Genomic DNA, 72089 nt, shown 5'->3' with positions numbered 1-72089 from the left:
ATATTTTTTCTTAAAGCGTACTTCCTGTGTGATTATATGCAATATAAAAGAGTACCATGAGAGGGAGTATATTTTTTATAAAAGTGTACATCCTGTGTGATTTTATTCAATATAAAGGAGTACTTTGAGAGGGAGTATATTTTTTATAAAAGAGTACTTCCTGTGTGATTATATTCAATGTGAAAGATTATTTCCACTGTGATTATATTCAATATAAAAGAGTACTTTGAGAGGGAGTATATTTTTTATAAAAGAGAACTTCCTGTGTGATTATATTGAATATAAAAGAGAACTTTGAGAGGGAGTATTCTTTTTATAAAAGAGTATTGTCTGTGTGATTATATTCAATATAAAGGAGTACTTTGAGAGGGAGTATATTTTTAATAAAAGAATACTTCCTGTGTGCTTATATTCAATATGAAAGAGTATTTCCAGTGTGATTATATTCAATATAAAAGAGTACTTGGAGAGGGAGTATATTTTTTATAAAAGAGTACTTCCTGTGTGATTATATTCAATATAAAAGAGTATTTGAGAGGGAGTATATTTTTTATAAAAGAGTACCTCCTGTGTGGTTATGTTCAATATAAATGAGTGCTTTGAGAGGGAGTATATTTTTTTTAAAAGCGTAAATCCTGTGTGATTATATTCAATATAAACCAGTACTTCCAGAGTGATTATATTCAATATAAAAGAGTACTTGGAGAGCGAGTATATTTTTTATAAAAGTGTACTACCTGTGTGATTATATTCAATATAAAAGAGTATTTGAGAGGGAGTATATTTTTTATAAAAGAGTACTTCCTGTGTGATTATGTTCAATATAAAAGAGTACTTTGAGAGGGAGTATATTTTTTATAAAAGCGTAAATCCTGTGTGATTATATTGAATATAAACCAGTATTTCCAGCGTGATTATATTCAATATAAAAGAGTACTTGGAGAGGGAGTATATTTTTTATAAAAGAGTACTTCCTGTGTGTTTATATTCAATATAAAAGAGTACTTTGAGAGGGAGTACATTTTTTGTAAAAGAGTACTTCCGGTGTGACTATCTTCAATATAAAAGAGTACTTTGAGAGGGAGTATATTTTTTACAAAAGCGTAAATCCTGTGTTATTATATTCAATATAAACCTGTACTTCCACTGTGATCATATTCTGTATATAATGAGTACTTTGAGAGGGAGTATATTTTTTATGAAAGAGTACTTCCAGTGGGATTATATTCAATATAAAAGAGTACTTGGAGAGGGAATATATTTTTTATAAATGACTACTTCCTGTGTGATTATATTCAATATAAAAGGGTACTTCCAGTGTGATTATATTCAATATAAAAGAGTACTTGGAGAGGGAGTATATTTTTTATAAAAGAGTACTTCCTGGGTGATTGTATTCAATATAAATGAGTACTTCCTGTGTGATTATATTCAGTATTAACCAGTACTTCCAGAGTGCTTATATTCAATATAATAGAGTACTTGTAGAGGGAGTATATTTTTTATAAAAGAGTACTTCCTGTGTGATTATATTCAATATAAAAGAATAACTTGAGAGGGAGTATATTTTTTATACAATAGTACTTCCGGTGTGATTATATTGAATATAAAGGAGTACTTTGAGAGGGAATATATTTTTTATAAAACAGTACTTCCTGTGTGATTATATTCATTATAAAAGAGTACCTTGAGAGGGAGTATTTTTTTAAAAAAGATTACTTCCTTTGTGATTATGTTCAATATAAAAGAGTACTTTGAGGCGGAGTATATTTTTTATAAAAGCGTAAATCCTGTGTGATTATATTCAGTATAAACCAATACTTCCAGAGTGATTATATTCAATACAAAAGAGTACTTGGAGAGGCAGTATATTTTTTATATAAGAGTACTTCCTCTGTGATTATATTCAATATAAAAGAGTATTTGAGAGGGAGTATATTTTTTATAAAAGAGTACTTCCTGTGTGGTTATGTTCAATATAAATGAGTACTTTGAGAGGTAGTATATTTTTTATAAAAGCGTAAATCCTGTGTGATTATATTCAATATAAACCAGTACTTCCAGAGTGGTTATATTCAATATAAAAGAATACTTGGAGAAGGAGTACATTTTTTTTAAAAGAGTACTTCCTGTGTGATTACATTCAATATAAAAGTGTACTTGGAGAGGGAGTATATTTTTTATAAAATAGTACTTCCAGTGAGATTATATTCAATATAAAAGAGTACTTTGAGAGGGAGTATATTTTTTATAAAAGAATAATTCCTGTGTGATTATATTCAGTATAAAAGAGAACTATGAGAGGGATTATATTTTTTATAAAAGAGTACGTGCTGTGTGACTATAATAAATATAAAAGAGTATATTGATAGGGAGTATATTTTTAATAAAAGAGTAAATCCTGTGTGATTATATTCAATATAAAAGAGTACTATGACAGGGAGTATATTTTGTATAAAAGAGTACTTCCTGTGTGATTATATTCAATATAAATGAGTACTTTGAGAGGGAGTATATTTTTTATAAAAGAATACTTCCTGTGTGATTATATTCATTATAAAAGAGTACTATGAGAGCTAGTATATTTTTTATTAGAGAGTACTTCCTGTGTGATTATATTCAATATAAAAGAGTATTTCCAGGGTGATTATATTCAATATAAAAGAATACTTGGAGAATGAGTATATTTTTTATATAAGAGTTGTTCCTGTGTGATTATATTCAATAAAAATGAGTATTTCCTGTGTGATTATACTCTATATTAGCCAGTACTTCCAGAGTGGTTATATTCAATATAAAAGTGTACTTGGAGAGGGAGTATATTTTTTATAAAAGAGTACTTCCTGTGTGATTATATTCAATATAAAAGAATACTTTGAGAGGGAGTATATTTTTTATACAAAAGTACATCCTGTGTTATTGTATTCAATATAAAAGAGTATTTCCAGTGTGATTACATTCAATATAAAAGAGTACTTTGAGAGGGAGTATATTTTTTATAAAAGGCTACTTCCTGTGTGATTATATTCAATATAAACCACGACTTCCACAGTGATTATATTCAATATATGAGTACTTTGAGAGGGAGTATATATTTTATAAAAGAGTACTTCCTGTGTGATTATATTCAATACAAAAGAGTACTTTGAGAGGGAGTATATTTTTTATAAAAGAGTACTTCCTGTGTGATTATGTTCAATATAAAAGAGTACATTGAGAGGGAGTATATTTTTTATAAAAGCGTAAATGCTGTGTGATTATATTCAATATAAACCATTACTTCCAGAGTGATTATATTCAATATAAAAGAGTACTTAGAGAGGGAGTATTTTTTTTATAAAAGAGTACTTCCTGTGTGATTATATTCAATATAAAAGAGTCCTTTGAGAGGGAGTGTATTTTTTATAAAAGCATAAATCCTGTGTGATTATATTCAATATAAACCTGTACTTCCACTGTGATCATATTCTATATAAAAGAGTACTTTGAGAGGGAGTATATATTTTATGAAAGAGTACTTCCAGTGGGATTATATTCAATATAAAAGAATACTTGGAGAGGGAATATATTTTTTAGAAAAGCTACGTCCGGTGTGATTATGTTCAATATAAAAGGGTATTTCCAGTGTGATTATATTCAATATAAAAGAGTACTTGGAGAGGGAGTATATTTTTTACAAAAGAGTACTTCCTGTGTGATTATATTCAATATTAACCAGTATTTCCAGAGTGATTAGATTCAGTATAAAAGAGTACTTGGAGAGGGAGTATATTTTTTATAAATGTGTACTTCCTGTGTGATTATTTTCAATATAAAGGAGTACTTTGAAAGGGAGTATATTTTTTTTAAAAGAGTACTTCCTCTGTGATTATGTTCAATATAAAAGAGTACTTTGAGAGGGAGTATATTTTTTATAAAACCGTAAATCCTGTGTGATTATATTCAATATAAACCAGTACTTCCAGAGTGATTATATTCAATATAAAACAGTACTTGGAGAGGGAGTATATTTTTTATAAAAGAGTAATTCCTGTGTGATTAAATTCAATATTAAAGAGTACTTTGAGAGGGAGTATATTTTTTATAAAACAGTACTTCCAGTGTGATTATATTCAATATAAAAGTGTGCTTTGAGCGGGAGTATGTTTTTTATAAAAGAGTACTTCCTGTGTGATTATATTTGGTATAAAATAGAACTATGAGAGGGAGTATATTTTTTCTAAAAGAGTACGTGCTGTGAGATTATATTCAGTATAAAAGGGTACTTTGAGAGGCACTATATTTTTTCTAAAAGAGTACTTCCTGTGTGATTATATTCAATATAAAAGAGTACTATGAGAGGGAGTATATTTTTTATAAAAGAGTACTTCCTGTGTGATTATATTCAAAATAAAAGGGTATTTCCAGGGTGATTATATTCAATATAAAAGAGTGATTGTAGAGATAGTATATTTCTTATAAAAGATTAGATCCTGTGTGATTATATTCAATATTAACCAGTACTTCCAGAGTGATTATATTCAATATAAAAGAGTACTTGGAGAGGGAGTATATTTTTTATAAAAGAGTACCTCCTGTGGGATTATATTCAATATAAATGAGTACTTCCTGTGTGATTATATTCAATATTAACCAGTACTTCCACGGTGATTATATTCAATATAATAGAGTACTTGGAGAGGGAGTATATTTTTTATAAAAGAGTACTTCCTGTGTGATTATATTCAATATAAAAGAATACTTTGAGAGGGAGTATATTTTTTATACAGTAGTACTTCCTGTGTGATTATATTGAATATAAAGGAGAACTTTGAGAGGGAGTATATTTTTTAAAAAACAGTACTTCCTGTGTGATTATATTCAATATAAAAGAGTATTTTTAGAGGGAGTATTTTTTTATAAAAGAATACTTCCTTTGTGATTATGTTCTATATAAAAGAGTACTTTGAGAGGGAGTATATTTTTTATAAAAGCGTAAATCCTGTGTGATTATATTCAATATAAACCAGTACTTCCAGAGTGATTATATTCAATATAAAAGAGTACTTGGAGAGGGAGTATATTTTTTATAAAAGAGAACTTCCTGTGTGATTATATTCAATATAAAATAGTATTTGAGAGGGAGTATATTTTTTATAAAAGAGTACTTCCTGTGTGATTATGTTCAATATAAATGAGTATTTTGAGAGGGAGTATCTTTTTTATAAAAGCGTAAATCCTGTGTGATTATATTCAATATAAACCAGTACTTCCAGAGTGATTATATTCAATATAAAAGAGTACTTTGAGAGGGAGTATATTTTTTATAAAAGAGTAATTCCTGTGTGATTATATTCAATATAAAAGAGTACTTTGAGAGGGAGTACATTTTTTATAAAAGAGTACTTCCTGTGTGACTATCTTCAATATAAAAGAGTACTTTGAGAGGGAGTATATTTTTTATAAAAGCGTACATCCTGTGTGATTATATTCAACATAAACCTGTACTTCCACTGTGATCATATTCTATATAAAAGAGTACTTTGAGAGGGAGTATATTTTTTATGAAAGAGTACTTCCAGTGGGATTATATTCAATATAAAAGAGTACTTTAGAGGGAATATATTTTTTACAAAGGAGTACGTCCTGTGTGATTATGTTCAGTATAAAAGGGTATTTCCAGTGTGATTATATTCAATATAAAAGAGTACTTGGAGAGGGAGTATATTTTTTACCAAAGAGTACATCCTGTGTGATTATATTCAATGTAAATGAGTACCTCCTGTGTGATTATATTCAATATTAACCAGTACTTCCAGAGTGATTATATTCAATATAAAAGAGTACTTGGAGAGGGAGTATATTTTTTATAAAAAAGTTCTTCCTGTGTGATTATATTCAATATAAAAGAGTACTTTGAGAGGGAGCATATCTTTTAAAAAATAGTACTTCCAGTGTGATTATATTCAATATAAAAGTGTGCTTTGAGAGGGAGTTTATTTTTTATAAAAGAGTAATTCCTGTGTGATTATATTCAGTATAAAGAGAACTATGAGAGGGAATATATTTTTTATAAAAGAGTACTTCCTGTGTGATTATATTCAGTATAAAAGAGTACTTCCATTGTGATCATATTCTATATTAAAGAGTACTTTGACAGAGAATTTATTGTTTATGAAAGTGTACTTCCAGTGGGAATATATTCAATATAAAAGAGTACTTTGAGAGGGAGTATATTTTTTATAAAAGAGTACTTCCTGTGTTATTATATTCAATATAAAAGAATACTTTGAGAGGGAGTATATTTTTTATAAAATAGTAATTCCTGTGTGATTATATTCAATATAAAGGGGTACGTTGAGAGAGAGTATATTTTTTATAAAAGAGTACTTCCTGTGTGATTATATTCAATATAAAAGAGTATTTCCAGTGTGATTATATTCAATATGAAAGAGTACTTTGAGAGGGAGTATTTTTTTCATAAATGGCTACTTCCTGTGTGATTATATTCAATATAAACCACGAGTTCCAGAATGATTATTTTCAATATAATAGAGTACTTTGAGACGGAGTATATTTTTTAAAAAAGAGTACTTCCTGTGTGATTATATTCAATATAAAGCAGTACTTCCAGAGTGATTATATTCAATATAAAAGAGTACTTTGAGAGGGAGTATATTTTTTATAAAAGAGTACTTCCTGTGTGATTATGTTCAATATAAAAGAGTACTTTGAGAGGGAGTATATTTTTTATAATAGCATAAATCCTGTGTGTTTATATTCAATATAAACCAGTACTTCCAGAGTGATTATATTCAATATAAAAGAGTACTTGGAGAGCGAGTATATTTTTTAGAAAAGAGTACCTCTTGTGTGATTATATTCACTATAAAAGAGTACTTTGAGAGGGAGTATATTTTTTATAAAAGAGTACTTCCTGTGTGATTATGTTCAATATAAAAAAGTACTTTGAGAGGGAGTATATTTTTTATAAAAGCATAAATCCTGTGTGTTTTTATTCAATATAAACCAGTACTTCCAGAGTGATTATATTCAATATAAAAGAGTATTTGGAGAGCGAGTATATTTTTTAGAAAAGAGTACCTCTTGTGTGATTATATTCAATATAAAAGAGTACTTTGAGAGGGAGTATATTTTTTATAAAAGAGTACTTCCTGTGTGACTATCTTCAATATAAAACAGGACTTTGAGAGGGAGTATATTTTTTATAAAAGTGTAAATTCTGTGTGATTATATTCAATATAAACCAGTAATTCCAGAGTGATTATATTCAATATAAAAGAGTACTTGGAGAGGGAGTATATTTTTTATAAAAGAGTACTTCCTGTGTGATTATATTCAGTATAAAAGAGTACTTCCACTGTGATCATATTCTATATTAATGAGTATTTTGAGAGGGAGTTTATTTTTTATGAAAGAGTACTTCCTGTGTGATTATATTCATTATAAAAGAGTACTTTGAGAGGGAGTATATCTTTAATAAAAGAGTAATTCCTGTGTGATTATGGTCAATATAAAAAAGTACTTTGAGAGGGAGTATATTTTTTATAAAAGCTTAAATCTTGTGTGATTATATTCAATATAAACCAGTACTTCCAGAGTGATTATATTCAATATAAAAGAGTACATGGAGAGGGAGTATATTTTTTATAAAAGAGTACTTCCTATGTGATTATATTCAATATAAAAGAGTACTTTGAGAGGGAGTATATTTTTTATAAAAGAGTACTTCCTGTGTGACTATCTTCAATATAAAAGAGTTCTTTGAGACGGAATATATATTTTATAAAAGCGTAAAACCTGTGTGATTATATTCAATATAAACCAGTACTTCCAGAGTGATTATATTCAATATAAAAGAGTACTTGGAGAGAGAGTATATTTTTTATAAAAGAGTACTTCCTGTGTGATTATATTCAATATAAAAGAGTACTTTGAGATGGAGTATTTTTTTTATAAGGGTACTTCCTGTGTGACTATCTTCAATATAAAAGAGTTATTTGAGAGGGAGTATATTTTTATAAAAGCGTAAATCCTGTGTGATTATATTCAATATAAACCAGTTCTTCCAGAGTGATTATATTCAATATAAAAGAGTACTTGGAGAGGGAGTATATTTTTTAATGAAAGAGTACTTCCTGTGTGATTATATTCACTATAAATAGTACTTCCACTGTGATCATATCCTATATAACAGAGTACTTTGAGAGGGAGTAAATTTTTTATGAAAGAGTACTTCCTGTGGGATTATATTCAATATAAAAGAGTACTTTGAGAGGGAGTATATTTTTTATAAAATAGCAATTCCTATGTGATTATGTTCAATATAAAAGGGTATTTGCAGTGTGATTATATTCAATATAAAAGAGTACTTGGAGAGGGAGTATATTTTTTACAAAAGAGTACTTCCTGTATGATTATATTCAATGTAAATGAGTACTTCCTGTGTGACTATATATACAATATTAATCACTACTTCCAGAGTGACTATATTCAATATAAAAGAGTACTTGGCGAGGGAGTATATTTTTTATAAAAGATTACTTCCTGTGTGATTATATTCAATATAAAAGAGTACTTTGAGAGGGAGTATATTTTTTATAAAATAGTACTTCCACTGTGACTATATTCAATATAAAAGAGTGCTTTGAGAGGGAGTATATTTTTTATAAAAGAGTACTTCCTGTGTGATTATATTCAATATAAAAGAGCACTATGATAGGGAGTATATTTTTTATAAAAGAGTACTTCCTGTGTGATTACATTCAATATAAAAGGGTATTTCCAGTAAGATTATATTCAATATAAAAGAGTCTTTTGAGAGGGAGTATATTTTTTATAAAAGAGTAATTCCTGTGTGATTATATTCAATATTAACCAGTACTTCCAGAGTGATTATATTCAATATAAAAGAGTACTTTGATAGGGAGTATATTTTTTCTGAAAGAGTGCTTCCAGTGGGATTATATTCAATATAAAAGAATACTTGGAGAGGGAGTATATTTTGTATAAAAGAGAACATCCTGTGTGATTATATTCAATATGAAAGAGTACTGTGAGAGGGAGTATATTTTTTATAAAAGAGTACTTCCTGCGTGATTATATTCAATATAAAGGAGTAGTTTTGTAGAGAGTATATTTTTTATAAAATAATATTTCCTGTGTGATTATATTCAATATAAAAGAGTACTTTGAGAGGGCGTATATTTTTTATAAAACAGTAATTCCTGTCTGATTATGTTCAATATAAAAAAGTACTTTGAGAGGGAGTATATTTTTTATAAAAGCGTAAATCCTCTGTGATTATATTCAATATTAACCAGTACTTCCTGTGTGATTATATTCAATATAAAAGAGTACTTGGAGAGGGAGTATATTTTTTATAAAAGAGTACTTCCTGTGTGACTATTTTTAATATAAAAGAGTTCTTTGAGAGGGAGTTTATTTTTTGTAAAAACGTAAATCCTGTGTGGTTATATTCAATATAAACCAGTACTTCCTGTGTGATTATATTCAATATAAAAGAGTACTTGTAGAGGCAGTATATTTTTTATAAAGGAGTACTTCCTGTGTGATTATATTCTATATAAATAGTACTTTGAGAGGGAGTATAATTTTTATAAAAGAGTACTTCCTGTGTGATTATATTCAATATAAAAGAGTACTTTGAAAGGGAGTATATTTTTTATAAAAGTGTTCGTCCTGTGTGATTATATTCAATATAAAGGAGTACTTTGAGAGGGGGTATATTTTTTATAAAAGAGTACTTCCTGTGTGATTATATTCAATATAAAGGAGTACTTTGAGAGGGAGTATATTTTTTATAGAAGAGTACTTCCTGTATGATTATATTCAATATAAAAGAGTACTTTGAGAGGGAGTATTTTTTTATAAAAGAGTACTTCCTGTGTGACTATCATTAATATAAAAGAGTTCTTTGAGAGGGAGTATATTTTTTATAAAAGCGCAAATCCTGTGTGATTATATTCAATATAAACCAGTACTTCCAGAGTGATTATATTCAATATAAAAGAGTACTTGTAGAGGGAGTATATTTTTTATAAAAGAGTACTTCCTGTGTGATTATATTCAGTATAAAAGAGTACTTCCACTGTGATCATATTCTATATAAAAGAGTCCTCTGAGAGGGAGTATATTTTTTATGAAAGAGTACTTCCAGTGGGATTATATTCAATTTAAAAGAGTACTTGGAGAGGGAGTATATTTTTTATAACGGAGTACTTCCTGTGTGATTATGTTCAATATAAAAGGGTATTTCCTGTGTAATTATATTCAATATAAAAGAGTACTTGGAGAGGGAGTATATTTTTTTACAAAATAGTACTTCCTGTGTGATTATATTCAATGTAAATGAGTACTTCCTGTGTGATTATATTCAATATTAACCAGTACTTCCAGAGTGATTATATTCAATATAAAAGAGTACTTGGAGAGGGAGTATATTTTTTATAAAAAAGTTCTTCCTGTGTGAATATATTCAATATAAAAGAGTACTTTGAGAGGGAGCATATTTTTTAAAAAATAGTACTTACAGTGTGATTATATTCAATATAAAAGTGTGCTTTGAGAGGGAGTTTATTTTTTATAAAAGAGTAATTATTGTGTGATTATATTCAGTATAAAAGAGAACTATGAGAGGGAGTATATTTTTTATAAAAGAGTACTTCCTGTGTGATTATATTCAGTATAAGAGAGTACTTCCATTGTGATCATATTCTATATTAAAGAGTACTTTGACAGAGAATTTATTGTTTATGAAAGTGTACTTCCAGTGGGAATATATTCAATATTAAAGAGTACTTTCAGAGGGAATATATTTTTTATAAAAGAGTACTTCCTGTGTGATTATATTCAATATAAAAGAGTACTTGGAGAGCGAGTATATTTTTTAGAAAAGAGTACATCTTGTGTGATTATATTCAATATAAAAGAGTACTTTGAGAGGGAGTATATTTTTTAAAAAAGAGGACTTCCTGTGTGATTATGATCAATATAAAAGAGTACTTTGAGAGGGAGTATATTTTTTATAAAAGCATAAATCCTGTGTGTTTCTATTCAATATAAACCAGTACTTCCAGAGTGATTATATTCAATATAAAAGAGTACTTGGAGAGCGAGTATATTTTTTAGAAAAGAGTACCTCTTGTGTGATTATATTCAATATAAAAGAGTACTTTGAGAGGGAGTATATTTTTTATAAAAGAGTACTTCCTGTGTGACTATCTTCAATATAAAACAGGACTTTGAGAGGGAGTATATTTTTTATAAAAGTGTAAATTCTGTGTGATTATATTAAATATAAACCAGTAATTCCAGAGTGATTATATTCAATATAAAAGAGTACGTGGAGAGGGAGTATATTTTTTATAAAAGAGTACTTCCTGTGTGATTATATTCAGTATAAAAGAGTACTTCCACTGTGATCATATTCTATATTAAAGAGTATTTTGAGAGGGAGTTTATTTTTTATGAAAGAGTACTTCCAGTGGTATTATTTTCAATATAAAAGAGTACTTTGAGAGGGAGTATATTTTTTATAAAAGAGTACTTCCTGTGTGATTATATTCAATATAAAAGTACTGCCTGTGTGATTATATTCAATATTAACCAGTACTTCCAGAGTGATTATATTCAATATAAAAGAGTACTTGGAGAGGGAGTATATTTTTTATAAAATACTATTTCCAGTGTGATTATATTCAATATAAAAGAGTACTTTGAGAGGGAGTATATTTTTTATAAAAGAGTACTTCCTGTGTGATTATACTCCATATAAAGGAGTACATTGAGACAGAGTATATTTTTTATAAAAGAGTACTTCCTGTGTGATTATATTCAATATAAAAGAGTACTTTGAGAGGGAGTATATCTTTAATAAAAGAGTAATTCCTGTGTGATTATGGTCAATATAAAAAAGTACTTTGAGAGGGAGTATATTTTTTATAAAAGCTTAAATCTTGTGTGATTATATTCAATATAAACCAGTACTTCCAGAGTGATTATATTCAATATAAAAGAGTACATGGAGAGGGAGTATATTTTTTATAAAAGAGTACTTCCTGTGTGATTATATTCAATATAAAAGAGTACTTTGAGAGGGAGCACATTTTTTATAAAAGAGTACTTCCTGTGTGACTATCTTCAATATTAAAGAGTTCTTTGAGACGGAATATATATTTTATAAAAGCGTAAATCCTGTGTGATTATATTCAATATAAACCAGTCCTTCCAGAGTGATTATATTCAATATAAAAGAGTACTTGGAGAGGGAGTATATTTTTTATAAAAGAGTACTTCCTGTGTGATTATATTCAATATAAAAGAGTACTTTGAGATGGAGCATATTTTTTATAAGGGTACTTCCTGTGTGACTATCTTCAATATAAAAGAGTTATTTGAGAGGGAGTATATTTTTATAAAAGCGTAAATCCTGTGTGATTATATTCAATATAAACCAGTTCTTCCAGAGTGATTATATTCCATATAAAAGAGTACTTGGAGAGGGAGTATATTTTTTATGAAAGAGTACTTCCTGTGTGATTATATTCACTATAAATAGTACTTCCACTGTGATCATATCCTATATAACAGAGTACTTTGAGAGGGAGTAAATTTTTTATGAAAAGTACTTCCTGTGGGATAATATTCAATATAAAAGAGTACTTTGAGAGGGAGTATATTTTTTATAAAATAGCACTTCCTATGTGATTATGTTCAATATAAAAGGGTATTTGCAGTGTGATTATATTCAATATAAAAGAGTACTTGGAGAGGGAGTATATTTTTTACAAAAGAGTACATCCTGTATGATTATATTCAATGTAAATGAGTACTTCCTGTGTGACTATATATACAATATTAACCACTACTTCCAGAGTGACTATATTCAATATAAAAGAGTACTTGGAGAGGGAGTATATATTTTATAAAAGAGTACTTCCTGTGTGATTATATTCAATATAAAAGAGTACTTTGAGAGGGAGTATATTTTTTATAAAATAGTACTTCCAGTGTGACTATATTCAATATAAAAGAGTGCTTTGAGAGGGAGTATATTTTTTATAAAAGAGTACTTCCTGTGTGATTATATTCAGTATAAAAGAGAATTATGAGAGGGAGTATATTTTTTATAAAAGAGTACGTGCTGTGTGATTATATTCAATATAACAGAGTACTTTGAGAGGGAGTATATTTTTTATAAAAGAGTACTTCCTGTGTGATTATATTCAATATAAAAGAGCACTATGAGAGGGAGTATATTTTTTTTAAAGAGTACTTCCTGTGTGATTATATTCAATATAAAAGGGTATTTCCAGTAAGATTATATTCAATATAAAAGAGTCCTTTGAGAGGGAGTATATTTTTTATAAAAGAGTACTTCCTGTGTGATTATATTCAATATTAACCAGTACTTCCAGAGTGATTATATTCAATATAAAAGAGTACTTTGAGAGGGAGTATATCTTTTATGAAAGAGTACTTCCAGTGGGATTATATTCAATATAAAAGAGTTGTTGGAGAGGGAGTATATTTTTTATAAAAGAGAACATCCTGTGTGATTATATTCAATATAAAAGAGTACTTGGAGAGGGAGTATATTTTTTATAAAAGAGTACTTCCTGTGTGGTTATATTCAATATAAAGGAGTAGTTGGTAGAGAGTATATTTTTTATAAAATAATATTTCCTGTGTGATTATATTCAATATAAAAGAGTACCTTGAGAGGGCGTATATTTTTTATAAAACAGTAATTCCTGTCTGATTATGTTCAATATAAAAAAGTAGTTTGAGAGGGAGTATATTTTTTATAAAAGGGTAAATCCTCTGTGATTATATTCAATATTAACCAGTACTTCCTGTGTGATTATATTCAATATAAAAGAGTACTTGGAGAGGGAGTATATTTTTTATAAAAGAGTACTTCCTGTGTGACTATTTTTAATATAAAAGAGTTCTTTGAGAGGGAGTTTATTTTTTGTAAAAACGTAAATCCTGTCTGGTTATATTCAATATAAACCAGTACTTCCAGAGTGATTATATTCAATGTAAAAGAGTACTTGGAGAGGGAGTATATTTTTTTAAAAGAGTACTTCCTGTGTGATTATATTCAGTATAAAAGAGTACTTCCACTGTGATCATATTCTATATTAAAGAGTACTTTGAGAGGGAGTATATTTTTTATAAAATAGTACTTGCAGTGTGATTATATTCAATATAAAAGAGTACTTTGAAAGGGAGAATATTTTTGTAAAAGAGTACGTGATGTGTGAATATATTCAATATAAAAGAGTACCTTGAGAGGGAGTATATTTTTTACAACAGAGTTCTTCCTGTGTGATTATATTCAGTATAAAAGAGAACTATGAGAGGAAGTATATTTTTTATAAAAGAGTATGTGATGTGAGATTATATTCAATATAAAAGAGTACTTTGAGAGGGAGTATATTTTATATAAAAGAGTACTTCCTGTGTGATTATATTCAATATAAAAGAGTACTTGTAGAGGGAGTATATTTTTTATAAAGGAGTACTTCCTGTGTGATTATATTCTATATAAATAGTACTTTGAGAGGGAGTATAGTTTTTATAAAAGAGTACTTCCTGTTTGATTATATTCAATATAAAAGAGTACTTTGAGAGGGAGTATATTTTTTATAAAAGTGTTCGTCCTGTGTGATTATATTCAATATAAAGGAGTACTTTGAGAGGGAGTATATTTTTTATAAAAGAGTACTTCCTGTGTGATTATATTCAATATGAAAGAGAATTTCCACGGTGATTATATTCAATATAAAGAGTACTTTGAGAGGGAGTATATTTTTTATAGAAGAATACTTCCTGTATGATTATATTCAATATAAAAGAGTACTTTGAGAGGGAGTATTTTTTTATAAAAGAGTACTGCCTGTGTGACTATCATTAATATAAAAGAGTTCTTTGAGAGGGAGTATATTTTTTATAAAAGCGCAAATCCTGTGTGATTATATTCAATATAAACCAGTACTTCCAGAGTGATTATATTCAATATAAAAGAGTACCTGGAGAGGGAGTATATTTTTTATAAAAGAGTACTTCCTGTGTGATTATATTCAGTATAAAAGAGTACTTCCACTGTGATCATATTCTATATAAAAGACTCCTCTGAGAGGGAGTATATTTTTTATGAAAGAGTACTTCCAGTGGGATTATATTCAATATAAAAGAGTACTTGGAGAGGGAGTATATTTTTTATAACGGAGTACTTCCTGTGTGATTATGTTCAATATAAAAGAGTACTTTGTGAGGGAGTATATTTTTTATAAAAGCGTAAATCCTGTGTGATTATATTCTATATAAACCAGTACTTCCAGAGGGATTATATTCAATATAAATGAGTACTTGGAGAGGGAGTATATTTTTTATAAAAGAGTACTTCCTTTGTGATTATATTCAGAATAAAAGAGTACTTACACTGTGATCATATTCTATATAAAAGAGTACTTTGAGAGGGAGTATACTTTTTATAAAAGTGTACTTCCTGTGTGATTATATTGAATGTAAAGGAGTACATTGAGCGGGAGTATATTTTTTATAAAAGAGTATTTCATGTGTGATTATATTCAATATAAAAAGTATTTTCAGTGTGATTATATTCAATATAAAAGAGTAATTTGAGAGGGAGTATATTTTTTATAAAAGAGTACTTCCTGTGTGATTATATTCAATATAAACCAGCATTTCCAGAGTGATTATATTCAATACAAAAGAGTACTTTGAGAGGCAGTATATTTTTTATAAAAGAGTACTTCCTGTGTGATTATATTCAATATAATAGAGTACTTTGAGTGGGAGTATATTTTTTATAAAAGAGTACTTCCTATGTGTTTATGTTCAATATAAAGAGTACTTTGAGAGGGAGTATATATTTTATAAAAGCGTAAATCCTGTGTGATTATATTGAATATAAACCAGTATTTCCAGAGTGATTATATTCAATATAAAAGAGTACTTTGAGAGGGAGTATATTTTTTATGAAAGAGTACTTCCAGTGGGATTATATTCAATATAAAAGAGTACTTGGAGAGGGAACATATTTTTTATAAAAGAGTACTTTATGTGTGATTATGTTCAATATAAAAGGGTATTTCCAGTGTGATTATATTCAATATAAAAGAGTACTGGGAGAGGGAGTATATTTTTTACAAAAGAGTACTTCCTGTGTGATTATATTCAATGTAAATGAGTGCTTCCTGTGTGATTATATTCAATATTAACCAGTACTTCCAGAGTGATTATATTCAATATAAAGAGTACTTGGAGAGGGAGTATATATTTTATAAAAGAGTACTTCCTGTGTGATTATATTCAATATAAAAGAGTACTTTGAGAGGGAGTATATTTTTTATAAAATCGTACTTCCAGTGTGATTATAATCAATATAAAAGTGTGCTTTGAGAGGGAGTATATTTTTTATAAAAGAGTACTTCCTGTGTGGTTATATTTAGCATAAAAGAGAACTATGAGAGGGAGTATATTTTCTCTAAAAGAGTACGTGCTGTGTGATTATATTCAATATAAAAGAGTACTTTGAGACGGAGTATATTTTTTGTAAAAGAGTACTTCCTGTGTGATTATATTCAATATAAAAGAGTACTTGGAGAGGGAGTATATTTTTTATAAAAGAGTACTTCCTGTGTGATTATATTCAGTATAAAAGAGTACTTCCACTGTGACCATATTCTATATAAAAGAGTACTTTTAGAGGGAGTATATTTTTTATAAAACAGTACTTCCTTTGTGATTATATTCAGTATAAAAGAGTACTTCCACTGTGATCATATTCAGTATAAAAGAGTATTTTGAGAGGAAGTATATTTTTATAAAGGAGTACTTCCTGTGTGATTATATTCAATATAAAGGAGTACATTGATAGGGAGTATATTTTTTATAAAAGAGTATTTCCTGTGTGATTATATTCAATATAAAAGAGTATATCCAGTGTGATTATATTCAATATAAAAGAGTAATTTGAGAGGGAGTATATTTTTTATAAAAGAGTACTTCCTGTGTGATTATATTTTAATATAAACCAGTATTTCCAGAGTGATTATATTCAATATAAAAGAGTATTGGAGAGGGAGTATATTTTTTATAAGGGAGTACTTCCTGTGTGATTATATTCAATATAAAAGAGAATTTTGAGAGGGACTATATTTTTTATAAAAGGGTACTTCCTGTGTGATTATATTCAATATAAAAGAGTACTTTGAGAGGGAGTATATTTTTTATAAAAGAGTACTTTCTGTGTGATTATGTTCAATATAAAGGAGTTCTTTGAGAGGGAGTATATTTTTTATAAAAGAATACATCCTGTGTGATTATATTCAATAAAAAAGAGTACTTTGAGAGGGCGTATATGATTTATAAAAGAGTAATTCCTGTGTGATTATGTTCAATATAAAAAAGTACTTTGAGAGGGAGTATATTTTTTATAAAAGCGTAAATCTTGTGTGATTATATTCAATATACACCAGTACTTCCAGAGTGATTATATTCACTATAAAAGAGTACTTGGAAAGGGAGTATATTTTTTATAAAAGAGTACTTCCTGTGTGATGATATTCAATATAAAAGAGTTTTTGAGAGGGAGTATATTTTTTATAAAAGAGTACTACCTGTGTGATTATGTTCAATATAAAAGAGTACTTTGAGACAGAGTATGTTTTTTATAAAAGTGTAAATGCTGTGTGATTATATTCAATATAAACCAGTACTTCCAGAGTGATTATATTCAATATAAAAGAGTACTAGGAGACGGAGTATTTTTTTTATAAAAGAGTACTTCCTGTGTGATTAGATTCAATATAAAAGAGTACTTTGAGAGGGAGTATAGTTTTTATAAAAGAGTACTTCCTGTGTTACTATCTTCAATATAAAAGAGTACTTTGAGAGGGAGTATATTCTTTATAAAAGCGTAAATCCTGTGTGATTATATTCAATATAAACCAGTACTTCCTGTGTGATTATATTCAATATAAAAGAGTATTTGAGAGGGAGTATATTTTTTATAAAAGAGTACTTCCTGTGTGATTATGTTGAATACAAAAGAGTACTTTGAGAGGGAGTGTATTTTTTATAAAAGCGTAAATCCTGTGTGATTCTATTCAATATAAACCAGTACTTCCACTGTGATCATATTCTATATAAAAGAGAACTTTGAAAGGGAGTATATTTTTTATGAAAGAGTAATTGCAGTGGGATTATATTCAATATAAAAGAGTACTTGAAGAGGAAATATATTTTTTATAATAGAGTACTTCCTGTGTGATTATGTTCAATATAAAAGGGTATTTCCAGTGTGATTAGATTCAATATAAAAGAGTACTTGGAGAGGGAGTATATTTTTTACAAAAGAGTACTTCCTGTGTGATTATATTCAATGTAAATGAGTACATCCTGTGTGATTATATTCAATATTAACCAGTAGTTCCAGAGTGATTATATTCAATATAAAAGAGTACTTTGAGAGGGAGTATATTTTTTATAAAGGAGTACTTCCTGTGTGATTATATTCAATATAAAAGAGTATTTTGAGAGGGAGTATATTTTTTATAAAATAGTACTTCCTGTGTGATTATATTCAATATAAAAGAGTACTTTGAGAGGGAGTATATTTTTTATAAAAGAGTACTTCCTGTGTGATTATATTCAATATAAAAGAGTACTTTGAGAGGGAGTATATTTTTTATAAAAGAATATTTCCTCTGTGATTGTATGCAATATAAAAGAGTACTTTGAGAGGGTGTATATTTTTTATAAAAGAGTACTTCCTGTGTGATTATGTTAAATATAAAAGAGTACTTTGATAGGGAGTATATTTTTTATAAATGCGTAAATCCTGTGTGATTATTTTCAATATAAACCAGTACTTCCAGAGTGATTATATTCAATATAAAAGAGTACTTGGAGAGGGAGTATATTTTTTATAAAAGAGTACTTCCTGTGTGATTATAATCAATATAAAAGAATACTTTGAGAGGGAGTATATTTTTAATACAATTGTACTTCCTGTGTGATTATATTCAATATAAAGGAGTACTTTGAGAGGGAGTATATTTTTTATAAAAGAGTCCTTCCTGTGTGATTATATTCAATATAAAAGAGTATTTCCTGTGTGATAATATTTAATATAAAAGAGTACATTGAGAGGGTGTATATTTTTTATAAAAGAGTACTTCCTGTGTGATTATGTTCAATATAAAAGAGTACTTTGAGAGGGAGTATATTTTTTATAGAAGCGCAAATCCTGTGTGATTATATTCAATATAAACCAGTACTTCCAGAGTGATTATATTCAATATAAAAGAGTACTTGGAGAGGGAGTATATTTTTTATAAAAGAGTACTTCCTGTGTGATTATATTCAATATAAAAGTGTATTTGAGAGGAAGTATATTTTTTATAAAAGAGTACTTCCTGTGTGATTATGTTCAATATATAAGAGTACTTTTAGAGGGAGTATATTTTTTATAAAAGCGTAAATCCTGTGTGATTATATTCAATATAAACCAGTACATCCATAGTGATTATATTCAGTATAAAAGAGTACTTGGAGAGGGAGTATATATTTTATAAAAGAGTACTTCCTGTGTGATTATATTCAGTATAAAAGAGTACTTCCACTGTTATCATATTCTATATAAAAGAGTACTTTGAGAGGCAGTATATTTTTTATAAAACAGTACTTCCTGTGTGATTATATTCAGTATAAAAGAGTACTTCCACTGTGATCATATTCAATATAAAAGAGTATTTTGAGAGGAAGTATATTTTTATAAAAGAGTACTTCCTGTGTGATTATATTCAATATAAAGGAGTAAATTGATAGGGAGTATATTTTTTATAAAAGAGTATTTCCTGTGTGATTATATTCAATATAAAAGAGTATATCCAGTGTGATTATATTCAATATAAAAGAGTAATTTGAGAGGGAGTATATTTTTTATAAAAGAGTACTTCCTGTGTGATTATATTCAATATAAACCAGTATTTCCAGAGTGATTATATTCAATATAAAAGAGTATTGGAGAGGGAGTATATTTTTTATTAGGGAGTACTTCCTGTGTGATTATATTCAATATAAAAGAGAATTTTGAGAGGGACTATATTTTTTGTAAAAGGGTACTTCCTGTGTGATTATATTCAATATAAAAGAGTACTTTGATAGGGAGTATATTTTTTATAAATGCGCAAATCCTGTGTGATTATTTTCAATATAAACCAGTACTTACAGACTGATTTTATTCAATATAAAAGAGTAGTTGGAGAGGGAGTATATTTTTTATGAAAGAGTACTTCCTGTGTGATTATAATCAATATAAAAGAATACTTTGATTGGGAGTATATTTTTAATACAATTGTACTTCCTGTGTGATTATATTCAATATAAAGGAGTACTTGGAGAGGGAGTATATTTTTTATAACAGAGTCCTTCCTGTGTGATTATATTCAATATAAAAGAGTATTTCCTGTGTGATAATATTTAATATAAAAGAGTACATTGAGAGGGTGTATATTTTTTATAAAAGAGTACTTCCTGTGTGATTATGTTCAATATAAAAGAGTAGTTTGAGAGGGAGTATATTTTTTATAGAAGCGCAAATCCTGTGTGATTATATTCAATATAAACCAGTACTTCCAGAGTGATTATATTCAATATAAAAGAGTACTTGGAGAGGGAGTATATTTTTTATAAAAGAGTGCTTCCTGTGTGATTATATTCAATATAAAAGGGTATTTCCAGTGTGATTATATTCAATATAAAGGAGTACTTGGAGAGGGAGTATATTTTTTATAATAGAGTACATCCTCTGTGTTTATATTCAATATAAATGAGTACTTCCTGTGTGATTATATTCAATATTAACCAGTACTTCCAGAGTGATTATATTCAATATAAAAGAGTACTTGGAGAGGGAGTATATTTTTTATAAATGAGTACTTCCTGTGTGATTATATTCAATATAAAAGAATAATTTGAGAGGGAGTATATTTTTTTACAATAGTACTTCCTGTGTGATTATATTCAATATAAAGGAGTACTTTGAGAGGGAGTATATTTTTTATAAAAGAGTACGTCCTGTGTGATTATATTCAATATAAAAGAGTATTTCCAGTGTGATTATATTCAATATAAAAGAGTACTTTGAGAGGGAGTATATTTTTTATAAAAGAGTAATTCCTGTGTGATTATATTCAATATAAACCAGTATTTCCAGAGTGATTATATTCAATATAAAAGAGTACTTGGAGAGGGAGTATATTTTTTATAAAAGAGTACGTCCTGTGTGATTATATTCAATATAAAAGAGTATTTCCAGTGTGATTATATTCAATATAAAAGAGTACTTTGAGAGGGAATAAATTTTTTATAAAAGCGTAAATCCTGTGTGATTATTTTCAATATTAACCAGTACTTCCTGTGGGATTATATTCAATATAAAAGAGTACTTGGAGAGGGAGTATATTTTTTATAAAAGAGTACTTCCTGTGTGACTATCTTTAATATAAAAGAGTTCTTTGAGAGGGAGTATATTTTTTATAAAAGCGTAAATCCTGTGTGATTATATTCAATATAAACCAGTACTTCCAGAGTGATTATATTCAATATAAAAGAGTACTTCGAGAGGGAGTATATTTTTTATAAAAGAGTACTTCCTGTGTGATTATATTCAGTATAAAAGAGAACTATGAGGGGGAGTATATTTTTTATAAAAGAGTACGTGCTGTGTGAATATATTCAATATAAAAGAGTACCTTGAGAGGGAGTATATTTTTTATAACAGAGTTCTTCCTTTGTGATTATATTGAGGGTAAAAGAGAACTATGAGTGGAAGTATATTTTTTATAAAAGAGTATGTGATGTGAGATTATATTCAATATAAAGAGTACTTTGAGAGGGAGTATATTTTATATAAAATTGTACTTCCTGAGTGATTATATTCAATATAAAAGAGTACTATGGGAGGGAATATATTTTTTATAACAGAGTACTTCCTGTGTGATTATATTCAATATAAATGGGTATTTCCAGTGTGATTATATTCAATATAAAAGAGTAGTTCGAGAGGGAGTATATTTTTTATAAAAGAGTACTTCCTGTGTGATTATGTTCAATATAAATGAGCACTTCCTGTCTCATTATATTCAATATTAACCAGTAATTCCAGAGTGATTATAATCAATATAAAAGAGTACTTGTAGAGGGAGTATATTTTTTATGAAGAGTATTTCCTGTGTGATTATATTCAATATAAAATTGTACTTTGAGAGGGAGTATATTTTTTATAAAAGAGTACTTCCTGTGTGATTATATTCAATATAAAAGAGTACTTGGAGAGGGAGTATATTTTGTATAAAAGAGTACATCCTGTGTGATTATATTCAATATAAAAGGGTATTTCCAGTGTGATTATATTCAATATAAAAGAGTACTTGGAGAGGGAGTATATTTTTTATGAAAGAGTACTTCCTTTGTGATTATATTCAATATAAATGAGCACTTCCTGTGTGATTATATTCAATATTAACTAGTACTTCCAAAGTGATTATACTCAATATAAAAGAGTACTTGGAGAGGGAGTATATTTTTTATAAAGGAGTACTTCCTGTGTGATTATATTCAATATAAAAGAGTACTTTCAGAGGGAGTATATTTCTTATAAAAGAGTACTTCCTTTGTGATTATATTCAATATAAAAGAGTACTTTGAGAGGGAGTATATTTTTTATAAAAGTGTACGTCCTGTGTGATTATATTCAATATAAAGGAGTACTTTGAGAGAGAGTATATTTTTTATAAAACAGTACTTCCTGTGTGATTATATTCAATATGAAAGAGTATTTCGACGGTGATTATATTCAATATAAAAGAGTACTTTGAGAGGGAGTATATTTTTTATACAAGAGTACTTCCTGTATGATTATATTCAATATAAAAGAGTACTTTGAGAGGGAGTATTTTTTTATAAAAGAGTACTTCCTGTGTGATTATATTCAGTATAAAATAGAATTATGAGAGGGAGTATATATTTTATAAAAGAGTACTTCCTGTGTGATTATATTCAATATAAAAGAGTATTTGAGAGGGAGTATATTTTTTATAAAAGAGTACTTCCAGTGTGATTATCTTCAATATAAAAGAGTACTTTGAGAGGGAGTATATTTTTTATAAAAGAGTACTTCCTGTGTGATTATATTCAATATAAACCAGTACTTCCAGAGTGATTATGTTCAATATAAAAGAGTATTGGAGAGGGAGTTTATTTTTTTTATAAGAGTACTTCCTGTATGATTATATTCAATATAAAAGAGTACTTTGAGAGGGAGTATATTTTTTATAAAAGAGTACTTCCTGTGTGACTATCTTCAATATAAAAGAGTATTTTGAGAGGGAGTATATTTTTTGTAAAAGCGTAAATCCTGTGTGATTATATTCAATAAAAAAGAGTGCTTTGAGAGGCAGTATATTTTTTATAAAAGAGAACTTCCTGTGTGAATATATTCAATATAAAAAAGTATTATTAGAGGGAGTATATTTTTTATAAAAGAGTACTTCCTGTGTGATTATATTCAATATAAAAGAGTACTTGGTGAGGGAGTATATTTTTTATAAAATAGTACTTCCAGTGTGATTATATTCAATATAAAAGTGTGCTTTGAGAGGGAGTATATTCTTTATAAAAGAGTACTTTCTGTGTGATTATATTTAGTATAAAAGAGAACTATGAGAAGGAGTATATTTTTTATAATAGAGTACGTGCTGTGTGATTATATTCAATATAAAAGAGTACTTTGAGAGGGAGTATATTTTTTATAAAAGAGTACGTCCTGTGTGATTATATTCAATATAAAAGCGTATTTCCAGTGTGATTATATTCAATATAAAAGGGTATTTCCAGTGTGATTATATTCAATATAAAAGAGTACTTGGAGAGGGAGTATATTTTTTATAAAAGATTAACTCCTGTGTGATTATATTCAATATTAACCAGTACTTCCAGAGTGATTATATTCAATATAAAAGAGTACTTTGAGAGGGAGTATTTTTTTTATAAAGGAGTACGTCCTGGGTGATTATATTCAATATGAAAGAGTATTTTGAGAGGGAGTATATTTTTTATAAAATAGTACTTCCTGTGTGATTATATTCAATATAAAAGAGTACTTTGAGAGGGAGTATATTTTTTATAAAAGAGTACTTCCTGTGTGATTATATTCAATATAAAAGAGTACTTTGAGAGGGAGTATATTTTTTATAAAAGAATATTTCCTCTGTGATTGTATACAATATAAAAGAGTACTTTGAGAGGGTGTATATTTTTTATAAAAGAGTACTTCCTGTGTGATTATGTTAAATATAAAAGAGTACTTTGAGAGGGAGTATATTTTTTATAAATGCGTAAATCCTGTGTGATTATTTTCAATATAAACCAGTACTTCCAGACTGATTTTATTCAATATAAAAGAGTACTTTGATAGGGAGTATATTTTTTATAAATGCGTAAATCCAGTGTGATTATAATCAATATAAAAGAATATTTTGAGAGGGAGTATATTTTTAATACAATTGTACTTCCTGTGTGATTATATTCAATATAAAGGAGTACTTTGAGAGGGAGTATATTTTTTATAAAAGAGTCCTTCCTGTGTGATTATATTCATAATAAAAGAGTATTTCCTGTGTGATAATATTTAATATAAAAGAGTACATTTAGAGGGTGTATATTTTTTATAAAAGAGTACTTCCTGTGTGATTATGTTCAATATAAAAGAGTACTTTGAGAGGGAGTATATTTTTTATAGAAGCGCAAATCCTGTGTGATTATATTCAATATAAACCAGTACTTCCAGAGTGATTATATTCAATATAAAAGAGTACATGGAGAGGGAGTATATTTTTTATAAAAGAGTACTTCCTGTGTGATTATATTCAATATAAAAGTGTATTTGAGAGGAAGTATATATTTTATAAAAGAGTACTTCCTGTGTGATTATGTTCAATATATAAGAGTACTTTTAGAGGGAGTATATTTTTTATAAAAGCGTAAATCCTGTGTGATTATATTCAATATAAACCAGTACATCCATAGTGATTATATTCAGTATAAAAGAGTACTTGGAGAGCGAGTATATATTTTATTAAAGAGTACTTCCTGTGTGATTATATTCAGTATAAAAGAGTACTTCCACTGTGATCATATTCTATATAAAAGAGTAGTTTGAGAGGCAGTATATTTTTTATAAAACAGTACTTCCTGTGTGATTATATTCAGTATAAAAGAGTACTTCCACTGTGATCATATTCAATATAAAAGAGTATTTTGAGAGGAAGTATATTTTTATAAAAGAGTACTTCCTGTGTGATTATATTCAATATAAAGGAGTACATTGATAGGGAGTATATTTTTTATAAAAGAGTATTTCCTGTGTGATTATATTCAATATAAAAGAGTATATCCAGTGTGATTATATTCAATATAAAAGAGTAATTTGAGAGGGAGTATATTTTTTATAAAAGAGTACTTCCTGTGTGATTATATTCAATATAAACCAGTATTTCCAGAGTGATTATATTCAATATAAAAGAGTATTGGAGAGGGAGTATATTTTTTATAAGGGAGTACTTCCTGTGTGATTATATTCAATATAAAAGAGAATTTTGAGAGGGACTATATTTTTTATAAAAGGGTACTTCCTGTGTGATTATATTCAATATAAAAGAGTACTTTGAGAGGGAGTATATTTTTTATAAAAGAGTACTTTCTGTGTGATTATGTTCAATATAAAGGAGTTCTTTGAGAGGGAGTATATTTTTTATAAAAGAATACATCCTGTGTGATTATATTCAATAAAAAAGAGTACTTTGAGAGGGCGTATATGTTTTATAAAAGAGTAATTCCTGTGTGATTATGTTCAATATAAAAAAGTACTTTGAGAGGGAGTATATTTTTTATAAAAGCGTAAATCCTGTGTGATTATATTCAATATACACCAGTACTTCCAGAGTGATTATATTCACTATAAAAGAGTACTTGGAAAGGGAGTATATTTTTTATAAAAGAGTGCTTCCTGTGTGATGATATTCAACATAAAAGAGTATTTGAGAGGGAGTATATTTTTTATAAAAGAGTACTACCTGTGTGATTATGTTCAATATAAAAGAGTACTTTGAGACAGAGTATGTTTTTTATAAAAGTGTAAATGCTGTGTGATTATATTCAATATAAACCAGTACTTCCAGAGTGATTATATTCAATATAAAAGAGTACTAGGAGATGGAGTATTTTTTTTATAAAAGAGTACTTCCTGTGTGATTAGATTCAATATAAAAGAGTACTTTGAGAGGGAGTATAGTTTTTATAAAAGAGTACTTCCTGTGTTACTATCTTCAATATAAAAGAGTACTTTGAGAGGGAGTATATTCTTTATAAAAGCGTAAATCCTGTGTGATTATATTCAATATAAACCAGTACTTCCTGTGTGATTATATTCAATATAAAAGAGTATTTGAGAGGGAGTATATTTTTTATAAAAGAGTACTTCCTGTGTGATTATGTTGAATAATAAAGAGTACTTTGAGAGGGAGTGTATTTTTTATAAAAGCGTAAATCCTGTGTGATTCTATTCAATATAAACCAGTACTTCCACTGTGATCATATTCTATATAAAAGAGAACTTTGAAAGGGAGTATATTTTTTATGAAAGAGTAATTGCAGTGGGATTATATTCAATATAAAAGAGTACTTGAAGAGGAAATATATTTTTTATAATAGAGTACTTCCTGTGTGATTATGTTCAGTATAAAAGGGTATTTCCAGTGTGATTAGATTCAATATAAAAGAGTACTTGGAGAGGGAGTATATTTTTTACAAAAGAGTACTTCCTGTGTGATTATATTCAATGTAAATGAGTACTTCCTGTGTGATCATATTCAATATTAACCAGTAGTTCCAGAGTGATTATATTCAGTATAAAAGAGTAGTTTGAGAGGGAGTATATTTTTTATAAAGAGGTACATCCTGTGTGATTATATTCAATATAAAAGAGTATTTTGAGAGGGAGTATATTTTTTAATAAAATAGTACTTCCTGTGTGATTATATACAATATAAACGAGTACTTTGAGAGTGAGAATATTTTTTAAAAAAGAGTACTACCTGTGTAATTGTATTCAATAAAAAGGAGATCTTTGAGAGGGAGTATATTTTTTATTAAAGAATACTTCCTCTGTGGTTATATTCAATATAAAAGAATACTTTGAGAGGGTGTATATTTTTTTTAAAGAGTACTTCCTGTGTGATTATGTTCAATATAAAAGAGTACTTTGAGAGGGAGTATATTTTTTATAAAAGCGTAAATCCTGTGTGATTATATTCAATTTATACCAGTAATTCCAGAGTGATTATATTCAATATAAAAGAGTACTTAGAGAGGGAGTATATTTTTGATAAAAGAGTCCTTCCTGTGTGATTGTATTCAGTATAAAAGAGTACTTCCACTGTGATCATATTCTTTATTCAAGAGGACTTTGAGAGGGAGTTTATTTTTTATGAAAGAGTACTTCCAGTGGGATTATATTCATTATAAAAGAGTATTTTGAGAAGGAGTATATTTTTTATAAAAGAGTACTTCCTGTGTGATTATATTCAATATAAATGAGTACAGCCTGTGTGATTATATTCAATATTAACCAGTATATCCAGAGTGATTATATTCAATATAAAAGACTACTTGGAGAGGGAGTATATTTTTTATAAAATAGTAATTCCAGTGTGATTATACTCAATATAAAAGAGTACTTTGAGATGGAGTATATTTTTTATAAAAAGTACTTCCTGTGTGATTATATTCAATATAAAGTAGTACTTTGGGAGGGAGTATATTTTTTATAAAAGAGTACTTCCTGTGTGATTATTTTCAATATAAAAGAGTATTTCCAGTGTGATTATATTCAATATAAAAGATTACTTTGAGAGGGAGTATATTTTTTATAAAAGAGTACTTCCTGTGTGATTATATTCAATATAAACCAGTACTTCCAGAGTGATTATATTCAATACAAAAGAGTACTTTGAGAGGGAGTGTATTTTTTATAAAATAGCACTTCCTGTGTGATTATATTCAATATAAAAGAGTACTTTGAGAGGCAGTATATTTTTTATAAAAGAGTACTTCCTGTGTGATTATATTCAGTATAAAAGAGAACTATGAGAGGGAGTATATTTTTTATAAAAGAGGAAGTGCCGTGTGATTATATTCAATATAAAAGAGTACTTTGAGAGGCAGTATATTTTTTATAAAAGAGTACTTCCTATGTGATTATATTCAATATAAATGAGTACTATGAGAGGGAGTATATTTTTTATAAAAGAGTACTTCCTGTGTGATTATATTCAATATTAAGCAGTACTTCCAGAGTGATTATATTCAATAGAAAAGAGTACTTGGAGAGGGAGTATATTTTTTATAAAAGAGTACTTCCTGTGTGATTATATTCAATATAAACCACTACTTCCAGAGTGATTATATTCAATATAAAAGAGTACTTGCAGAGGGAGTATTTTTTTTTTATAAGAGTACTTCCTGTGTGATTATATTCAATATAAAAGAGTACATTGAGAGGGAGTATATTTTTTAAAAAAGAGTACTTCCTGTGTGACTATCTTCAATATAAAAGAGTACTTTGAGAGGGAGGATATTCTTAGTAAAAGCGTAAATCCTGTGTGATTATATTCAATATAAACCAGTAATTCCACTGTGATCATATTCTATATAAAAGAGTACTTTGAGAGGGAGTATATTTTTTATGAAAGAGTATCTCCAGTGGAATTATAATCAATATAAAAGAGTACTTGTAGAGGAAATATATTTTTTATAAAAGCATACTTCCTGTGTGATTATGTTCAATATAAAACGGTATTTCCAGTGTGATTTTATTCAATATAAAAGAGTACTTGGAGAGGGAGAATATTTTTTACAAAAGAGTACTTCCTGTGTGATTATATTCAGTTTAAATGAGTACTTCCTGTGTGATCATATTCAATATTAACCAGTACTTCCAGAGTGATTATATTCAATATAAAAGAGTACTTGGAGAGGGAGTATATTTTTTATAAAACAGTACTTCCTGTGTGATTATGTTCAATATAAAAGAGTATTTGAGAGGAAGTATATTTTTTATAAAGGAGTACTTCCTGTGTGATTATGTTCAATATAAAAGAGTACTTTGAGAGGGAGTATATTTTTTATAAAAGCGTAAATCCTGTGTGATTATATTCAATATAAACCAGTACTTTCAGAGTGATTATATTCAATATAAAAGAGTACTTGGAGAGGGAGTATATTTTTATAAAAGAGTACTTCCTGTGTGATTATATTCAATATAAAAGAGTATTTGAGAGGGAGTATATTTTTTATAAAAGAGTACTTCCTGTGTGATTATGTTCAATATAAAAGAGTAATTTGAGAGGGAGTATATTTTTTATAAAAGCGTAAATCCTGTGTGATTATATTCAATATAAACCAGTACTTCCAGAGTGATTATATTCAATATAAAGAGTACTTGGAGAGGGAGTATATATTTTATAAAAGAGTACTTCCTGTGTGATTATATTCAATATAAAAGAGTACTTTGAGAGGGAGTATATTTTTTATAAAATCGTACTTCCAGTGTGATTATATTCAATATAAAAGTGTGCTTTGAGAGGGAGTATATTTTTTATAAAAGAGTACTTCCTTTGTGGATATATTTAGTATAAAAGAGAACTATGAGAGGGAGTATATTTTTTATAAAAGGGTACGTGCTGTGTGATTATATTCAATATAAAAGAGTACTTTGAGACGGAGTATATTTTTTGTAAAAGAGTACTTCCTGTGTGATTATATTCAATATAAAAGAGTACTTGGAGAGGGAGTATATTTTTCATAAAAGAGTACTTCCTGTGTGATTATATTCAGTATAAAAGAGTACTTCCACTGTGATCATATTCTATATAAAAGAGTACTTTTAGAGGGAGTATATTTTTTATAAAACAGTACTTCCTTTGTGATTATATTCAGTATAAAAGAGTACTTCCACTGTAATCATATTCAATATAAAAGAGTACTATGAGAGGGAGTATATTTTTTATAAAAGAGTACTTCCTGTGTGATTATATACATTATAAAGGAGTACATTGAGAGGGAGTATATTTTTTATAAAAGAGTATTTCCTGTGTGATTATATTCAATATAGAAGAGTATTTCCAGTGAGATTATATTCAGTATAAAAGAGTAATTTGAGAGGGAGTATATTTTTTATAAAAGAGTACTCCCTGTGTGATTATATTCAATATAAACCAGTATTTCCAGAGTGATTATATTCAATACAAAAGAGTACTTTGAGAGGCAGTATATTTTTTATAAAAGAGTACTTCCTGTGTGATTATATTCAATATAATAGAGTACTTTGATTGGGAGTATATTTTTTATAAAAGAGTACTTCCTGTGTGTTTATGTTCAATATAAAAGAGTACTTTGAGAGGGAGTATATTTTTTATAAAAGCGTAAATCCTGGTGATTATATTCTTTATAAACCAGTAATTCCAGAGTGATTATATTCAACATAAAAGAGTACTTGTAGAGGGAGTATATTTTTTTATAAAAGAGTACTTCCTGTGTGATTATATTCACTATAAAAGAGTACTTCCACAGTGATCATATTCTATATAAAAGAGTACTTTGAGAGGGAGTATATTTTTTATAAAAGAGTACTTCCTGTGTGATTATATTCAATATTAACCAGTACTTCCAGAGTGATTATATTCAATATAAAAGAGTACATGGAGAGGGAGTATATTTTTTATAAGGGAGTACTTCCTGTGTGATTATATTCAATATAAAAGAGTAGTTTGAGAGGGAGTATATTTTTTATAAAAGAGTACTTCCTGTGTGATTATATTCAATATAAAAGAGTACTTTGAGAGGGAGTATATTTTTTATAAAAGAGTACATCCTGTGTTATTATATTCAATATAAAAGAGTATTTGAGAGGGAGTATATTTTTTATAAAAGAGTACTTCCTGTGTGATTATGTTCAATATAAAAGAGTACTTTGAGAGGGAGTATATTTTTTATGAAAGCGTAAATCCTGTGTGATTATATTCAATATAAATCAGTACTTCCAGAGTGATTATATTCAATATAAAAGAGTACCTGGAGGGGGAGTATTTTTTTTATAAAAGAGTACTTCCTGTGTGATTATATTCAATATAAAAGAGTACTTTGAGAGGGAGTATATTTTTTATGAAAGAGTACTTCCTGTGTGACTATCTTCAATATAAAAGAGTACTTTGAGAGGGAGTATATTTTTTGTAAAAGCGTAAATCCTGTGTGATTATATTCAATATAAACCAGTACTTCCACTGTGATCATATTCTATATAAAAGAGTACATTGAGAGGGAGTATATTTTTTATGAAAGAGTACTTCCAGTGGAATTATATTCAATATAAAAGAGTACTTGTAGAGGAAATATATTTTTTATAAACGCGTATTTCCTGTGTGATTATGTTCAATATAAAAGGGTATTTCGAGTGTGATTTTATTCAATATAAAAGAGTACTTGGAGAGGGAGTATATTTTTTACAAAAGAGTACTTCCTGTGTGATTATATTCAATGTAAATGAGTGCTTCCTGTGTGATCATATTCAATATTAACCAGTACTTCCAGAGTGATTATATTCAATATAAAAGAGTACTTGGAGAGGGAGTATATTTTTTATAAAATAGTACTTCCTTTGTGATTATATTCAGTATAAAAGAGAACTATGAGAGGGAGTATATTTTTCATAAAAGAGGACGTGCTGTGTGATTATATTCAATATAAAAGAGTACGTTGAGAGGCAGTATATTTTTTATAAAAGAGTACTTCCTGTGTGATTATATTCAATATAAAAGAGTACTTTGAGAGAGAGTATTTTTTTATAAGAGAGTATTTCCTGTGTGATTATGTTCAATATAAAAGAGTACTTTGTGAGGGAGTATATTTTTTATAAAAGCGTAAATCCTGTCTGATTATATTCAGTATAAACCAGTACTTCCTGAGTGATTATATTCAATATAAAAGAGTACTTGGCGAGGGAGTATATTTTTTATAAAAGAGTACTTCCTGTGTGATTATATTCAAAGTAAATGAGTGCTTCCTGTGTGATTATATTCAATATAAAATTGTCCTTTGAGCGGGAGTATATTTTTTTATAAAAGAGTACTTCCTGTGTGGTTATATTTATTATAAAAGGGAACTGTGAGAGGGAGTATATTTTTTATAAAAGAGTACGTGCTGTGTGATTATATTCAATATAAAAGAGTACTTTGAGACGGAGTATATTTTCTATACAAGAGTACTTCCTGTGTGATTATATTCAATATAAAAGAGTACTATGAGAGGGAATATATTTTTTATAAAAGAGTACTTCCTGTGTGATTATATTCAATATAAACGGGTATTTCCAGTGTGATTATATTCAATATAAAAGAGTACTTGCAGAGGGAGTATTTTTTTTTATAAGAGTACTTCCTCTGTGATTATATTCAATATAAAAGAGTACATTGAGAGGGAGTATATTTTTTATAAAAGAGTACTTCCTGTGTGTCTATCTTCAATATAAAAGAGTACTTTGAGAGGGAGGATATTCTTAGTAAAAGCGTAAATCCTGTGTGATTATATTCAATATAAACCAGTAATTCCACTGTGATCATATTCTATATAAAAGAGTACTTTGAGAGGGAGTATATATTTTATGAAAGAGTATCTCCAGTGGAATTATAATCAATATAAAAGAGTACTTGTAGAGGAAATATATTTTTTATAAAAGCATACTTCCTGTGTGAATATGTTCAATATAAAACGGTATTTCCAGTGTGATTTTATTCAATATAAAAGAGTACTTGGAGAGGGAGAATATTTTTTACAAAAGAGTACTTCCTGTGTGATTATATTCAATGTAAATGAATACTTCCTGTGTGATCATATTCAATATTAACCAGTACTTCCAGAGTGATTATATTCAATATAAAAGAGTACTTGGAGAGGGAGTATATTTTTTATAAAACAGTACTTCCTGTGTGATTATATTCAATATAAAAGAGTATTTGAGAGGAAGTATATTTTTTATAAAGGAGTACTTCCTGTGTGATTATGTTCAATATAAAAGAGTACTTCTTGAGGGAGTATATTTTTTATAAAAGCGTAAATCCTGTGTGATTATATTCAATATAAACCAGTACTTCCAGAGGGATTATATTCAATATAAAAGAGTACTTGGAGAGGGAGTATATTTTTTATAAGGGAGTACTTCCTGTGTGATTATATTCAATATAAAAGAGTAGTTTGAGAGGGAGTATATTTTTTATAAAAGAGTACATCCTGTGTTATTATATTCAATATAAAAGAGTATTTGAGAGGGAGTATATTTTTTATAAAAGAGTACTTCCTGTGTGATTATGTTCAATATAAAAGAGTACTTTGAGAGGGAGTATATTTTTTATGATAGCGTAAATCCTCTGTGATTATATTCAATATAAATCAGTACTTCCAGAGTGATTATATTGAATATAAAAGAGTACTTGGAGGGGGAGTATTTTTTTTATAAAAGAGTACTTCCTGTGTGATTATATTCAATATAAAAGAGTACTTTGAGAGGTAGTATATTTTTTATAAAAGAGTATTTCCTGTGTGACTATCTTCAATATAAAAGAGTACTTTGAGAGGGAGTATATTTTTTGTAAAAGCGTAAATCCTGTGTGATTATATTCAATATAAACCAGTACTTCCACTGTGATCATATTCTATATAAAAGAGTACATTGAGAGGGAGTATATTTTTTATGAAAGAGTACTTCCAGTGGAATTATATTCAATATAAAAGAGTACTTGTAGAGGAAATATATTTTTTATAAAAGCGTACTTCCTGTGTGATTATGTTCAATACAAAAGGGTATTTCCAGTGTGATTATATTCAATATAAAAGAGTACTTGGAGAGGGAGTATATTTTTTACAAAAGAGTACTTCCTGTGTGATTATATTCAATGTAAATGAGTGCTTCCTGTGTGATCATATTCAATATTAACCAGTACTTCCAGAGTGATTATATTCAATATAAAAGAGTACTTGGAGAGGGAGTATATTTTTTATAAAATAGTACTTCCTTTGTGATTATATTCAGTATAAAAGAGAACTATGAGAGAGAGTATATTTTTCATAAAAGAGGACGTGCTGTGTGATTATATTCAATATAAAAGAGTACGTTGAGAGGCAGTATATTTTTTATAAAAGAGTACTTCCTGTGTGATTATATTCAATATAAAAGAGTACGTTGAGAGGGAGTATTTTTTTATAAAAGAGTATTTCCTGTGTGATTATGTTCAATATAAAGGAGTACTTTGTGAGGGAGTATATTTTTTATAAAAGCGTAAATCCTGTCTGATTATATTCAGTATAAACCAGTACTTCCTGAGTGATTATATTCAATATAAAAGAGTACTTGGAGAGGGAGTATATTTTTTATAAAAGAGTACTTCCTGTGTGATTATATTCAATGTAAATGAGTGCTTCCTGTGTGATTATATTCAATATAAAAGAGTGCTTTGAGAGGGAGTATATTTTTTATAAAATAGTACATCCAGTGTGATTATATTCAATATAAAAGTGTCCTTTGAGAGGGAGTATATTTTTTACAAAAGAGTACTTCCTGTGTGGTTATATTTATTATAAAAGAGAACTATGAGAGGGAGTATATTTTTTATAAAAGAGTACGTGCTGTGTGATTATATTCAATATAAAAGAGTACTTTGAGACGGAGTATATTTTTTATACAAGAGTACTTCATGTCTGATTATATTCAATATAAAAGAGTACTATGAGAGGGAGTATATTTTTTATAAAAGAGTACTTCCTGTGTGATTATTTTCAATATAAACGGGTATTTCCAGTGTGATTATATTCAATATAAAAGAGTACTTGGAGAGGGAGTATATTTTTTATAAAAGATTACTTCCTGTGTGATTATATACAATATTAACCAGTATTTACAGAGCGATTATATTCAATATAAAAGAGTACTTTAGGAGGGAGTATATTTTTTATAAAGGAGTACTTCCTGTGCTATTATATTCAATATAAAAGAGCATTTTGAGAGGGAGTATATTTTTATTAAATAGTACTTCCTGTGTGATTATATTCAATATAAAAGAGTACATTTAGAGGGAGTATATTTTTTATAAAAGAATACTTCCTGTGTGATTATATTCAATATAAAAGAGTACATTGAGAGGCTGTATATTTTTTATAAAAGAGTACTTCCTGTGTGATTATGCTCAATATAAAAGAGTACTTTGAGAGGGAGTATATTTTTTATAAAAGCGTAAATCCTGTGTGATTATATTCAATATAAACCAGTACTTCCAGAGTGATTATTTTCAGTATAAAAGAGTACATGGAGTGGGAGAATTTTTTTTATACAAGAGTACTTCCTGGGTGATTATATTCAATATCAAAGAGTAATTTGAGAGACAGTATATTTTTTATAAAAGAGTACGTCCTGTGTGACTATCTTCAATATAAAAGAGTAGTTTGAGAGGGAGTATATTTTTTATAAAACGGTAAATTCTGTGTGATTATATTCAATATAAACCAGTACTTCCAGAGTGATTATATTCAATATAAAAGAGTACTTGGAGAGGGAGTATATTTTTTATAAAAGAGTACTTCCTGTGTGATTATATTCAGTACAAAAGAGAACTATGAGAGGGAGTATATTTTTTATAAAAGAGGACGTGCTGTGTGATTATATTGAATATAAAAGAGTACTTTGAGAGGCAGTATATTTTTTATAAAAGAGTACTTCCTGTGTGATTATATTCAATATAAAGGAGTACCATGGGGGGGAGTATATTTTTTATAAAAGAGTTCTTCCTGTGTGATTATATTCAATATAAAAGAGTACTTGGAGAGGGAGTATATTTTTTACAATAGGGTACTTCCTGGGTGATTATATTCAATATTAACCAGTACTTCCAGAGTGATTATATTCAAAATAAAAGAGTACGTGGAGAGGAAGTATATTTTTTATAAAAGAGTACTTCCTGTGTGATTATAATCAATATAAAAGAATATTTGAGAGGGAGTATATTTTTTATACAATTGTAATTCCTGTGTGATTATATTCAATATAAAGGAGTACTTTGAGAGGGAGTATATTTTTTATACAAGCGCAAATCCTGTGTGATTATGTTCAATATAAACCAGTACTTCCAGAGTGATTGTATTCAATATAAAAGAGTACTTGGAGAGGGAGTATATTTTTTATAAAAGAGTACTTCCTGTGTGATTATATTGAATATAAAAGTGTATTTGAGAGGAGGTATATTTTTTATAAAAGAGTACTTCCTGTGTGATTATGTTCAATATAAAAGAGTACTTGGAGAGGGAGTATATTTTTTATAAAACAGTACTTCCTGTGTGATTATATTCAGTATAAATGAGTACTTCCACTGTGATCATATTCAATATAAAAGAGTACGTTGTGAGGGAGTATATTTTTTATAAAAGAGTACTTCCTGTGTGATTACATTCAATATAAAGGAGTACATTGAGAGGGAGTATATTTTTCATAAAAGAGTATTTCCTGTGTGATTATATTCAATATAAAAGACTATTTCCAGTGTGATTATATTCAATATAAAAGAGTAATTTGAGAGGGAGTATATTTTTTATAAAAGAGCACTTCCTGTGTGATTATATTCAATATAAACCAGTATTTCCAGAGTGATTATATTCAATATAAAAGAGTACTTGCAGAGGGAGTATATTTTTTATAAGGGAGTACTTCCTATGTGATTATATTCAATATAAAAGAGAATTTTGAGAGGGACTATATTTTTTATAAAAGAGTACTTGCTCTGTGATTAAATTCAATATAAAAGAGTACTTTGAGAGAGAGTATATTTTTTATAAAAGAGTACTTCCTGTGTGTTTATGTTCAAAATAAAGGAGTAGTTTGAGAGGGAGTATATTTTTTATAAAAGAATACATCCTGTGTGACTATATTCAATAAAAAACAGTAATTTGAGAGGGCGTATATTTTTTATAAAAGAGTAATTCCTGTGTGATTATGTTCAATATAAAAAAGTACCTTGAGAGGGAGTATATTTTTTATAAAAGCGTAAATCTTGTGTGATTATATTCAATATAAACCAGTACTTCCAGAGTGATTATATTCAATATAAAAGAGTACTTGGAGAGCGAGTATATATTTTATAAAAGTGTACTTCCTGTGTGATGATATTCAATATAAAACAGTATTTGAGAGGGAGTATATTTTTTATAAAAGAGTACTTCCTGTGTGATTATGTTCAATATAAAAGAGTACTTTGAGACAGAGTATATTTTTTGTAAAAGCGTAAATCCTGTGTGATTATATTCAATATAAACCAGTACTTCCAGAGTGATTAGTTTCAATATAAAAGAGTACATGGAGTGGGAGTATTTTTTTTATAAAAGAGTACTTCCTGGGTGATTATATTCAATATAAAAGCGTAATTTGAGAGGGAGTATATTTTTTATAAAAGAGTACGTCCTGTGTGACTATCTTCAATATAAAAGAGTACTTTGAGAGGGAGTATATTTTTTATAAAAGGGTAAATTCTGTGTGATTATATTCAATATAAACTAGTACTTCCAGAGTGATTATATTCAATATAAAAGAGTACTTGGAGAGGGAGTATATTTTTTATAAAAGAGTACTTCCTGTGTGATTATATTCAGTATAAAAGAGAACTATGAGAGGGAGTATATTTTTAAAAAAAGAGGACGTGCTGTGTGATTATATTGAATATAAAAGAGTACTTTGAGAGGCAGTATATTTTTATAAAAGAGTACTTCCTGTGTGATTATATTCAATATAAAGGAGTACTATGAGAGGGAGTATATTTTTTATAAAAGAGTTCTTCCTGTGTGATTATATTCAATATAAAAGAGTATTTCCTCTGTGATTATATTGAATATAAAAGAGTACTTTGAGAGGGAGTATATTTTTTATAAAAGATTACTTCCTGTGTGATTATATTCAATATAAAAGAGTAGTTTGGGGGAGTATTTTTTTATAAAAGAGTACTTCCTGTGTGATTATATTCAATATAAAGGAGTACATTGAGAGGGAGTTTATTTTTCATAAAAGAGTATTTCCTGTCTGATTATATTCAATATAAAAGACTATTTCCAGTGTCATGATATTCAATATAAAAGAGTAATTTGAGAGGGAGTATATTTTTTATTAAAGAGTACTTCCTGTGTGATTACATTCAATATAAACCAGTACTTCCAGAGTGATTATATTCAATATAAAACAGTACTTGTAGAGGGAGTATATTTTTTATAAAAGAGTACTTCCTGTGTGATGATATGCAATATAAAAGAGTATTTGAGAGGGAGTATATTTTTTATGAAAGAGTACTTTCTGTGTGATTATGTTCAATATAGAAGAGTACTTTGAGACAGAGTATATTTTATATAAAAGCGTAAATCCTGTGTGATTATATTCAATATAAACCAGTACTTCCAGAGTGATTATATTCAATATAAAAGAGGACTTGGAGAGGGAGTGATTTTACTATAAAAGAGTACTTCCTGTGTGTTTATATTCAATATAAAAGAGTACTTTGAGAGGGAGTATATTTTTTATAAAAGAGCCCTTCCTGTGTGACTATCTTCAATATAAAAGAGTACTTTGAGAGGGAGTATATTTTTTATAAAAGCGTAAATCCTGTGTGATTATATTCAATATAAACCAGTACTTCCACTGTGATCATATTCTATATAAAAGAGTACTTTGAGAGGGAGTATATTTTTTATGAAAGAGTACTTCCAGTGGGATTATATTCAATATAAAAGAGTACTTGGAGAGGGAATATATTTTTTATAAAAGAGTACTTCATGTGTGATTATGTTCAATATAAAAGGGTATTTCCAGTGTGATTATATTCAATATAAAAGAGTACTGGGAGAGGTCGTATATTTTTTACAATAGAGTACTTCCTGTGTTATTATATTCAATGTAAATGAGTGCTTCCTGTGTGATTATATTCAATATTAACCAGTACTTCCAGAGTGATTATATTCAATATAAAGAGTACTTGGAGAAGGAGTATATTTTTTATAAAAGAGTACTTCCTGTGTTATTATATTCAATATAAAAGAGTACTTTGAGAGGGAGTATGTTTTTTATAAAATCGTACTTCCAGTGTGATTATATTCAATATAAAATGTGCTTTGAGAGGTAGTATATTTTTTATAACAGAGTACTTCCTGTGTGGTTATATTTAGTATAAAAGAGAACTATGAGAGGGAGTATATTTTTTATAAAAGAGTATGTGCTGTGTGATTATATTCAATATAAAAGAGTACTTTGAGACGGAGTATATTTTTTATAAAAGAGTACTTCCTGTGTGATTATATTCAATATAAAAGAGTGCTTGGAGAGGGAGTATATTTTTTATAAAAGGGTACTTCCTGTGTGATTATTTTCAGTATAAAAGAGTACTTCCACTGTGATCATATTCAATATAAAAGAGTACTTTGAGAGGGAGTATATTTTTTATAAAAGAGTACTTCCTGTGTGATGATATTCAATATAAAAGAGTATTTGAGAGGGAGTATATTTTTTATAAAAGAGTACTTCCTGTGTGATTATGTTCAATATAAAAGAGTACTTTGATAGGGAGTATATTTTTTATAAAACCGTAAATCCTGTGTGATTATATTCAATATAAACCAGTAGTTCCAGAGTGATTATATGCAATATAAAAGAGACTTGGAGAGGGAGTATTTTTATTATAAAAGAGTACTTCCTGTGTGTTTATATTCAATATAAAAGACCACGTTGAGAGGGAGTATATTTTTCATAAAAGAGTGCTTCCTGTGTGACTATCTTCAATATAAAAGAGTACTTTGAGAGGGAGTATATTTTTTACAAAATAGTACATCCTGTGTGATTATATTCAATGTAAGTGAGTACTTCCTGTGTGATTGTATTCAATATAAAAGAGTACTATGAGAGGTAGTATATTTTTTATAAAAGAGTACTTCCTGTGTGATTATATTCAGTTTAAAAAGGTATTTCCAGTGTGATTATATTCAATATAAAAGAGTACTTGAAGAGGGAGTATATTTTTTATAAAAGATTACCTCCTGTGTGATTATATTCAATATTAACCGGTATTTACAGAGTGATTATATTCAATATAAAAGAGTACTTTGAGAGGGAGTATATTTTTTATAAAGGAGTACTTCCTGTGTGATTATATTCAATATAAAAGAGTACTTTGAGAGGAAGTATATTTTTTATAAAAGAGTACTTCCTGTGTGATTATATTCAATATAAAAGGGTATTTCCAGTGTGATTATATTCAATATAAAAGAGTACTTGGAGACGGAGTATATTTTTTATTAAAGAGTACATCCTGTGTGATTATATTCAATATAAATGAGTACTTCCTTCGTGATTATATTCAATATTAACCAGTACTAAAAGAGTGATTATATTCAATATAAAAGACTACTTGGAGAGGGAGTATATTTTTTATAAAAGAGTACTTCCTGTGTGATTATATTCAATATAAAAGAATACTTTTAGAGGGAGTATATTTTTTATACAATAGTACTTCCTCTGTGATTATATTCAATATAAAGGAGTACTTTGAGAGGGAGTATATTTTTTATAAAAGAGTACTTCATGTGTGATTATATTCAGTATAAAAGAGTACTTCCTTTGTGATTATATTCAATATAAAAGAGTAGTTTGAGAGGGAGTATATTTTTTATAAAAGGCTACTTCCTGTCTGATGATATTCAATATAAACCACGACTTCCAGAGTGATTATATTCAATATAAAAGAGTACTTTGAGAGGGAGTATATTTTTTATAAAAGAGTACTTCCTGTGTGATTATATTCAATATAAGAGAGTACTTTGTGAGGGAGTATTTTTTTATAACAGAGTACTTCCTGTGTGATTATGTTGAATATAAAAGAGTACTTTGAGAGGGAGTATATTTTTTATAAAAGCGTAAATCCTGTGTGATTATATTCAATATGAACCAGTACTTCCACTGTGATCATATTCTATATAAAAGAGTACTTTGAGAGGAAGTATATTTTTTATGAAAGAGTACTTCCAGTGGGATTATATTTAATATAAAAGAGCACTTGTAGAGGAAATATATTTTTTATAAAAGAGTACTTCCTGTGTGATTATGTTCAATATAAAAGGGTATTTCCTGTGTGATTATATTCAATATAAAAGAGTACTTGGAGATGGAGTATATTTTTTACAAAAGAGTACTTCCTGTGTGATTATATTCAATGTAAATGAGTACTTCCTGTGTGATTATATTCAATATTAACCAGTACTTCCAGAGTGATTATATTCAATATAAAAGAGTAGTATGAGAGGGAGTATATTTTTTATAAAAGATTACCTCCTGTGTGATTACATTCAATATTAACCAGTACTTCCAGAGTGATTATATTCAATATAAAAGAGTACTTTGAGAGGGAGTATATTTTTTTATAGGAGTACTTCCTGTGTGATTATATTCAATATAAAACAGTATTTTGAGAGGGAGTATATTTTATATAAAATAGTACTTCCTGTGTGAGTATATTCAATATAAAAGAGTTCTTTGAGAGGGAGTATACTTTTTATAAAAGAGTACTTCCTGTGTGATTATATTCAATATAAAGGAGTTCTTTGAGAGGGAGTATATTTTTTATAAAAGAATCCTTCCTCTGTGATTATATTCAATATAAAAGAGAACTTTGAGATTGTGTATATTTTTTATAAAAGATTACTTCCTGTGTGATTATGTTCAGTATAAAAGAGTAATTTGAGAGGGAGTATATTTTTTATAAAAGCGTAAGTCCTGTGTGATTATATTCAATATAAACCAGTACTTCCAGAGTGATTATATTCAATATAAAAGAGTACTTGGAGAGGGAGTATATTTTTTATAAAGGAGTCTTCCTGTGTGATTATATTCAGTATAAAAAGTACTTTCACTGTGATCATATTCTATATTAAAGAGTACTTTGAGAGGGAGTTTATTTTATATGAAAGAGTATTTCCAGTGGGTTTATATTCAATATAAAAGAGTACGTGGAGAGGGAGTATGTTTTTTATAAAATAGTACTTCCAGGGTGATTATATTCAATATAAAAGAGTACATGGAGAGGGAGTATATTTTTTATAAAAGAGTACTTCCTGTGTGATTATATAAAATATAAAGGAGTACTTTGAGAGGGAGTATATTTTTTATAAAAGAGTACTTCCAGTGTGATTATATTCAATATAAAAGAGTACTTGGAGATGGAGTATATTTTTTACAAAAGAGTACTTCCTGTGTGATTATATTCAATGTAAATGAGTACTTCCTGTGTGATTATATTCAATATTAGCCAGTACTTCCAGAGTGATAATATTCAATATAAAAGAGTAGTATGAGAGGGAGTATATTTTTTATAAAATATTACCTCCTGTGTGATTACAGTCAATATTAACCAGTACTTCCAGAGTGATTATATTCAATATAAAAGAGTACTTTGAGAGGGAGTATATTTTTCATAAAGGAGTACTTCCTGTGTGATTATATTCAATATAAAACAGTATTTTGAGAGGGAGTATACTTTTTATAAAATAGTATTTCCTGTGTGATTATATTCAATATAAAAGAGTTCTTTGAGAGGGAGTACATTTTTTATAAAAGAGTACTTCCTGTGTGATTATATTCAATATAAAGGAGTTCTTTGAGAGGGAGTATATTTTTTATAAAAGAATCCTTCCTCTGTGATTATATTCAATATAAAAGAGAACTTTGAGAGTGTGTATATTTTTTATAAAAGATTACTTCCTGTGTGATTATGTTCAGTATAAAAGAGAAATATGAGAGGGAGTATATTTTTTATAAAAGCGTAAGTCCTGTGTGATTATATTCAATTTAAACTAGTACTTCCAGAGTGATTATATTCAATATAAAAGAGTACTTGGAGAGGGAGTATATTTTTTATAAGGGAGTTCTTCCTGTGTGATTATATTCAGTATAAAAAGTACTTTCACTGTGATCATATTCTATATTAAAGAGTACTTTGAGAGGGAGTTTATTTTATATGAAAGAGTATTTCCAGTGGGTTTATATTCAATATAAAAGAGTACTTTGAGAGGGAGTATATATTTTATAAAAGAGTACTTCCTCTGTGATTATATTCAATATAAATGAGTACTGCCTGTGTGATTATATTCAATAGTAACCAGTAATTCCAGAGTGATTATATTCACTACATATGAGTACTTGGAGAGGGAGTATGTTTTTTATAAAATAGTACTTCCAGGGTGATTATATTCAATATAAAAGAGTATATGGAGAGGGAGTATATTTTTTATAAAAGAGTAATTCCTGTGTGATTATATTCAATATAAAGGAGTACTTTGAGAGGGAGTATATTTTTTATAAAAGAGTACTTCCAGTGTGATTATATTCAATATAAAAGAGTACTTGGAGATGGAGTATATTTTTTACAAAAGAGTACTTCCTGTGTGATTATATTCAATGTAAATGAGTACTTCCTGTGTGATTATATTCAATATTAGCCAGTACTTCCAGAGTGATTATATTCAATATAAAAGAGTAGTATGAGAGGGAGTATATTTGTTATAAAAGATTACCTCCTGTGTGATTACATTCAATATTAACCAGTACTTCCAGAGTGATTATATTCAATATAAAAGAGTACTTTGAGAGGGAGTATATTTTTTTATAGGAGTACTTCCTGTGTGATTATATTCAATATAAAACAGTATTTTGAGAGGGAGTATACTTTTTATAAAATAGTACTTCCTGTGTGATTATATTCAATATAAAAGAGTTCTTTGAGAGGGAGTACATTTTTTATAAAAGAGTAGTTCCTCTGTGATTATATTCAATATAAAGGAGTTCTTTGAGAGGGAGTATATTTTTTATAAAAGAATCCTTCCTCTGTGATTATATTCAATATAAAAGAGAACTTTGAGAGGGTGTATATTTTTTATAAAAGATTACTTCCTGTGTGATTATGTTCAGTATAAAAGAGAAATTTGAGAGGGAGTATATTTTTTATAAAAGCGTAAGTCCTGTGTGATTATATTCAATATAAACCAGTACTTCCAGAGTGATTATATTCAATATAAAAGAGTACTTGTAGAGGGAGTATATTTTTTATAAAGGAGTCCTTCCTGTGTGATTATATTCAGTATAAAAGAGTACTTTCACTGTGATCATATTCTATATTAAAGAGTACTTTGAGAGGGAGTTTATTTTATATGAAAGAGTACTTCCAGTGGGTTTATATTCAATATAAAAGAGTACATGGAGAGGGAGTATATTTTTTATAAAATAGTACTTCCTGTGTGATTATATTCAATATAAATGAGTACTGCCTGTGTGATTATATTCAATAGTAACCAGTAATTCCAGAGTGATTATATTCACTATATATGAGTACTTGGAGAGGGAGTATGTTTTTTATAAAATAGTACTTCCAGTGTGATTATATTCAATATAAAAGAGTACATGGAGAGGGAGTATATTTTTTATAAAAGAGTACTTCCTGTGTGATTATATTCAATATAAAGGAGTACTTTGAGAGGGAGTATATTTTTTATAAAAGAGTACTTCCACTGTGATTATATTCAATATAAAAGAGTATTTCCAGTGTGATTATATTCAATATAAAAGATTACTTTGAGAGGGAGTATATTTTTTATAAAAGAGTACTTCCTGTGCGATTATATTCAATATAAACCAGTACTTCCAGAGTGATTATATTCAGTATAAAAGAGTACTTTGAGAGGGAGTATATTTTTTATAAAAGAGTAATTCCTGTGTGATTATATTCAATATAAATGGGTACTTTGAGAGGGAGTATATTTTTTATAAAAGAGTACTTCCTGTGTGATTATATTCAATATAAAAGAGTATTTCCAGTGTGATTATATTCAATATAAAAGATTACTTTGAGAGGGAGTATATTTTTTATAAAAGAGTACTTCCTGTGTGATTATATTCAATATAAAAGAGTACTATGAGAGGGAGTATATTTTTTATAAAAGAGTACTTCTTGTGTGATTATATTCAATATAAAAGCGTATTTCCAGTGTGATTATATTCAATATAAAAGAGTACTTGGAGAGGGAATATATTTTTTATAAAATAGTACATCCTGTGTGATTATATTCAATATAAATGAGTAATTCCTGTGTGATTATACTCAATATTAACCAGTACTTCCAGAGTAATTATATTCAATATAAAAGAGTACGTGGAGAGGGATTATATTTTTTAAAAAAGAGTACTTCCTGTGTGACAATATTCAATATAAAAGAATACTTTGATAGGGAGTATATTTTTTATAAAAGGGCACGTCCTGTGTGATTATATTCAATATAAAGGAGTACTTTGAGAGGGAGTATATTTTTATAAAAGAGTACTTCATGTGTGATTTTATTCAGTATAAAAGAGTATTTCCAGTCTGATTATATTCAATATAAAAGAGTACTTTGAGAGGGAGTATATTTTTTATAAAAGGCTACTTCCTGTGTGATGATATTCAATATAAACCACGACTTCCAGAGTGATTATATTCAGTATAAAAGAGTACTTTGAGAGGGAGTATATTTTTTATAAAAGAGTACTTCCTGTGTGATTATATTGAATATAAAAGAGTACTTTGAGAGGGAGTATTTTTTTATAAAAGAGATGTTCCTGTGTGATTATGTTCAATATAAAAGAGTATTTTGAGAGGGAGTATATTTTTTATAAAAGCGTAAATCCTGTGTGATTATATTCAATATAAACCAGTACTTCCAGAGACATTATATTCAATATAAAAGAGTACTTGGAGAGGGAGTGTATTTTTTATAAAAGAGTACTTCCTGTGTGATTATATTCAATATAAAAGAGTATTTGAGAGGGAGTATATTTTTTATGAAAGAGTGCTTCCTGTGTGATTATGTTCAATATAAAAGAGTACTTTGATAGGGAGTATATTTTTTATAAAAGCGTAAATCCTGTGTGATTATATTCAATATAAACCAGTAGTTCCAGAGTGATTATATGCAATATAAAAGAGTTCTTGGAGAGGGAGTATTTTTATTATAAAAGAGTACTTCCTGTGTGTTTATATTCAATATAAAAGACCACTTTGAGAGGGAGTATATTTTTCATAAAAGAGTACTTCCTGTGTGACTATCTTCAATATAAAAGAGTACTTTGAGAGTGAGTATATTTTTTATAAAAGCGTAAATCATGTGTGATTATATTCAATATAATCCAGTATTTCCACTGTGATCATATTCTATATAAAAGAGTACTTTGAGAGGGAGTATATTTTTTATGAAAGAGTACTTCCAGTGGGATTATATTCAATATAAAAGAGTACTTGGAGAGGGAATATATTTTTTATAAATGAGTATTTCATGTGTGATTATGTTCAATATAAAAGTGTATTTCCAGTGTGATTATATTCAATATAAAAGAGTACTTGGAGAGGGAGTATATTTTTTACAAAAGAGTACATCCTGTGTGATTATATTCAATGTAAGTGAGTACTTCCTGTGTGATTATATTCAATATAAAAGAGTACTATGAGAGGGAATATATTTTTTATAGAAGAGTACTTCCTGTGTGATTATATTCAGTATAAAAGGGTATTTCCAGTGTGATTAAATTCAATATAAAAGAGTACTTGGAGAGGGAGTATATTTTTTATAAAAGAGTACATCCTGTGAGATTATATTCAATATTAATGAGTACTTCCTGTGTGATTATACTCAGTATTAACCAGTACTTCCAGAGTGATTATATTCAATATAAAAGAGTACTTGGAGAGGGATTATATTTTTTCTAAAAGTGTACTTCCTGTGTGATAATATTCAATATAAAATAATACTTTGAGAGGGAGTATATTTTTTACACAATAGTATTTCCTCTGTGATTATATTCAATATAAAGGAGTACTTTGAGAGGGAGTATATTTTTTATAAAAGAGTACTTCATGTGTGATTATATTCAGTATAAAATAGTATTTCCAGTGTGATTATATTAAATATAAAAGAGTACTTTGAGAGGGAGTATATTTTTTATAATAGGCTACTTCCTGTGTGATGATATTCAATATAAACCACGACTTCCAGAGTGATTATATTCAATATAAAAGAGTACCTTGAGAGGGAGTATTTTTTTATAAAAGATTACTTCCTGTGTGATTATGTTCAATATAAAAGAGTACTTTGAGAGGGAGTATATTTTTTATAAAAGTGTACGTCCTGTGTGATTATATTCAATATAAAGGAGTACTTTGAGAGGCAGTATATTTTTTATAAAAGGCTACTTCCTGTGTGATGATATTCAATATAAACCACGACTTCCAGTGTGATTATATTCAATATAAAAGAGTACTTTGAGAGGGAGTATATTTTTTATAAAAGAGTAGTTCCTGTGTGATTATATTCAATATAAAAGATTACTTTGAGAGGTAGTATTTTTTTATAAAAGATTACTTCCTGTGTCATTATTTTCAATATAAAAGAGTACTTTGAGAGGGTGTATATTTTTTATAAAAGTGTACGTCCTGTGTGATTATAGTCAATATAAAGTAGTACTTTGAGAGGGTGTATATTTTTTAAAAAAGAGTACTTCCTGTGTGATTATATTCAATATGAAAGAGTATTTCCATGGTGATTATATTCAATATAAAAGAGCATTTGACAGGGAGTATATTTTTTATAAAAGAGTACTTCCTGTGTGATTACGTTCAATATAAAAGAGTACTTTGAGAGGGAGTATATTTTTTATAAAAGCGTAAATCCTGTGTGATTATATTCAATATAAACCAGTAGTTCCAGAGAGATTATATTCAATATAAAAGAGTACTTGGAAAGGGAGTATTTTTATTATAAAAGAGTACTTCCTGTGTGTTTATTTTCAATATAAAAGACCATTTTGAGAGGGAGTATATTTTTTATAAAAAAGTACTTCCTGTGTGACTATCTTCAATATAAAAGAGTACTTTGAGAGGGAGTATATTTTTTATAAAAGCGTAAATCCTGTGTGATTATATTCAATATAAACCAGTACTTCCACTGTGATCATATTCTATATAAAAGAGTACATTGAGAGGGAGTTTATTTTTTATGAAAGAGTACTTCCAGTGTGATTATATTCAATATAAAAGAGTACTTGGAGAGGGAGTATATTTTTTGCAAAAGAGTACTTCCTGTGTGATTATATTCAATGTAAATGAGTACTTCCTGTGTGATTATATTCATATAAAAGAGTACTATGACAGGGAGTACATTTTTTATAAAAGAGTGCTTCCTGTGTGATTATATTCAATATAAAAGGGTATTTCCAGTGTGATTATATTCAATATAAAAGAGTACTTGGAGAGGGAGTATATTTTTTATAAAAGATTACCACCTGTGTGATTATATTCAATATTAACCAGTATTTACAGAGTGATTATAATCAATATAAAAGAGTACTTTGAGAGGGAGTATATTTTTTATAAAGCAGTACTTCATGTGCTATTATATTCAATATAAAAGAGTATTTTGAGAGGGAGTATATTTTTTATAAAATAGTACTTCCTGTGTGATTATATTCAATATAAAAGAGTACTTTGAGAGGGAGTATATTTTTTATAAAAGAGTACTTCCTGTGTGATTATATTCAATATAAAGGAGTAGTTTGAGAGGGAGTATATTTTTTATAAAAGAATACTTCCTGTGTGATTATATTCACTATTAAAGAGTACTTTGAGAGGGCGTATATTTTGTATAAAAGAGTACTTCCTGTGTGATTATATTCAATATAAAAGAGTACTATGAGAGGGAATATATTTTTTATAAAAGAGTACTTCCTGTGTGATTATATTCAGTATAAAAAGGTATTTCCAGTGTGATTATATTCAAAATAAAAGAGTATTAGAAGAGGGAGTATATTTTTCATAAAAGATTACCTCCTGTGTGATTATATTCAATATTAACCGGTATTTACAGAGTGATTATATTCAATATAAAAGAGTACTTTGAGAGGAAGTATATTTTTTATTAAAGAGTACTTCCTGTGTGATTATATTCAATATAAAAGGGTATTTCCAGTGTGATTATATTCAATATAAAAGAGTACTTGGAGATGGAGTATATTTTTTATAAAAGAGTACATCCTGTGTAATTATATTCAATATAAATGAGTACTTACTGTGTGATTATATTCAATATTAACCAGTACTAAAAGAGTGATTATATTCAATATAAAAGAGTACTTGGAGAGGGAGTATATTTTTTATAAAAGAGTACTTCCTGTGTGATTATATTCAATATAAAAGAATACTTTGAGAGGGAGTATATTTTTTATACAGTAGTACTTCCTCTGTGATTATATTCAATATAAAGGAGTACTTTGAGAGGGAGTATATTTTTTTTAAAAGAGTACTTCATATGTGATTATATTCAGTATAAAAGAGTACTTCCTGTGTGATTATATTCAATATAAAAGAGTAGTTTGAGAGGGAGTATATTTTTTATAAAAGGCTACTTTCTGTGTGATGATATTCAATATAAATCACGACTTCCAGAGTGATTATATTCAATATAAAATAGTACTTTGAGAGGGAGTATATTTTTATTAAAAGAGTACTTCCTGTGTGATTATATTCAATATAAAAGAGTTCTTTGAGAGGGAGTATTTTTTTATAACAGAGTACTTCCTGTGTGATTATGTTGAATATAAAAGAGTACTTTGAGAGGGAGTATATTTTTTATAAAAGCGTAAATCATGTGTGATTATATTCAATATAAACCAGTACTTCCACTGTGATCATATTCTATATAAAAGAGTACTTTGAGAGGAAGTATATTTTTTAATGAAAGAGTACTTCCAGTGGGATTATATTTAATATAAAAGAGCACTTGTAGAGGAAATATATTTTTTATAAAAGAGTACTTCCTGTGTGATTATGTTCAATATAAAAGGGTATTTCCTGTGTGATTATATTCAATATAAAAGAGTACTTGGAGATGGAGTATATTTTTTACAAAAGAGTACTTCCTGTGGGATTATATTCAATGTAAATGAGTACTTCCTGTGTGATTATATTCAATATTAACCAGTACTTCCAGAGTGATTATATTCAATATAAAAGAGTAGTATGAGAGGGAGTATATTTTTTATAAAAGATTACCTCCTGTGTGATTACATTCAATATTAACCAGTACTTCCAGAGTGATTATATTCAATATAAAAGACTACTTTGTAGGGAGTATATTTTTTTAAAGGAGTACTTCCTGTGTGATTATATTCAATATAAAACAGTATTTTGAGAGGGAGTATATTTTATATAAAATAGTACTTCCTGTGTGATTATATTCAATATAAAAGAGTTCTTTGAGAGGGAGTATATTTTTTATAAAAGAGTACTTCCTGTGTGATTATATTCAATATAATGGAGTTCTTTGAGAGGGAGTATATTTTTTATAAAAGAATCCTTCCTTTGTGATTATATTCAATATAAAAGAGAACTTTGAGATTGTGTATATTTTTTATAAAAGATTACTTCCTGTGTGATTATGTTCAGTATAAAAGAGTAATTTGAGAGGGAGTATATTTTTTATAAAAGCGTAAGTCCTGTGTGATTATATTCAATTTAAACCAGTACTTCCAGAGTGATTATATTCAATATAAAAGAGTACTTGGAGAGGGAGTATATTTTTTATAAAGGAGTCTTCCTGTGTGATTATATTCAGTATAAAAAGTACTTTCACTGTGATCATATTCTATATTAAAGAGTACTTTGAGAGGGAGTTTATTTTATATGAAAGAGTATTTCCAGTGGGTTTATATTCAATATAAAAGAGTACTTTGAGAGGGAGTATATATTTTATAAAAGAGTACTTCCTCTGTGATTATATTCAATATAAATGAGTACTGCCTGTGTGATTATATTCAATAGTAACCAGTAATTCCAGAGTGATTATATTCACTACATATGAGTACTTGGAGAGGGAGTATGTTTTTTATAAAATAGTACTTCCAGGGTGATTATATTCAATATAAAAGAGTACATGGAGAGGGAGTATATTTTTTATACAAGAGTACTTCCTGTGTGATTATATTCAATATAAAGGAGTACTTTGAGAGGGAGTATATTTTTTATAAAAGAGTACTTCCAGTGTGATTATATTCAATATAAAAGAGTACTTGGAGATGGAGTATATTTTTTACAAAAGAGTACTTCCTGTGTGATTATATTCAATGTAAATGAGTACTTCCTGTGTGATTATATTCAATATTAGCCAGTACTTCCAGAGTGATTATATTCAATATAAAAGAGTAGTATGAGAAGGAGTATATTTTTTATAAAATATTACCTCCTGTGTGATTACATTCAATATTAACCAGTACTTCCAGAGTGATTATATTCAATATAAAAGAGTACTTTGAGAGGGAGTATATTTTTTATAAAGGAGTACTTCCTGTGTGATTATATTCAATATAAAAGAGTATTTTGAGAGGGAGTATACTTTTTATAAAATAGTACTTCCTGTGTGATTATATTCAATATAAAAGAGTTCTTTGAGAGGGAGTACATTTTTTATAAAAGAGTACTTCCTGTGTGATTATATTCAATATAAAGGAGTTCTTTGAGAGGGAGTATATTTTTTATAAAAGAATCCTTCCCCTGTGATTATATTCAATATAAAAGAGAACTTTGAGAGGGTGTATATTTTTTATAAAAGATTACTTCCTGTGTGATTATGTTCAGTATAAAAGAGAAATTTGAGAGGGAGTATATTTTTTATAAAAGCGTAAGTCCTGTGTGATTATATTCAATATAAACCAGTACTTCCAGAGTGATTATATTCAATATAAAAGAGTACTTGGAGAGGGAGTATATATTTTATAAAGGAGTCCTTCCTGTGTGATTATATTCAGTATAAAAGAGTACTTTCACTGTGATCATATTCTATATTAAAGAGTACTTTGAGAGGGAGTTTATTTTATATGAAAGAGTACTTCCAGTGGGTTTATATTCAATATAAAAGAGTTCTTTGAGAGGGAGTATATTTTTTATAAAAGAGTACTTCCTCTGTGATTATATTCAATATAAATGAGTACTGCCTGTGTGATTATATTCAATAGTAACCAGTAATTCCAGAGTGATTATATTCACTATATATGAGTACTTGGAGAGGGAGTATGTTTTTTATAAAATAGTACTACCAGTGTGATTAAATTCAATATAAAAGAGTACATGGAAAGGGAGTATATTTTTTATAAAAGAGTACTTCCTGTGTGATTATATTCAATATAAAGGAGTACTTTGAGAGGGAGTATATTTTTTATAAATGAGTACTTCCAGTGTGATTATATTCAATATAAAAGAGTATTTCCAGTGTGATTATATTCAATATAAAAGATTACTTTGAGAGGGAGTATATTTTTTATAAAAGAGTACATCCTGTGTGATTATATTCAATATAAATGAGTAATTCCTGTGTGATTATACTCAATATTAACCAGTACTTCCAGAGTGATTATATTCAATATAAAAGAGTACGTGGAGAGGGATTATATTTTTTAAAAAACAGTACTTCCTGTGTGATAATATTCAATATAAAAGAATACTTTGAGAGGGAGTATATTTTTTATAAAAGTGTACGTCCTGTGTGATTATATTCAATATAAAGGAGTACTTTGAGAGGGAGTATATTTTTATAAAAGAGTACTTCATGTGTGATTATATTCAGTATAAAAGAGTATTTCCAGTGTGATTATATTCAATATAAAAGAGTACTTTGAGAGGGAGTATATTTTTTATAAAAGGCTACTTCCTGTGTGATGATATTCAATATAAACCACGACTTCCAGAGTGATTATATTCAATATAAAAGAGTACTTTGATAGGGAGTATATTTTTTATAAATGCGTAAATCCTGTGTGATTATATTCAATATAAAAGAGTACTTTGAGAGGGAGTATATTTTGTATAAAAGAGTATTTCCTGTGTGATTATATTCAATATAAAAAAGTACTATGGGAGGCAGTATATTTTTTGTAAAAGAGTACTTCCTGTGTGAATATATTCATTATAAAAGGGTATTTCCAGTGTGATTATATTCAACATAAAAGAGTACTTGGAGAGGGAGTATATTTTTTATAAAAGAGTACTTCCTTTGAGATCATATTCAATATAAATGAGCACTTCCTGTGTGATTATATTCAATATTAACCAGTACTTCCAAAGTGGTTATACTCAATATAAAAGAGTACTTGGAGAGGGAGTATATTTTTTATAAAGGAGTACTTCCAGTGTGATTATATTCAATATAAAAGAGTACTATGAGAGGGAGTATATTTCTTATAAAAGAGTACTTCCTTTGTGATTATTTTCAATATGAAAGAGTACTTTGAGAGGGAGTATATTTTTTATAAAAGTGTAGGTCCTCTGTGATTATATTCAATATAAAGGAGTACTTTGAGAGAGAGTATATTTTTTTTAAAAGAGTACTTCCTGTGTGATTATATTCAATAAGAAAGAGTTTTTCCACGGTGATTATATTCAATATAAAAGAGTAATTTGAGAGGGAGTATATTTTTTATAGAAGAGTACTTCCTGTATGATTATATTCAATATAAAAGAGTACTTTGAGAGGGAGTATTTTTTTATAAAAGAGTACTTCCTGTGTGATTATATTCAGTATAAAAGAGAATTATGAGAGGGAGTATATTTTTTATAAAAGAGTATGTGCCGTGTGATTATATTCAATATAAAAGAGTACTTTGAGAGGGAGTATATTTTTTCTTAAAGAGTACTTCCTCTGTGATTATATTCAGTATAAAAGAATACCATAAGAGGTAGTATATTTTTTATAAAAGAGTACTTCCTGTGTGATTTTGTTGAATGTAAAAGGTATTTCCCGTATGATTATATTCAATATAAAAGAGTATTTCCAGTGTGATAATATTCAATATAAAACAGTACTTGGAGAGGGAGTATATTTTTTATAAAAGAGTACTTCCTGTGTGATTATATTCAATAAAAAAGAGTATTTTGAGAGGGAGTACATTTTTTATAAAAGAGTACTTCCTGTGTGATTATATTCAATATAAAAGAGTACTTTCAGAGTGAGTATATTTTTTATAAAAGCGTAAATCCTATGTGATTATATTCAATGTAAACCAGTACTTCCAGAGTGATTATATTCAATATAAAAGAGTATTTGGAGAGTGAGTATATATTTTATAAAAGAGTACTTCCTGTGTGATTATATTCAATATAAAAGAGTATTTGAGAGGGAGTATATTTTTTATAAAAGAGTACTTCCTGTGTGATTATGTTCAATATAAAAGAGTACTTTGAGAGTGAGTGTATTTTTCATAAAAGCGTAAATCCTGTGTGATTATATTCAATGTAAACCAGTACTTCCAGAGTGATTATATTCAATATAAAAGAGTACTTGGAGGGGGAGTATATTTTTTTTAAAAGAGTACTTCCTGTGTGATTATATTCAGTATAAAAGAGTACTTCCACTGTCATCATATTCAATGTAAAAGAGTATTTTGAGAGGGATTATATTTTTTATAAAAGAGTACTTCCTGTGTGATTATATTCAATATAAAGGAGTACATTGAGAGGGAGTATATTTTTTATAAAAGAGTACTTCCTGTGTGATTATGTTCAAAATAAAAAAGTAGTTTGAGAGTGAGTATATTTTTTATAAAAGCGTAAATCCTGTGTGATTATATTCAATGTAAACCGGTATTTCCAGAGTGATTATATTCAATATAAAAGAGTACTTGGAGAGGGAGTATATTTTTTATAAAAGAGTACTTCCTGTGTGATTATATTCAGTATAAAAGAGTACTTCCACTGTGATCATATTCTATATAAAAGAGTCCTTTGAGAGGGAGTATATTTCTTATAAAACAGTACTTCCTGTGTGATTATATTCAGTATAAAAGAGTACTTCCACTGTGATCATATTCAATATAAAAGAGTACTTTGAGAGGGAGTATATTTTTTATAAAAGAGTACTTCCTGTGTGATTATATTCTATATAAAAGAGTATTTCCAGTGTGATTATATTCAATATAAAAGACTACTTTGAGAGGGAGTATATTTTTTATAAAAGAGTACTTCCTGTGTGATTGTATTCATTATAAACCAGTACTTCCAGAGTGATTATATTCAATATAAAAGAGTACTTGGAGAGGGAGTATATTTTTTATAAAACAGTACTTCCTTTGTGATTATGTTAAATATAAAAGAGTACTTTGAGAGGGAGTATATTTTTTATAAAAGCGTAAATCCTGTGTGATTATGTTCAATATAAAAGTGTAGTTCCAGTGTGATTGTATTCAATATAAAAGAGTACTTTGAGAGAGAGTATATTTTTTATAGAAGCGCAAATCCTGTGTGATTATATTCAATATAAACCAGTACTTCCAGAGTGATTATATTCAATATAAAAGAGTATTTGAGAGGGAGTATATTTTTAATAAAAGAGTACTTCCTGTGTGATTATATTCAATATAAAAGTGTATTTGAGAGGAAGTATATTTTTTATAAAAGAGTACTTCCTGTGTGATTATGTTCAATATATAAGAGTACTTTTAGAGGGAGTATATTTTTTATAAAAGCGTAAATCCTGTGTGATTATATTCAATATAAACCAGTACATCCATAGTGATTATATTCAGTATAAAAGAGTACTTGGAGAGGGAGTATATATTTTATAAAAGAGTACTTCCTGTGTGATTATATTCAGTATAAAAGAGTACTTGGAGAGGGAGTATATTTTTTATAAAAGAGTACTTCCTGTGTGATTATATTCACTATAAATGAGTTCTTCCACTGTGATCATATTCAATATAAAAGAGTACTTGGAGAGGGAGTATATTTTTTATAAAAGAGGAATTTCTGTGTGATTACATTCAATATAAAAGAGTACTTTGAGTGTGAGTATATTTTTTATAAAAGCGCACTTCCTGTGTGTTTATGTTCAATATAAAAGAGTACTTTGAGAGGGAGTATATTTTTTACAAAAGTGTAAATCCTGTGTGATTATATTCATTATTAACCAGTACTTCCCGAGTGATTATATTCAATATAAAAGAGTACTTTGAGAGGGAGCATATTTTTTAAAAAATAGCACTTCCAGTGTGATTATATTCAATATAAAAGTGTGCTTTGAGAGGGAGTTTATTTTTTATAAAAGAGTAATTCCTGTGTGATTATATTCATTATAAAAGAGAACTATGAGAGGGAGTATATTTTTTATAAAAGAGTACTTCCTGTGTGATTATATTCAGTATAAAAGAGAACTTCCATTGTGATCATATTCTATATTAAAGAGTACTTTGACAGAGAATTTATTGTTTATGAAAGTTTACTTCCAGTGGGAATATATTCAATATAAAAAAGTACTTTGAGAGGGAGTATATTTATTATAAAAGAGTACTTCCTGTGTGATTATATTCAATATAAAAGAATACTTTGAGAGGGAGTTTATTTTTTATAAAATAATAATTCCTGTGTGATTATATTCAATATAAATGGGTACGTTGAGAGGGAGTATATTTTTAATAAAAGAGTACTTCCTGTGTGATTATATTCAATATAAAAGAGTATTTCCAGTGTGATTATATTCAATATGAAAGAGTACTTTGAGAGGGAGTTTTTTTTTATAAAAGGCTACTTCCTGTGTGATTATATTCAATATAAACCACGAGTTCCAGAATGATTATTTTCAATATAAAAGAGTACTTTGAGAGGGAGTATATTTTTTAAAAAAGAGTACTTCCTGTGTGATTATATTCAATATAAAGCAGTACTTTGAGAGGGAGTATATTTTCTATAAAAGAATACATCTTGTGTGATTATATTCAATATAAAAGAGTAATTTGAGAGGGAGTATATTTTTTATAAAAGAGTACTTCCTGTGTGATTATGTTCAATATAAAAGAGTACTTTGAGAGGGAGTATATTTTTTATAAAAGCATAAATCCTGTGTGTTTATATTCAATATAAACCAGTACTTCCAGAGTGATTATATTCAATATAAAATAGTACTTGGAGAGCGAGTATATTTTTTAGAAAAGAGTACCTCTTGTGTGATTATATTCAATATAAAAGAGTACTTTGAGAGGGAGTATATTTTTTATAACGTAGTACTTCCTGTGTGATTATGTTCAATATAAAAGGGTATTTCCTGTGTGATTATATTCAATATAAAAGAGTACTAGGAGAGGGAGTATATTTTTTACAAAATAGTACTTCCTGTGTGATTATATTCAATGTAAATGAGTACTTCCTGTGTGATTATATTCAATATTAACCAGTACTTCCAGAGTGATTATATTCAATATAAAAGAGTACTTGTAGAGGGAGTATATTTTTTATAAAAGAGTACTTCCAGTGTGATTATATTCAGTATAAAAGAGTACTTCCACTGTGATCATATTCTATATTAAAGAGTAATTTGAGAGAGAGTTTATTTTTTGTGAAAGTGTACTTCCAGTGGGATTATATTCAATATAAAAGAGTACTTTGAGAGGGAGTATATTTTTTATAAAAGAGTACTTCCTGTGTGATTATATTCAATATAAAAGAATACTTTGAGAGGGAGTATATTTTTTATACAATAGTACTTCCTGTGTGATTATATTCAAGATAAAGGAGTACTTTGAGAGGGAATATATTTTTTATTAAAGAGTACTTCCTGAGTGATTATATTCAATATAAAAGAGTATTTCCAGTGTGATTATAATCAATATAAAAGAGTATTTTGAGAGGGAGTATTTCTTTTATAAAAGGCTACTTCCTGTGTGATTATATTCAATAGAAACCACGACTTCCAGAATGATTATATTCAATATAAAGGAGTACTTTGAGAGGGAGTATATTTTTTAAAAAAGAGTACTTCCTGTGTGATTATATTCATTATAAAAGAGTACTTTGAGAGGGAGTATTTTTTTATAAAAGTGTACTTCCTGTGTGATTATGTTCAATAGAAAAGAGTACTTTGAGAGGGAGTATATTTTTATAAAAGCATAAATCCTGTGTGATTATATTCAATATAAACCAGTATTTCCACAGTGATTATATTCAATATAAAAGAGTACTTGGAGAGGGAGTATATTTTTTATAAAAGAGTACTTCCTGTGTGATTATATTCAATATAAAAGAGTATTTGAGAGGGATTATATTTTTTATAAAAGAGTACTTCCTGTGTGATTATGTTCAATATAAAAGAGTACTTTGAGAGGGAGTATATTTTTCATAAAAGCGTAAATCCTGTGTGATTATATTCAATATAAACCACTACTTCCAGAGTGATTATATTCAATATAAAAGAGTAATTGGAGAGGGAGTATATTTTTTACAAAAGAGTACTTCCTTTGTGATTATATTCAGTATAAAAGAGTACTTCCACTGTGATCATATTCTATATAAAAGAGTACATTGAGAGGGAGTATATTTTTTATAAAAGAGTATTTCCTGTGTGATTATGTTCAATATAAAAGAGTACTTTGAGAGGGAGAATATTTTTTATAAAAGCGTAAAACCTGTGTGATTATATTCAATATAAACCAGTATTTCGAGAGTGATTATATTCAATATAAAAGAGTACTTGGAGAGGGAGTATATTTTTTATAAAAGATTACTTCCTGTGTGATTATATTCAATATAAGGAGTACATTGAGAGGGAGTATTTTTTTTTATAAAAGAGTACTTCCAGTGAGATTATATTCAATATAAGAGTATTTCCAGTGTGATTATATTCAATATAAAAAGTACTTTGAGAGGGAGTATATTTTTTATAAAAGAGTACTTCCTGTGTGATTATATTCAATGTAAAAGAGTTCTATGAGAGGGAGTATATTTTTTATAAAAGAGTACTTCCTGTGTGATTATATTCAATATTAACCAGAACTTCCAGAGTGATTATATACAGTATAAAAGAGTACTTGGAGAGGGAGTATGTTTTATATAAGGGAGTACTTCCTGTGTGATTATATTCAATGTAAAGGAGTATTTTGAGAGGGACTATATTTTTTATAAAAGAGTACTTCCTGTGTGATTATATTCAATATAAAAGAGTACTTTGAGAGGGAGTATATTTTTTATAAAAGAGTACTTCCTGTGTGATTATATTCAGTATAAAGGAGAATTTGAGAGGGAGTGTATTTTTTATAAAAGAATACTTCCTGGGTGATTATATTCAGTATAAAAGAGTACTTTGAGAGGCTTTTTTTTTTTAAAAAGAATACTTCCTGTGTGTTTATGTTCAATATATAAGAGTACTTTGAGAGGGAGTATATTTTTTATAAAAGTGTAAATCCTGTGTGATTATATTCATTATAAACCAGTAATTCCAGTGTGATTATATTCAATATAAAAGAGTACTTGGAGAGGGAGTATATTTTTTATAGAAGAGTACTTCCTGTGTGATTATATTCAGTATAAAAGAGTACTTCCACTGTGATCATATTCTATATAAAAGAGTACTTTGAGAGGGAGTATATTTTTTATGAAAGAGTACTTCCAGTGTGATAATGTTCAACATAAACGAGTATTTTCAATGTGATTGTATTCAATATAAAAGAGTACTTGGAGAGTTAGTATATTTTTTATAAAAGAGTATTTCCTGTGTGATTATATTCACTATAAAAGAGAACTTACACTGTGATCATATTCTATATAAACAGTACTATGATAGGGAGTATATTTTTTATGAAAGAGTACTTGCAGTGGGATTATTTTCAATATAAAAGAGTACTTGGAGAGGGAGTATATTTTTTACAAGAGTACTTCCTGTGTGATTATATTCAATGTAAATGTGTACTTCCTGTGTGTTTATATTCAATTTTAACCAGTACTTCCAGAGTGATTATATTCAATATAAAAGAGTACTTGGAGAGGGAGTATATTTTTTATAAAAGAGTACTTCCTGTGTGATTATATTCAATATAAAAGAGTATTTTGAGTGGGAGTATATTTTTTAAAAAATAGTATTTCCAGTGTGATTATATTCAATATAAAAGTGTGCTTTGAGTGGGAGTATATTTTTTATAAAAGAGTACTTCCTGTGTGATTATATTCAGTATTAAAGAGAACTGTGAGAGGGAGTATATTTTTTTATAAAAGAGTACGTGTTGTGTGATTATATTCAATATAAAAGAGTATTTTGAGAGGGAGTATATTTTTAATAAAAGAGTACTTCCTGTGTGATTATATTCAATATAAAAGGGTATTTCCAGTGTGACTGTATTCAATATAAAAGAGTACTTGGAGAGGGAGTAAATTTTTTATAAAATATTAGTTCCTGTGTGATTATATTCAATATTAACCAGTACTTCCACAGTGATTATATTCAATATAAAAGAGTACTTAGAGAGGGAGTATATTTTTTATAAAGGAGTACTTCCTGTGTGGTAATATTCAATATAAAAGAGTATATTGAGAGGGAGTATATTTTTTATAAAAGAGTAATTCCTGGGTGATTATATTCAATATAAAAGAGTACTTTGAAAGGGAGTATATTTTTTATAAAAGTGTACTTCATGTGTTATTATATTCAATATAAAGGAGTACATTGAGAGGGAGTACATTTTTTATAAAAGAATACTTCCTGTGTGATTATATTCAAGATAAAAGAGTATTTTGAAAGAGCGTATATTTTTTATAAAAGAGTACTTCCTGTGTGATTATGTTCAATATAAAAGAGTAATTTGAGAGGGAGTATATTTTTTATAAAAGCGTAAATCCTGTGTGATTATATTCAATATAAACCGGTACTTCCAGAGTCATTATATTCAATATAAAAGAGTAATTGGAGAGGCAGTATATTTTTTATAAAAGGATATTCCTGTGTGATTATATTCAACATAAAAGAGTATTTTGAGACGGAGTATATTTTTTATAAAAGAGTACTTCCTGTTTGACTATCTACAATATAAAAGAGTAGTTTGAGAGGGAGTATATTTTTTATAAATGCGTAAATTCTGTGTGATTATATTCAGTATAAACCAGTACTTCCAGAGTGATTATATTCAATATAAAAGAGTAATTGGAGAGGGAGTATATTTTTTTTAAAGAGTACTTCCTGTGTGATTATATTCACTATAAAAGAGTACTTCCACTGTGATCATATTCTATATTAAAGAGTACCTTGAGAGGGAGTTTATTTTTTATGAAAGACTACTTCCAGTGGGATTATATTCATATAAAGAGTACTTTGAGAGGTAGTATATTTTGTATAAAAGAGTACTTCCTGTGTGATTATATTCAATATAAATGAGTACTCCCTGTGTGATTATATTCAATATTAACCAGTACTTCCAAAGTGATTATTTTCAATATAAAAGAGTACTTGGAGAGGGAGTATATTTTGTATAAAATAGTACTTCCTGTGAGATTATACTCAATATAAAAGAGTACTTTGAGAGGGAGTATTTTTTTTATAAAGAGTACTTCCTGTGTGATTATATTCAGTATAAAAGAGAAATATGAGAGGGAGTATAATTTATATAAAAGAGTACGTGCTTTGTGATTATATTAAATATAAAAGAGTACATTGAGAGGGAGTATATTTTTTATAAAAGTGTAATTCCTGTGTGATTATATTCAATATAAAAGAGTATTTCCAGTGTGATTATATTCAGTATAAAGAATACTTGGAGAGGGAGTATATTTTTTATAAAAGAGTATTTCCTGTATGATTATATTCAATAAAAATGAGTACTTCCTGTGTGCTTATACTCAATATTAACCAGTATTTCCGGAGTGCTTTTATTCAATATAAAAGACTACTTGGAGAGGGAGTATATTTTTTATAAAAGAGTACTTCCTGTGTGATTATATTCAATGTAAAAGAATATTTTGAGAGGGAGTTTATTTTTCATATAAGAGTACTTCCTGTGTGATTAAATTCAATATAAAGGTGTACTTTGAGAGTGAGTATATTTTTTATGAAAGGCTACTTCCTGTGTGATTATATTCAATATAAAAGAGTACTTTGAGAGGGAGTATATTTTTCTTAAAAGAGTACTTCCTGTGTGATTGTATTCAATTTAAAAGAGTACTTTTAGAGGGAGAATTTTTATATAAAAGTGTAGTTCCTGTGTGATTATGTTCAATATAAAAGAGTCCTTTGAGAGGGAGTATATTTTTTATAAAAGCGTAAATCCTGTGTGATTATATTCAATGTAAACCAGTACTTCCAGAGTGAATATATTCAATATAAAAGAGTACTTGGAGAGGAAGTATATTTTTTATAAAAGAGTACTTCCTGTGTGATTATATTCAGTATAAAAGAGTACTTCCACTGTGATCATATTCTATATAAAAGAGTACTTTGAGAGGGGGTATATTTTTTCTGAAAGGGTACTTCCAGTGGGATTATATTCCATATAAAAGAGTACTAGGAGAGGGAGTATATTTTTTAAAAAAGTGTACTTCCTGTGTGATTATTTTCAATATAAAAGGGTATTTCCAGTGTGATTATATTCAACATAAGTGCGTACTTGGAGAGGGAGTATATTTTTAACAAGAGTACTTCCTGTGTGATTATATTCAATGTAAATGAGTACCTCCTGTGTGATTATATTCAATTTTAACCAGTACTTCCAGAGTGATTATATTCAATATAAAAGAGTACTTGGAGAGGGAGTATATTTTTTATAAAAGAGTACTTCCTTTGTGATTATATTCAATATAAAAGAGTACTTTGAGAGGGAGTATATTTTTTATAAAATAGTACTTCCTGTGTGATTATATTAATATAAAAGTTTGCTTTGAGAGGGAGTATATTTTTTATAAAAGAGTACTTCGGGTGTGATTATATTCAGTACAAAAGAGAAATGTGAGAGGGAATACATTTTTTATAAAAGAGTACGTGCGGTGTGATTATATTCAATATAAAAGAGTACTTTGAGAGGGAGTATATTTTTTATAAAACAGTAATTCCTGTGTGATTATATTCAATATAAAAGAGTAATATGAGAGAGAGTATATTTTTTATAAAAGAGTATTTCTTGGGTGATTATATTCAACATAAAAGGGTATTTGCAGTGTGATTATATTCAATATAAAAGAGTACTATGAGAGGGAGTATATTTTTTATAAAAGAAGACTTCCTGTGTGATTATATTCAATATAAAAGAGTATTTTGAAAGGGCGTATATTTGTTATAAAAGAGTACTACCTGTGAGATTATGTTCAATATAAAAGAGTACTTTGAGAGGGAGTATATTTTTTATAAAAGCGCAAATCCTGTGTGATTATATTCAATATAAACCAGTACTTCCAGAGTGATTATATTCAATATAAAAGAGTACTTGGAGAGGGAGTATATTTTTTATAAAAGAGTAATTCCTATGTGATTATATTCAATATAAAAGAGTACGTTGAGAGGGAGTATTTTTTTATAAAAGAGTACTTCCTGTGTGATTATGTTCAATATAAAATAGTACTTTGAGAGGGAGTATATTTTTTGAAAATGCGTAAGCCGTGTGTGATTATATTCAATATAAACCAGTACTTCCAAAGTGATTATATACAATATAAAAGAGAACTTGGAGAGGGAGTATATTTTTTATAAAAGAGTACTTCCTGTGTGATTATATTCAATATAAAGGAGTACTTTGAGAGGGAGTATATTTTTTATAAATGGGTACTTCCTGTATGATTATATTCAATATAAAAGAGTATTTCCAGTGTGATTATATGCAATATAAAAGAGTACATTAAGAGGGAGTATATTTTTTATTAAAGAGTACTTCCTGTGTGATTATAATCAATATAAACCAGTACTTCCAGAGTGATTACATTCAATATAAAAGAGTACTTGGAGAGGGAGTATATTTTTAGTAAAGAGTACTTCCTGTGTGATTATATTCAATATAAAAGAGTACTTTGAGACGGAATATATTTTTTATAAAAGAGTACTTCCAGTGTGTTTATGGTCAATATAAAAGAGTACTTTGAGAGGGAGTATATTTTTTATAAAAGCGTAAATCCTGTTTGATTATTTTCATTATAAACCAGTACTTCCAGAGTGATTATATTCAATATAAAAGAGTACTTGGAGAGGGAGTATATTTTTTATAAAAGAGTACTTCCTGTGTGATTATATTCACTATAAAAGAGTACTTCCACTGTGATCATATTCTATATAAACGAGTACTTTGAGAGGGAGTATATTTTTTAAGGAAAGAGTACTTCCAGTGGGATTATATTCAATATAAAAGAATGCTTGGAGAGGGAGTGTATTTTTTATAAAACAGTACATCCTGTGTGATTATATTCAATATAAAAGGGTATTTCCAGTGTGAATATATTCAATATTAATGAGTACTTGGAGAGGGAGTATATTTTTTAAAAATGAGTACTTCCTGTGTGATTATATTCAATGTAAATGAGTACTTCCTGTGTGATTATATTCGATATAAATGAGTACTTTGAGAGGGAGTATATTTTTTAAGGAAAGAGTACTTCCAGTGGGATTATATTCAATATAAAATAGTACTTGGAGACTGAGTGTATTTTTTATAAAAGAGTACTTCCTGTGTGATTATGTTCAATATAAAAGGGTATTTCCAGTGTGAATATATTCAATATAAAAGAGTACTTGCAGAGGGAGTATATTTTTTACAAAAGAGTACTTCCTGTGTGATTATATTCAATGTAAATGAGTACTTCCTGTGTGATTATATTCAATATAAAAGAGCACTGTGAGAGGGAGTATATTTTTTATAAAAGTGTACTTCCTGTGTGATCATATTCAATATAAAAGTGTATTTCCAGTATGATTATATTCAATATAAAAGAGTACTTGGAGAGGTAGTATATATTTTATAAAAGACTACTTCGTCTGTGATTATATTCAATATTAACCAGTACTTCCAGAGTGATTATATTCAATATAAAAGAGTACTTGGAGAGGGCGTATATTTTTTATAAAAGAGTAATTCCTGTTTGATTATGTTCAATATAAAAGAGTACTTTGAGGGGGAATATATTTTTATAAAAGCGTAAATCCTGTGTGATTATATTCAGTATAAACGAGTACTTCCATAGTGATTATATTCAATATAAAAGAGTACTTGGAGAGGGAGTATATTTTTTATAAAAGTATACTTCCTGCGTGACTAAATTCAATATAAAAGAGTACTTTGAGATGGAGTATATTTTTTATGAAAGAGTACTTCCAGTGGGATTATATTCAATATGAAAGACTAGTTGGATAGGGAGTATATTTTTTACAAAAGACTACTTCCTGTTTGAATATATTCAATGTAAATGTGTACTTCCTGTGTGATTATATTCACTATAAAAGAGTACTTCCACTGTGATCGTATTCTATATAAAAGAGTACTTTGAGAGGGAGTATATTTTTTATGAAAGAGTACTTCCAGTGGGATTATATTCAATATGAAAGACTAGTTGGAGAGGGAGTATATTTTTTACAAAAGACTACTTCCTGTTTGAATATATTCAATGTAAATGTGTACTTCCTGTGTGATTATATTCAATATAAAAGTGTACTTTTAGAGGGAGTATATTTTTCATAAAATAGTACTTCCAGTGTGATTATATTCAACATAAAAGAGTTCTTAGAGAGGGAGTATATTTTTTATAAAAGAGTACTTCCTGTGTGATTATATTCAGTATTAAAGAGAACTATGAGAGGGAGTATATTTTTTATAAAAGAGTACATGCTGTGTGATTATATTCAGTACAAAACAGTACTTTGAGAGGCAGTATATTTTTTGTAAAAGAGTATTTCCTGTGTGATTATATTCAATATAAAGGAGTAGGTTGAGAGGGAGTATATATTTTATAAAAGAATACTTCCTGTGTCATTATATTCAATATAAAAGAGTACTTTGAGAGGGCGTATATTTTTTATAAAAGAGTACTTCCTGTGTGATTATGTTCAATATAAAGAGTACTTTGAGAGGGAATATATTTTTTATAAAAGCGTAAATCCTGTGTGATTATATTCAGTATAAACCAGTACTTCCAGAGTGATTATCTTCAATATAAAAGATTGCTTGGAGAGGGAGTATATTTTTTATAAAACAGTAATTCCTGTGTGATTATATTCAATATGAAAGAGTACTCTGAGAGGGAGTCTATTTTTTATAAACGATTACTTCCTGTGTGATTATGTTCAATATAAATGGATATTTCCAGTGTGATTATATTCAATATAAAAGAGTACTTGGATAGGGAGTGTATTTTTTACAAAGGAGTGCTTCCTGTGTGATTATATTCAATGTAAATGAGTACTTCCTGTGTGATTATATTCATTATTAACCAGTATTTCCAGTATAATTATATTCAATATAAATGAGTACTTGGTGAGGGAATATATTTTTTTTAAAGGAGTACTTCCAGTGTGATTATATTCAATATAAAAGACTACTTTGAGAGGGAGTATAGTTTTTATAAAAGAGTACTTTCTGTGTGACTGTATTCAATATAAAGGAGTACTTTGAGAGGGAGTATATTTTTTATAAAAGATTACCTCCTGTGTGATTATATTCAATATAAAAGAGTGCTAGGAGAGGGAGTATGTTTTTTATAAAAGAGTACTTCCTGTGTGATTATATTCAGTATAATAGAGAACTATGAGAGGGAGTATATTTTTTATAAAAGAGTACGTGTTGTGTGATTATATTCAATATAAAAGAGTACTTTGAGAGGGAGTATATTTTTTATAAAAGAGTACTTCCTGTGTGATTATATTCAATATAAAAGAGTACAATGAGAGGGAGTATATTTTTTATAAAAGAGTACTTCCTGTGTGATTATATTCAATATAAAGGCGTATTTCCAGTGTGATTATATTCAATATAAAAGAGTAATTGGAGTGGTAGTATATTTTTTATAAAAGAGTACTTCCTGTGTTTTTATATTCACTATAAAAGAGTACTTCCACTGTGATCATATTCTACATAAAAGAGTACTTTGAGAGGGAGTATATTTTTTATGAAAGAGTACTTCCAGTGGGATTATATTCAATATAAAAGAGTACTTGGAGAGGGAGTATATTTTTTACAAAAGAGTACATCCTGTGTGATTATATTCAATGTAAATGAGTACTTCCTGTGTGATTATATTCAATATTAACCAGTACTTCCAGAGTGATTATATTCAATATAAAAGAGTACTTGGAAAGGGCGTATATTTTTTATAAAAGAGTAATTCCTGTTTGATTATGTTCAATATAAAAGAGTACTTTGAAAGGGAATATATTTTTTATAAAAGCGCAAATCCTGTGTGATTATATTCAGTATAAACCAGTACTTCCATAGTGATTATATTCAATATAAGCGAATACTATGAGAGGGAGTATATTTTTTATAAAAGATTATTTCCTGTGTGATTATATTCAATATAAAAGGGTACTTTGAGAGGGAATATATTTTTTAAAAAAGTGTACTTCCTGTGTGATTATTTTCAGTATAAAAGGGTATTTCCAGTGTGATTACATTCAATATAAAAGCGTCCTTGGAGAGGGAGTATATTTTTAACAAGAGTACTGCCTGTGTGATTATATTCAAGGTAAATGAGTACTTCCTGTGTGATTATATTCAATTTTAACCAGTACTTCCAGAGTGATTATATTCAATATAAAAGAGTACTTGGAGAGGGAGTATATATTTTATAAAAGAGTACTTCCTTTGTCATTATATTCAATATAAAAGAGTACTTAGAGAGGGAGTATATTTTTTATAAAATAGTACTTCCAGTGTGATTATATTAATATAAAAGTGTGCTTTGAGAGGGAGTATATTTTTTATAAAAGAGTACTTCCTGTGTGATTATATTCAGTACAAAAGAGAACTATGAGAGGGAATATATTTTTTATAAAAGAGTACGTGCTGTGTGATTATATTCAATATAAAAGAGTACTTTGAGAGGGAGTATATTTTTTATAAAAGAGTACTTCCTGTGTGATTATATTCAATATAAAAGAGTACTATGAGAGGGAGTATATTTTTTATATAAGAGTATTTCTTGGGTGATTATATTCAATATAAAAGGGTATTTGCAGTGTGATTATATTCAATATAAAAGAGTACTATGAGAGTGAGTATATTTTTTATAAAAGAAGACTTCCTGTGTGATTATATTCAATATAAAAGAGTACTTTGAGAAGGAGTATATTTTTTATAAAAGCGCAAATCTGCTGTGATTATATTCAATATAAACCAGTACTTCCAGAGTGATTATATTCAATATAAAAGAGTACTTGGAGAGGGAGTATATTTTTTATAAAAGAGTACTTCCTATGTGATTATATTCAATATAAAAGAGTACGTTGAGAGGGAGTATTTTTTTATAAAAGAGTACTTCCTGTGTGATTATGTTCAATATAAAATAGTACTTTGAGAGGGAGTATATTTTCTAAAAAAGCGTAAGCCCTGTGTGATTATATTCAATATAAACCAGTACTTCCAGAGTGATTATATACAATATAAAAGAGTACTTGGAGAGGAAGTATATTTTTTATAAAAGTGTACTTCCTGTGTGATTATATTCAGTATAAAAGAGTGTTTCCACTGTGATCATATTCTATATAAAAGAGTACTTTGTGAGGGAGTATATTTTTTATAAAACAGTACCTCCTGTGTGATTATATTCAGTATAAAAGAGTACTTCCAGTGTGATCATATTCAATATAAAAGACTACTTTGAGAAGGAGTATATTTTTTATAAATGAGTACTTCCTGTGTGATTAAATTCAATATAAAGGAGTACTTTGAGAGGGAGTATATTTTTTATAAATGAGTACTTCCTGTGTGATTATATTCAATATAAAAGAGTATTTCCAGTGTGATTATATGCAATATAAAAGAGTACATTAAGAGGGAGTATATTTTTTATAAAAGAGTACTTCCTGTGTGATTATATTCAATATAAAGAGTACTTTGAAAGGGAATATATTTTTTATAAAAGCGTAAATCCTGTGTGATTATATTCAGTATAAAAGATTACTTGGAGAGGGAGTATATTTTTTATAACAGAGTACTTCCTGTGTGATTATATTCAATATAAAAGAGTACTTTGAGAGGGAGTATATTTCTTATAAAAGAGCACTTCCTGTGTGACTATCTTCAATATAAAAGAGTACTTTGAGAGGGAGTATATGTTTTATAAAAGCGTAAATTCTGTGTGATTATATTCAATATAAACCAGTACTTCCAGAGTGATTATATTCAATATAAAAGTGTACTTGGAGAGGGAGTATATTTTTTATAAAAGAGTGCTTCCTGTGTGATTATATTCAATGTAAATGAGTACTTCCTGTGTGATTATATTCAATATTAACCAGTACTTCCAGTTTGATTATATTCAATATAAAAGAGTACTTGGAGAGGGAGTATATTTTTTATAAAGGAGTACTTCCAGTGTGATTATATTCAATATAAAAGAGTACTTTGAGAGGGAGTATAGTTTTTATAAAAGAGTACTTCCCTTGTGATTATATTCAATATAAAGAGTACTTTGAGTGGGAGTATACTTTTTATAAAAGAGTATTTTCTGTGTGATTATATTCAATATAAAGGAGTAGTTTGAGAGAGAGTATATTTTTTATAAAAGAATACTTCCTGTGTGATTATATTTAATATAAAAGAGTATCTCCAGTGTGATTATATTCAATATAAAAGAGTACTTGGAGAGGTAGTATATTTTTTATAATGGAGTACTTCCTGTGTGATTATATTAAATATAAACCAGTACTTCCAGAGTGATTATATTCAATATTAAAGAGTACTTGGAGAGGGAGTATATTTTTTTATAAAGGAGTACTTCCTGTGGGATTATATTCAATATAAAAGAGTACTTTGAGAGGGTATATATTTTTAATAAAAGAGTCCTTCCTGTGTGTTTATGTTCAAAATAAAAGAGTACTTAGAGAGGGAGTATATTTTTTATAAAGCCTAAATCCTGTGTGATTATATTCAATATAAACCAGTACTTCCAGAGTGATTATATTCAGTATAAAAAAGTACTTGGAGAGGGAGAATATTTTTTATAAAAGAGTACTTCCTGTGTGATTATATTCAGCATAAAAGAGTACTTCCACTGTGATCATATTCTATATAAAAGAGTACTTTGAGAGGGAGTATATTTTTTATGAAAGAGTACTTCCAGTGGGATTATATTCAATAAAAAAGAGTACATGGAGAGGGAATATATTTTTTATAAAAGAGTACTTCCTGTGTTATTATATTCAATATAAAAGAGTACTTTGAGAAGGAGTGTATTTTTTATAAAAGAGTAGTTCCTGTGTTATTATATACAATTTAAAAAAGTAATATGAGAGGGAGAATATTTTTTATAAAAGAGTACTTCCTGTGTGATTATATTCAATATAAAAGGGTATTTCCAGCGTGATTATATTCAATATAAAAGAGTACTTGGAGAGGGAGTATATTTTTTATTAAAGAGTACTTCCTGTGTGATTATGTTCAATATAAAAGAGTAATTTGAGAGGCAGTATATTTTTTATAAAAACGTAAATCCTGTGTGATTATATTCAATATAAACAAGTACTTCCAGAGTGATTACATTCTATAAAAAAGAGTACTTGGAGAGGGAGCATATTTTTTATACAAGAGTACTTCCTGTGTGATTATATTCAATATAAAAGAGTACTTTGAAAGGGAGTATATTTTTTATAAAAGAGAACTTCCTGTGTGATTATGTTCAATATAAAAGAGTAATTTGAGAGGGAGTATATTTTTTATAAAAACGCAAATCCTGTGTGATTATATTCAATATAAACAAGTACTTCCAGAGTGATTACATTATATAAAGAAGAGTACTTGGAGAGGGAGCATATTTTTTATACAAGAGTACTTCCTGTGTGATTATGTTCAATATAAAAGAGTACTTTGAGAGGGAGTATATTTTTTATAAAAGAGTACTTCCTGTGTGATTATATACAATATAAAGGAGTACTTTGAGAGGGAGTAAATTTTTTATAAAAGAATACTTCCTGTGTTATTATATTCAATATAAAAGAGTACTTTGAAAGTGCGTATATTTTTTATAAAAGAGTACTTCCTGTGTGATTATGTTCAATATAAAAGAGTACTTTGAGAGGGAGTATATTTTTTATAAAAGCATAAATCCTGTGTGATTATATTCAATATGAACCAGTACTTCCAGAGGGATTATATTCAATATAAAAGAGTATTTGGAGAGGGAGTATATTTTTTATAAAAGAGTACTTCATATGTGATTATATTCAATATAAAAGAGTATGCTGAGAGGGAGTATTTTTTTATAAAAGAGTACTTCCTGTGTGATTATGTTCAATATAAAAGAGTACTTTGAGAGGGAGTATATTTTTTACAAAAGCGTAAGTCCTGTGTGATTATATTCAATATAAACCAGTACTTCCAGAGTGATTACATTCAATATAAAAGAGTACTTGCAGAGGGAGTATATTTTTTATAAAAGAGTACTTCCTGTGTGATTATATTCAGTATAAAAGAGTGTTTCCACTGTGATCATATACTTTATATAAGAATACTTTGTGAGGGAGCATATTTTTTATAAAACAGCACCTCCTGTGTGATTATATTCAGTATAAAAGAGTACTTCCACTGTGATCATATTCAATATAAAAGAGTACTTTGAGAGGGAGTATATTTTTTATAAATGAGTACATCCTGTGTGATTATATTCAATATAAAGGAGTACTTTGAGAGGGAGTATATTTTTTATAAATGAGTACTTCCTGTGTGATTATATTCAATATAAAAGAGAATTTCCAGTGTGATTATATGTAATATAATAGAGTACATTGAGAGGGAGTATATTTTTTATAAAAGAGTACTTCCTGTGTGATTATATTCAATATAAACCAGTACTTCCAGA

This window comes from Aotus nancymaae, unplaced genomic scaffold (assembly GCF_030222135.1).
Source record: "Aotus nancymaae isolate 86718 unplaced genomic scaffold, 86718_ANA_hifiasm-v0.15.2.pri h1tg000046l, whole genome shotgun sequence".
Classification (NCBI taxonomy): Eukaryota; Metazoa; Chordata; class Mammalia; order Primates; family Aotidae; genus Aotus; species Aotus nancymaae.
This window is presented reverse-complemented; position numbering follows the sequence as displayed.